The following is a 72,089-nucleotide window of genomic DNA, read 5'->3' on the forward strand; positions in this document are numbered from 1 at the left end:
CTATAACAATTGTATTATAAATTAAGAAGGATAGACGTTTAATTTCAAATTAATATTTACATGTTGAGTCAAAGAACAAGCAAATGTGATACATGGGGTCCTTAGATAATAGCAAACATAATGACGACAACCTAAGTTCTAAATTGGACCAAGGAAGACAAATATATATTTAACAAGAGCTTATAGAGTTTGTCACCATTAATAATATAAAGATTCTAAAATTGTGTAGTTAAACATACTTACATTGAGGAATAAGTACCGGTGTGGATAAATCTTCAGAGTAATTGAATTTTGGGTAAACTAAACCAATGTCACTAATGTTTGAGTCAATTTTTGTTTTTTCCATTGAAGTTTCAAAAGTAACAAATTTGTTACTAACGTTATCGATTTGTTACAAATCGATCACTCACTGTTAACCGTCGTTACTGCACTAACGGGAAGCTAACGTGACACGTTAAACCATTTGACTTAGGATGTTTTACCGACAGTTTGAATCTTCTTCTTCTTAAAATAATGATTATTTTTAACTTTTTTTTTACTGATTTTGTCATTTACAATCCATATAAATACTCCATACAGCAACTTCAGTAACTCAACAGCTTGTCGGTGGATCAAGTCGAAGGTTTATAATAAAAAAGAGATGCGGATAAGGAAAAAGAGGAACTCACATGAAAGGGAAAACCACTCTTCTTCTTTAACCTAAAGCGGCGATTCTTGATATTCTATGTTATGTATCTGCCATTAGCGGGATCCTCGTTGGCTCGGGTTCAGGAGTTGTTCTAATCAAGCTAAGCTTTCACAGGTTTGATTGATCATAGTTATTTTGTGTAATGTTCTTCCTTGTAGAAACTATTAGTGGCTAAGAAATTATTGTGGCTTCTCACAAACTGAAAAACATGAGCAGTACATTGAAGATTACTTGCCATAACTTATACTCTCAACTAATGTTTATGTGCTTTGTGTTTATGCAGGAAAGATGATGAAAGAGCGAAGATCCACCCTGTTAACTGAAGTCAAGTATGATGTTGTTCCACCATGAATTTGTATGATTTACGTAGTTTTTGAATCGCAATTATTGATAGAGTCAGCTGATTTAACGTGTTCGTTTAGGTTGTATATTCACAACAAACTATGGTCAATTCAGATTGCAAGAGCCTTTGAACATTATTTAGCAGGCCTTCAGTTGCCCATTCTCAAAACAAAGAGAAATCCTCAGCACAAAGACTTGAAGACCATTTTTTTTTATTAAAATAATGAAACAAAACAAATGGTTATAGATAAAATCAACCAAGATGGGCACTAAGAAGAACTGAGATTCAAACAACAACTTCATGGGCATGGCATCTAACTCTCAGCTGATATCCTAGTTCAATCAAATTTATCAGTTTAAGCTAATGAGACCTTTAAACGCTTGCTCGAAGGATTTTATTATATAGTAAAAAAATATGCAAGAATCCCCATAAGAAGCTACTGAGTAGCACCTAAGAACTCCATCCACATAAACCTCAACTAGTAACACCACAAAGTAAGACCATGTGCTACCCACTTAACAAAAGTTCACGGTCAACAGACAAACACCAAGCCAGAGAAATTTCAATCATAAATCATAACTCCATACCATGTAATTATAAAATTAAAAAGCTTCAATACTGACGTAAGGAAGAGGAGAAGGTGTTACTGCAGTAACGATGATTAACGTCGAGTGATTGATTTGTCGGTTACTTTAGTAACGACGGTTAAAGACGAATGACCGATTTATAACAAATCGATAACGTTAATAATCAATTTATTACTTTTAAAACTTTAACGGGAAAATAAAAACATACTCAAATATTAGTGAGTATTGATGTTTACCCTTGAATTTTTAAAATGGAAAACAATATTCGAAAACGGCTCTCATCAAGACGGCAAGAAAATAAATATATGCAAATAAAATCGGATTTTCAGTTAATTTAACTCGACTAAAAAAGTAAACATTTTCCATTGATCCTATTTGACCCGAAAAATATACACCTCCACTGACATTACTTGATTCAAAATAATATATTTATTCAAAAAAATATTATTTTTATTCAATAAATTAGGGATTTAATTAAAAAATAATATATAGAGTGGTATTATTATAATTATCCATAAATATATAAGATAAAATTATTATTTTTTTGGGATCGGTATGAGTCGCGTTTTTTAATCTTAAACTTGAACCCGACCCGAACATTACCTCTAAAAAATCTCGACTCACTTTAAAAATTAGGACCGGTGGTTTTATAGAAATTATGTTGTTACGTTGTCATGTGTATTATTTAAGATTTAAGGTTATAAATTAGAATTTATGATTTAAGATTTAAATTTATGATTCTTTTATTTAGTTAAAGGTAATTATAAAGTAGTATTTGTTATAAGTATTCAACCATTTGACAATGAACGATCAACCACATTTGTAGTCATTAATGTGTGAACATGTGATCTCTAAGAACAACAAAGATTTTTTTAATCATCGAGGTGAGTTAAATTACTTAAATAAAGAGAATGTTTCATTCATGAATTTATTTACTTAATCTAATTCAATCGAAATTAATTTATTATATAGACCTTTTAAAAAAATCAATTAATTAATTTATCATATAATTATGTTATTTTAAAAATGGTGAAGTAAAAGAGGAGGCTTTACTAAAACTCGTCCCTCCACTATAGTCTACAGACATTCACTATATATTAAAACTCGAGATTTGGTTTTAAAAGGTATCGACAGTTACTTTTTGGCTTTGCATGATGATCGACGGACACATTTCTCCTTTTCTCCCCTAAAGTGTAATACGGCGCCGGTTGCTTCTTCTTCTTCAAAATTCACTTGCTTAAATCTTATCGAAGTGCTTTCTCACTCTTTTATTGTATCTAAGCTAAAAGACAAGAAAAAATGGCCGATTCTTTTGGAGGTATAGTCGCCAACCTCCGCCGCCCTCCTCCATCCCTCCCTTCGTCAGCAACGCCCTCTCGATCATGGTAGTTTCAGCTTCTTCTTTATCTTTTATTTAACTTTTTTAAAATTAAGCTATACAATTTTGTTATTATCTTATCAGTTTAGGGTTTATTGTTTCCCCGTGTTGCAATTTTTTAACCTTTGTCCGGTCATAGAGAAACACGGATAGATAATCAAAAGGAAAATCATTTTGGCGCTGATGTGATATTGTTTTGCTCTAACCTGAAAAATCGATTTTTTTTAATCGTAGTTTAAATTTCAGCTTTTAATGCATTGCTGAATTCAAATTTACTTGATTGAAAGTAATTCTTAGTCTCAGCGTTAATCTTTGTTGTTGAATTGATCTTTTCAGGATATATTTGGATAATTGCTTGTTTAAATTGTCTGAACTTAGCATAATTGACTTGCATTTCCATGAATGCATTTGCAGTAAGTTCATTCTTTTGGCATGGGTGATCATTCATAATTTTGGTTTTGGAAGCTAGAGAGAGGTTTTTTAATTACTCAATTAAGCGGTGAGCAGAAAAGCATAATTACTTGTAGCTGTTTTGAGATTAGTGGAGAGACAGGAATATTGGAAAATCGCTGGTTGGTTGAATGGTTTTGATCCGGCATGTTTTTTTTCATTGGGTCATGCGTGACATAAAGCAATGCTGGTTTTGGTTAATGACGGATGTTTCTTTTGTCGGGACCTTGTAATAGAGCAAGCTTTGGTATTTATTGATTGTTGCTATCTGACTTCTTGATGTCTCTCTTGTCATTTATATATCGGATGACGAAATGAACATGTCGCTTTGTGTAGTTATTGATTTAAAGTCTTAACCTGTTTCCTGTCTGAACCTTTAACCAATGCATGCCACCATTATGATGGTGAGTACCAGTTTCTTCAATTGGTAAGAAAGGGGAAAGATTTAATCTGACAAACTATTTGGTGATTATCTGACTTACTTGGTATGCTTTGTACTTAAACCGTTCATGTTGGCAATTTTTGCAACTTTATTACTTCTTTTATGATTCTTGGTACCCTTTCAGCGGATTCACTAGATTGCTCTACTTGTAACCATCAAAAGTTTGAGGAGATCAACACTCTGGTTTGGTGAATAAAAAAGAGAACTAGCAGTCACATATTCATAGCTTTATGTGCTGCAGTTTTTTGTTCTTCATTTCTTGATGAGCTTTTTGTCTTTAGATAGGATTAGTATGTGCTTCTTCCCGTCCCATCTTATCTCTTTCTTGGTTGTTTGCTTGCTGAAGTGTGTGCTTAATCTTGTAGTTATCTCTGGGGGCCATGAGCTTTCTAGTTATTATTCTCGGGACGGCGATAGAGGAGCAGTGCGGATAACCAGTGATAGTGACCCCTTTGGATCAGCTTATGATCGTTACCTTCGTGGCACGGTATTGAACTAGTAGTTTCTTTTTTTGGGGGAGGTGTGATTAGGGTTCAAAGTTTTTATTCACTCCATTACTATATAAGTAGAGCTAATAAATAGAAGCATCCTTCCAGCAACTGTCATCATTTAGCGGGAGTCACTCTGCAAGACCAATGAGCGGGGGAATGCCTCGCCGTTCTGTTGATGATCCCCATATGGTGGGTATTGGTGGTGTTGATGGACAAACAATAAAAGATAGGACTATTGGTTTGGCAGTGGAAGACCTGAACCTTCCCTTCCTCCTGATGCATCCAGCACTCTCTACGTGGAGGGTTTGCCTTCAGATTGTACACGCCGAGAAGTTTCCCGTATCCTGATTAGCTATAGTTTCCACTTTGGCATTTTATTTTTTCAATTTCCCCCTTCAGTTTTATTCCTTGACCTCAGTTGACAGATATTTTTCGCCCGTTTGTTGGGTACAAAGAAGTGAGACTTGTAACCAAAGAACCTAGATATGTAAGTTTATTTATATATATTTGTCTTGACTTCGGAGTAAATATAAAGAACACTGATAATTCATGATTTGTGCAGCCTGGAGGAGATCCAATAAAACTTTGTTTTGTTGATTTTATAAGCCCTTCTCATGCTGCCACTTCTATGGATGCTTTACAAGGTTAGCCTGACAAGGATTTTCTGGTCCCCTGTATTTTGCCGATCAAAATGGTTATATTTCACGGATATTATTTGATATACTGTCAATGAAGGCACTGGCGCACCCAATCACCCATGCATGCACTAGTAAAACACATAATAAGTGCAAGCAGGATAATGTAGCCTTTGGAAGACCCACCTTCAGATAACTCCCTGTTTTATTCTGCTTCCTCCCTCTCCTTTTCCCCCTTTTCCCTTGTCCAATATTTTCTTCCAGGTGAGGTTTAGGGAAAGGTTTAATTCTTTCTAAGGGTGATCAGATGTAAGACTGGAGATAGGAATTGAGAAGATTGTAGCAGGATTTCTTTCCGAAGGAATGGTTGCTTGACTGCATGGGGATTTAATTAGATGGTTAGGCTTAATATAAAAATTCCACTTCGATCAGTTATTCAGGTTTTGCTAACTTGCTTATGCCTGCTTGTTTCATAATTTTCATTTGCAAAGAAAGACTGGTTAAATCTATAAAATCAGCGATATACATGCTATGAAGGGACAGTTTAAACAAAAAATCTTAGCCATCCTCGTTTCGTTACTTTCTTAGGTTTTCATTTTTAATCCATTTTTGGGGGGTTCTTAGGTTTTTCTCTGATCAAGATTAAAAGATACAACCTAGCTCCTTGAGCTTCCTAAGGTCGAATAAGTCATAATTCATCAGCATGTATGTTCTACGGCCTGTGATTTCAAGGAAAAGTTTTCAGTGTAGACTTTATATATCAGCAAGTTAAGGATATATAATGTCCTCACGTTCTGCTCATGGATTTTTTTAGGGATGTTTTGGTTCATTCTGCATTAACATTGAATTTCTTCATGTCATTTGATACAAACAGATACAATGATCGAAATTTGCAACAAAATCAAGTAGACTTTGCCTCCTGCGTTAGTTCTATCTTCCAAAATTCCGTGCCTTACTTACCATGACTTTATGTTTCACCAGTCCAAAAGCTTAACTGATAGTTTTTCTTGTACCGGCTGCATTAGATTATTCTGTGTTATATTCCCAACTGGTTGCATGGACTTACTGCAACACCAACTATATTTGTCTTTTGTGTTCACTTTACTCTGTGTGGTCTTGCTAACATCGCAATTAAATATTCATTTGTTACGGGCCTCGTCTCACCTTTTCCCCATTTCCATTGCCATGACAAGATCATCTCATAAAATGAATCAGGTAGAGAGAACAATTTAATGTCAGGATATCACAGTTCTGCCATCTATTTTGGGTACAAATAAAAGCGTGGTTGTTAGCCTTCTGAAACCTAGATTGTCTTTCCGAGTTCTGTTTCGTTGTTTAAATTCTTTGATACATGGAATATGTGCTGGATCATTGTGTCATAGTTAGGATTCTGAGAAAGTAAACCTTTAGAGGTGGAATTTGTTTATTGAAGTAATGTTCGCGTCTTATTGTGGTGGGTTATAAATCCCTCTTCACGCTTTTGAAGCGAGGTAAGTCATACGGTATAAATAGTTAAGCTCGATTTTGCAGGTTATATATTCGATGAGCATGACCATGAATCGGTCAAACTAAGGTTGCAATTTGCTCGCCACCCTGGTGCAAGGTCAGGTGGCGGGCATCGTGGCAAGCGCTGAATTGTGTGATTCGCAGGTGATTGACGCTTATTTTATCCACTCGACCTTTTACTATTCATGGCCATTGGGTATTCTAAGAAATTTTGGTGTGAATCAATTGATGACGTTTAATCTTGGAACGACACTTCTCTGTAGGATTCACTCGAATTTGGGAGGTTTTGATAATGAGGGGTGGTATGGCAGCCTTGCTGTTTCGAGAATTACACCAGTCTTTGTATGGCTGCTTGCATTAGGACGAACCTTTTAGCCGTGTAGTTTTCGATAATTCCCGGATAATCGCTAGATATTTTACAAAGTGTTCCTTTTTTCTGCTAGAAAGCAGCGAACTGTATTTTTGTTGAATTATTTGAAACGACTTATATGCATTTCACCGAGTTCTTCCATACCTGTTTATGTTTGCCGTTGACAGTCTTGGTTTGGACATATTTGACTATGGACGTGCAGTGAAATAGCTTCATGTATATTCATTTTTCTCAAAATTTATTCCGCAGTTCGGTTCCCATATCTCCCTCAATGAAGTCCAAATAAAAAAAACGAAAGAATACAGTAAATAAAATGAAACAAGAACCTTTCTTGCTCTTATTTATGAAAGAAGCCTCCTTATTAGGATTGTTTTCCCATTTATATGTGGGAGGGGAGATGTCAAGTATTTGCTTTTCCCACCCACAAGAAAACTTAATCACAGTTCTTACCGGTAGGTGTGTGTTAGTAGTTGAAAACTTGATCACAGTTCTTACCGGTAGGTGTGTGTTAGTAGTAGTGCAAGAAATAATACGTTGCGATTCGGAGTTGTCACTGTAAATGTGAGTGTGGACGTTGTTGTAAATACTCTTGCTGCATTTCAAGCTCCCTGGCATAGGGTGAGCAGTAATTGTTGATGTGTATTTATTTTCGGATTGCGAGATGAAGCCGTTTAGATGTTCTGAGTAACTATAGTACTGTGTTCTTATCTTTTGAAGATTCAGTCGTGTACAGGGCTAGTTCCTCTGCACCAAAATTACTACTATTTGCTTGCCAAATCATTTTATGGCAATATATGTTCCTGCTTTTTAATCTGTTGCCCCCTGAAGGAAATATATCGTCCATCTTGATGCTGTTGGTGGCATATATGACTTTAGCACGCATTGCGTTGACGGTGATTGTACTAAGGTATGACAACAATTCAAGTTCTGCTATTAGACCACCAACTTGAATGCTGTGTTTTTTACGTTTCTGCTACACAGACTTGATATGCAGTTAAGAAAACACGAGAATAGGTTTTAGGAGTGACGAAGTGGGAATATCCTAGACCGCAGGCAATTGTATGTGAATACAGAGGTGCAAAATCAATGTTGGGTTCTCTCTGCATGTGAAGTAGTATTAGAATTTAATGCATTCACGCTGACTAATGGTATCTTTTGTGGAGTTTAATGCTTTATAGAGGAGACTAATGAGCCAATACATTACACTCTCATGTCATATGAGCATGTAACTTCTAGGAGTATACCTAATATGCATGCCATTTGAGCTAATACCCAATTAACCTCTGACTTTGAGGTCTGTATTCAATTATGCATGATATACTTAAACCAAGCTTAGCACAACAGTGTTCTGATCCTATGCTGTTCTAAATGTTCATGCTTTTTTCTATCGAAGTACTTGTGTTCAACATCCATGTTTGATCCATATCCAGACACAAGTATAAACTATAAAGACATAACCCTGCATGATTCCTTCGCATTCGATATTTTCGTTGGTTCCATGAGTATATGGTGAACTGAAATGATCCCTTGTCGATTATGTACCAGTGAAATCTTAATCTTTAGGTATGTGGAAATTTTATCAGAAACCTAGAAAATGGCTAAGGTAGCCAACAATTGTTGATTTGTGAGATCATTTGACTATTATCACATGGTTAAGGAGATCCCAAGTCACCCATATCCAATCTTCACAGCCAACTTGCTTCTTTTATTCTTGTTTCTCGAAGCAGTTGAGAAGGGATCTGATTGTATACATTGTATGTGAATTGTCTTCGAGTTTTGATTAGAATTTTACTTGTTTTTGTAACACTTCCAAAAAAAATCAATAATTGGTGGCCTATGAAATTTGGATTTTATGTTATATTAAAAGCCTACCCTTTTAGTCAAATATATTTTTTATTTAACTTTTTAATACGGTCCATCAGTGACAGCATGTAAACATTGGGACCAGATTCACACTGTAAAGTGTAAAGTCAATAAATAAATAAATAAATGCAAATTAGGGATTGGACGCCATCATATGAAATAGTAAAGCCTACCTGCTTATATGAGAGAGGATAAAAAAACTTTAGGTAAATTATAGGTTTAATCATTTTTATTTCGATTTTATTCACTTTAACCATTGAAATTGAAAATATTATAATTTCATCATTTATATTATCGATTTATTACAATTTAATCATTAATCATTAACTTTCAAGGTAATTGTATTATCATGTTTAGTAAATATTCTTTTATAAAAAGGACATTCAATCTTTTAAATAATGTTATGTCAAACTTACGTGATTTGGGTAGTGAAAGTTAGCGATCAAATTTTTAATTTCAATCATCAAAACAAATAAAATAAAAATGATCAAACCTGTAATTTCTCAATCTTTCATGTTTGATAAGTATATTTTATATCTAGTGGTCAAACCATTGAAGGTATCGTGTCTTTCCCCACTCGATCTAAAGGCTAATATGTTTATCAAAGAATGGGGCATTAGCAAGTGGGAGGTACCAATAATCGAATGGATAAGATACAAACTCTGATTTGTCAACTTCCAACCCTGTAGAAATGATAAAGAGATGAAGAAGGGTTATAGTATTAATTAGAGACGGATGTAATATTTTATGTTAAGGAAGTGAACTTATAATTTTTTTTTAAAAAAACGAACTTATAAAATTAAAAAAAAAACGAACTTATAAATTTTTTTAATATGAAAATAAATTATCAATAGAAAATATAAAAGAATTAGAAACTTTTAGGAGAAGGAGATTGCCTTCGCCTATTCTATCTTTTCGGTCTATCCCTAATATTTGTCGAATGATGATATAAACTTGACACCCCAAGTAAAATTTTTAGTTTCGTCCCTATATTGAAAGATATGTTTTACTTTAAATTTAAGTTAATATTTAATGCTTAAGCCTAACAATTAGGCTTTGATAAAAAAGACCTAAATCATTTTGAAAACCCAGTTAATCGACCTAAATAATTTATAGGTCGAGATAAAATTATAAACATTAGAGGGGCTAAAAGGTAAAAATTTAATTTATAAGATTTTTAATTATATAATTACTTTTAAGAGGGTTTAAATATATAATTTTTCATTTAACTAAAGGGTTAAAAGGTTTAGATTAAACTTTCAATATTTAATAGCGATTAAAATTAAAGCAACCCATTTAACTAAGGGGCCAAAGCACATGTTAAAGGTTAGCTGTCTTGGTTTGTTTAAACTAACATTTTTTAAAAATTAGGATAAAAATATGAAATTAAAAAAATCATAATTTAAAATTTAATATTCCGTACTTAATTTAAGTAATATAAAACGCAGATGACCCTACTTGTTTATTATAATAATACAACTAAAAAAATGAAGTACATGGATCTACTACTATAATACTATTAGGAAAGTGGACTGGTAGCTGGAAACAGTAGTAGTGGTAGTAATATTATTGTTAGAGTAAATTACATCAGAAATTATTTAATTATGAAATTTATTGAGCGATTTCAATGGTTAAAAAAATTATATTTTATAGAGATCATGTGTTCGAGCAATTGTTTTTTGTCGGGTGTATATGTGTTATCCACTAAAAATAATCTAAACAATACTATCATAAAACAATAAGTTGAATAACTCTATTCCGTTATAAAATAAAAAGTTTAAATTGTTAATAAATCAGAAAAGTAATGTAATATTTGAATAACTCTATTCTAAAATAATGAATTTTTTAAATATGAAAATTAAATTTATTGTTTAGTTTTGCATTGAAATTAAATTGATAAAATATATAAAGATTAAAGATTAAAATTGTTATTATACCAATTCATGTAACTACTCTATTTATTAATTAATGGCAAAGTAGTTTATTTGTGATAACATTTTATTTGAGTAATCTATTTATATATATATATATATATATATATATATATATATATACAAAAAAAAGGTATACTAAAATAAATAAAAGTTAGGAAGGAATGTTAAAAAAAATTAATGACTAAAATAACTATAGTGAAAAGATTGGAGCGTTAAAATGTCATTAGGCCTGCACTTTCAGCCTTATCATACCTACAAGTACCAACCTTTCCAACATTCTCCACTTGCATCCTTGTGAAAATGGAAAAATCCTTTTGAATAAAGCAAGATATTTGTGAAACTACTTGTACCCAACTGCATTTGTGTTCCTCAGTTTCTGCTATTTTTCTCCTTTTTCACATTCACATTATGTGTGTGTACCTGCTTTGATGGCAACTCACAAGTATCCCAAAGTATGAATCTTTTTAATGTTCTTTTCAAAGATCCCTGACCCACCATTGCAACACTCCTAGTTTCTTGCTTTCTTGTTTGATATCTTTTTGTTAATATGCGTGTGTTAGCTTAGCAAGAGCATCATGGGGGAGATATCTGAAATGGAAGCTATGGAGCTGGACAAGGTTGAAGAAGAATGTTGCCCTGTAAAACAAGTTGAAATCACGGTTCCAAAACCGATGACCCGACTTTGCCTGCCGTCACATTCCGGATGTGGGTTCTCGGTCTCGGTTCCTGTGTTGTTCTCTCGTTTGTCAACCAGTTCTTTTGGTACAGGACGATGCCCTTGTCGATTACTTCTATCTCTGCCATGATTGCCATCGTGCCCCTCGGCCATTTGATGGCGAAATCGCTGCCTCGTCGCCTGTTCTTCGAGAACACACGATGGGAGTTCACGATGAACCCTGGTCCATTCAATATAAAGGAGCATGTTTTGATTACTATCTTTGCCAATTCTGGAGCTGGAACTGTTTATGCCACTCATATTTTGAGTGCTGTTAAGCTCTACTATAAGAGGAATCTAACATTTATCCCTGCCCTCCTCGTTATGATGACAACCCAGGTTTTTTTTCTTCTTTTTTCCTCTTAATTCTTGCTCCTTCAATCTTCTGATGGTGAACATTGTATATAATCAATATGATGAAGTTGTTCTTGTTGTTTGATTATAGGTTTTGGGGTTCGGTTGGGCCGAGATTTTCAGGAAATATCTGGTTGAGCCAGGGGAAATGTGGTGGCCAAGTAACCTGGTCATGGTCTCCTTGTTCAGGTATTCATTTTCATGCACTATTGCATCCCTCTGCTGTTGATCGTATATCGATCCTTATCGAAACAACTGTTATTATTACCACAGGGCTTTGCACGAGAAAGAGAAGCGGCCGAAAGGTGGAACAACTCTGAATCAATTCTTTCTGCTGGTCTTGATATGCAGCTTTGCCTACTATGTTCTCCCTGGATATCTTTTCAGTACATTGACATCATTCTCCTGGGTTTGCTGGTTGGCTCCCAAGTCGGTTTTAGTCTAACAACTCGGCTCGGGCTTGAAAGGACTTGGTATTGGTTCGTTTGGCCTCGACTGGGCGACAATTTCCTCATACCTAGGGAGTCCACTCGCTAGTCCATGGTTTGCTACTGCCAATATCGCGGTCGGTTTCTTCCTTGTGATGTACGTCATGACACCACTCTCGTATGGTTTGATGTCTACGAAGCCAAAAACTTTCCCATTTATTCTAGTAAACTTTTCAAGTCAAACGGTGAATTGTACGACATATTGAGCATCGTCGATCCCATGTTTCATCTAGACAAGGAGGCTTACGGGCGAAACGGCCGAGTACATCTCAGCACTTTCTTTGCTATGACCTACGGCATCGGTTTTGCTACCCTAACTGCAACAATTTTCCACGTCCTACTGTTTGATGGAAGGTAAGCCCTACTAACAAAGTAATATGACCTCAAAAGTAATGCATATTCTCTCATTTTTCCTTGCTATATGCAGAAACCTATGGCAACAGACCAAAAGTGCATTTCTAGGTAATAAGAAGATAGACATTCACACAAAGCTTATGAAGAAGTACAAACTTGTTCCCACGTGGTGGTTTGTCGCAATCCTCGTGTTGAATCTTGCCCTTATACTATTCATTTGCGAATACTATAACGAAACGCTCCAGTTGCCCTGGTGGGGTGTATTATTAGCTTGTGCCATTGCTTTCTTCTTCACCCTTCCTATTGGTATCATTGCTGCTACAACAAATCAGGTAAAGGAAAACTATTTATCTGCGTTGAGACTTGATTTCCATGGCTTCTAATCGATTTTTCGGGGTTTGTTTTTGCTTCTGTAGGCTCCGGGTTTGAACATTATTACTGAATAAGTGATTGGATATATGTACCCTGAGCACCCTGTTGCTAATATGTGCTTCAAGGTGTATGGATACATAAGCATGGCTCAAGCTCTAACCTTTGTTTCGGACTTCAAACTCGGCCATTACATGAAGATTCCTCCTCGGTCGATGTTCACAGCACAGGTCAGTTCTCTGTCTGCAATCCTGAAAATCACAGTTCTCTCGTAAAGGGTCGAATGTAAACCTATATCGATTGATATCTAATGAGTCGCATTTGCAAGTGGTAGGAACAATTGTTGCGGTCTTTGTGTACACCATAACTGCATGGTGGCTTATGGAAGAGATTCCCAATCTTTGTGATACCTCCTTGTTGCCACCTGACAGTCCATGGACTTGTCCGATGGACAATGTGTTCTTCGATGCATCCGTTATATGGGGGCTAGTTGGACCCCGCAGAATATTCGGAACGGAAGGTGAGTATGGGAACGTCAATTGGTTCTTTCTCGAGGGAGCACTAGCTCCTCTCCTAGTATGTCTGGCACACAAAGCATTTCCAGACAAAGAATGGATTCGCCTCATCCACATGCCGGTCCTCTTGGGTGCAACGTCTATGATGTGTAACACCCTCAACCTAAATCCGACCCGGATCCGAGTCTGATGTGTCACATTGACTTTTTAAAACATTTACTTATATAAAATAGTGAGTAATTTAAAAACTTTTATAACATATAACTTATTCAAAACGTTTACAGAACTATTCAGAGCTTATACACTATATTAATTCAAATCTTTTAAATACATGACAACTAGACTTTTATACTATAAAATACATATTATTCATTTTTCCTCTGATCTCACATTCTGTAAGGAGAACTGACATGTCTTGCTCCACATAACTCTTACTCAACTTCTCGCTTCTGCAACCTACGTGTGAAACAATCACACGCTAAGTCGTTGACTTAGTGAGGCAAATAAACATATAATGATTACATACATCTCATGATGTCATACCAAAACAATTTAACATTACATACAATGCAATATACACATATACATATCTCACATTATTTCCATTACTAACCTTATTCCACTATCCATATTCTTATCATTTATGAATCATAATCATATACTCATACATTCATTCTTTTAAGCTACAGATGATTCAATTAATCAAGCAATATACACATCATCGCATATATCATATAATACAATTCATATACATATATCACATACATTGATTTCACAATTATCTCTTATTTAGCCCATGTACACATGTGAGAACTGTAGATATGTGAGTCTATTGAGGTTGTGCACTATGCTGTCACCACATCTCGTATGGGGTCCCACAAGGGGCTATGAATTTGTCCCGAAGGACCACTATGAAATGTCCTGAAGGACCATTGTATGTCCCGAAGGACCTATGAACCCTCGACTCTTGGCATGCCAACTATACCTCCAGCTCTTCTTACACTTACATGGGCATTCTCTTTTATATCATTTCACATAGTCTTATTCATATGCTCATAGCTTTTATCATATCCATTTCCCATATACACTTTCATATCACATGTCATATAAGCTTTTAGCTTCTTTTCATATTCTCACATTCTCATATCCTTCTCATGCAATCACATAATTCATATACATACATCACATAGCATATATCATCATTTTATGTTTTTATCATACTCCTATGGTATTATCCTTTATCTCTCTTATTTCTGGTTCATATGATCTCTTACATTCATACTAAAACACACCAATACATATAGTCTCGTAAATCACTTTTGCATAACTTATATCTTACTCTTATGTCTTCTCATATACATATATTCTCATATACATATCATTTCATTATCCTTATTATCACCATTAATCTCTTTTACTTACCATATTCATATCAATAACACATATACTCATGCACACATATAAACCATAACAAACACATACCTCTATGAATTCATGCATTTTACTATTGGAAATAGTATCATAAGTCTTATTTTCCATTGAACATCATATACTAAATAATGTGCACTCACCTTGTCCTCACTAAGTTCCTATCCACTTTTGATTTCCTTTCTTTCGATCGAATCAAGAACTTGATAATCACTCCGGAACTTGTTCGTGCTCGATATCAATATAATCATACATTGATACTTATTAGTTTCCAATTAATATACTCTAATCTATCATTTCTTAGACCAAAAGAAAGGTTTGTTTCTATTTCCCTTGAAGTGCATCGATGCATTCAACAGTGCATCGATGCATTCTTTAACATGTGCATCAATGCACTACCCATGCATCGATACACAAATCACCTTCGATATTTTCATTTTAAGGGGATGCATCGATGCACCAATTGCATTCGATGTTTCTATTATTAAGAAGTACATCGATGCACTACTTGTGCATCGGTACACATTCAACAATTTCTGGGATTTAACCTTGATGCATCGATGTGCACTGATGCACTCTGCCCAGAATTCTTTTTTATGCCCAAAAATTCACTCTTTTCAGCTTAATACTTCTATTTTAAGCCCCTACCATGTCATTAAACTCAATTACCACTACTTAAACCAACTTATATCCATATAAACCATCTTTATCTTCCATATCTCATCATGATTCTTAAAATTTAAGAATCTTGCTAAACTTTCAACTTTGTTATTAATCATTTCTAACTTCATATATCTCTTATTCTTAGTGATGACAAGTCAAATTCCTTCTCAAATTTCACTTATTAACTCCTTTCCAGAAATTCATCTAAAAACCCATTTTCTTTAATCTCTTCTATACCTTTCATCTTGTTGTTTTAGAACAAATTAAGCTTTCCTTAAGCTTAATTATCATCTAATGATCATAACCCAACTTTAAAATCAATAATTAATCAACAAACAAAGAAACTCACCTTTGGCTCTTGGCTTCCACGTGAAGAAGAAGAAAGGAAAAACAGAGCATATTATGGAGAAATCTCTCTTTTTCCACGTGGTTCCCTTATCTTATAAAGGAAAGATAAAAATCTTCCTTGTCAAATGACCTTTTTGCCCTTCAATTCATCTTATAATTACTAACAACTTTTATGATTTATTACCAAATTAATCATTAAACTAATCCATGGTTCTACTCTAGTCACCAAATTCTGAAACTTTACAATTTGATCACTAACCCGGTATTAAGGATGTTACAAATCTCCCATCCTTTAAAGAAAATTTGTCCTCGAATTTTCACTGAACATATCAATAAGAACATATCTTCTAATGTTCTCATGTTCCTCTACTTAATCTTTTAATCCTTCAACTACATTTTTCCCTTATGTATTCATCTACTGTCATTTATCATATAAACATTAACTAGTAACTTTAATTCATTTATGTCTTTTCTCTCATTCCTTTATGCATTTTCCTTTGACCATTTCTGAAATTTCATATAATGTCACTAATCACGTAGACAGTAACATCCATTTTCATCACTCAACATCAAAAATCCATCTCTAACTACCTTATAATAACCAAATTCATTTTCCATCATCATTTAACCAAGAATACAACCTTAAATCTTCTTTAAATACGATTCAACATACACTTTAAAGAATCTTTTCACATCACCTTGCACACTTGTCTTACTTCTATATCAAAATTGTCATCTATACTTCCATATAACCTTTATCATATCTGATCCTTTAATTCAATCCCTTTCATTTCTTTATTCCTTATTCCTTATATATAAATCATATCTTTCCTTTTATATTCACATACTCTTGTCTTATCACCTATACTCATCTCTATGTACCAATCTTCATTGCATCCTCATTACTCTGATAACCCATTTCTTATACAGAACTTCATTCTCTATCATTTATTATACTTGTATTTTCCTTCATTAAGGTTTCATGCAAATACTTATCTCCGTTTCTACATCATATCTATCTGATCAGAATACACAACTATATTCAAATTCACATCATAATCAATTAACTCAACTTTATTTTTTCCTCCAATCTTATAACTCTATCACCTTTTGTAACACCCCAACCCGTACCCGACCCGGATATGAGTCAGAGATATTACATTGACTTTTAAAACACAACTCTTAACAAATAATAGCAAAATATTTGAACTTATATTAAGAAAATACGATAATATACATATTGTAATATAAGTTTACCAAAATATTCAGAGCATACACAACTTAACCCTTTAATTACATGCCAACTGCCATTTACATAACAAAATGACCTACTGATTAAGTTGCTTCTGATCTGGTGGTTGCAGGAGTAATGTTGTCCAGCTATTTAACATGTCCCGTTTACTTTCTTGGATCCTACGTGTGAAACACTCACACGCTAAGTCATCGACTTAGTAAGGCAATGTAATAATAATAACGAGGAAATGTAATAAAAATGTCATAATGATATGAAATGAGATGAAAGCATGTACTTAATCAATGTAGTTTACATCACCAATATACATACATGTAAGCATATCACTTTAACATTCATGAATTTGTATTAATAAGTTTATTGGCCCATGATATCATATTGAGAACCTAAGGTATGTGAGTATTGTGAGGTTGTGCACTATGCTGTCACCACAGCTCGTATAATTGCACCGAAGTGCCACGTAGAATTGCACCGTAGTGCCATATAATAATGTCCATAAGGACCACATATCATTCCTTAAGAATCATATACATATACTAGGGATCAAGTATGTGTCTTACAAGACTTCACACATGTTCCACAGAATATATATATATCCCGAAGGACCGCATAGAATTGCACCGTAGTGCCATATAATAATGTCCATAAGGACCACATATCATTCCTTAAGAATCATATACATATACTAGGGATCAAGTATGTGTCTTACAAGACTTCACACATGTTCCACAGAATATATATATCCCGAAGGACCGCGTAGACCCTCTACCCTTGGCATGCCAACTATACCTATAGTTCTCATCTACATAACATGGGCTTTCACACTTCACATAATTTGTATCACGTAGATATAGTACTTTCATACCTTTATCACATAGGCATATCATTTCCTGCATATTCATGTCATGTAATGCATATGGTATAAACTTATATCATGTTTCATAATATGGAATGTAATCATGTATTAAAATATTGAATCTAGACTTATCATAAGTCTAGAACTGATTATAATACTATATTCATGCTATGCATATGCACTCACCTATATTTCCTTGCTTTTTCCTCGATCAATCCTACTTGTCGATTGTTCCAGAACTCGTTTAGGCTCGATATCTACATAGCAATTCATTGATACTTATCAGTATACTAATTAGTATATTCTAAACTATCATTTCTTAGGCTAAAAGAAAAGCCATTTTCAACTTTTAATAGAGGCATGCATCGATGCACTCCTGATGCATCGATGCACTGAGGGCATTCGATGTTCATTTTATTAGAAATGCATCGATGCACCGACGATATTCGATGTTTGTATTTAAATTAATGCATCGATGCACTTCATATGCATCGATGCACCTTCAACAAATTTGTGGGATTTATCATTGATGCATCGGTGCATAATGAATGTGCCCAGAAATGTCATTTAAGCACGAAAATCTCTTCTTACTCTACTTGACACTTTATATTTCCCCTCTTTTAATATCCCTAACTTGCATACTCTTACTTAAACTAATTATTATCCATTAAATACTTCTAAAACTTAGAAATCTAATTCTCCATGTAGAATTTAAGAATCTAACCCAAATTCCAACATGTTCTAATTTGAATTCTAATACCTCATACTTCTTAGTTAGCTTTATGACAAGTCAAATCCCACTTTCAATTCTTATTATGAACTCTACTTCAAGATTTCACTTTTCTACTTCATTTCTTTAATTCTTCATATACTCCTCATATTATGGTTTTAAGATAATCTAAGCTTTCCTTAAGCTTAGTTATTATCTAAGGATCAATAAGCAACCTTAAATTCATCAAGAATTTGATCCACAAGAAAACTCACCTTTTAGCTTGGCTTCACGGGGGAGGAGAAGAAGAAGATGAGAGAAATGTCTAGAACTCTAATTTTTCTCCCAAATGCCATCCACGTGGGTTATAAGATAACCCCAAATAATATTAAATTCATTTACTTGATAAAAGACTAGTTTGCCCTCTTAACTTTTCCTTATATGCTAAATTATCCTTCTCCAAATATTTTAATCCAGTTCATGAACTTTCAATTTATCTAATTTGGTCACTGAAATTAAAATCTCACAATTTGATCACTAACCCGGTATGAGGGATGTTACAAATCTCCCCCCTTAAGAAAATTCGTCCTCGAATTTTCATTGCACGAACAGATAAGGGTATTGATAACACATATCTTCTTCACGCTCCCACGTTGCTTCCTCTACTTTGTGATTCCTCCAGTGAACTTTGACTAATGGAACTGATTTATTCCTCAACTGTTTAACTTCATAAGACAATATTCTCACTGGTTCTTCTTCATATGTCAGATCCGATTGGACTTCTACTTGTTCTGGTGCAACGATGTGAGAGGGATCGGACCTATATCTTCGTAACATGGACACATGGAAGACACTATGAATCTTCTCCATTTCCGGTGGCAATGATAACTGATATGCCACGGGTCCTATCCTTTTAACAACTTCATATGGCCCAATGAATCTATGACTTAACTTTCCTTTCCGACCAAAACGTAATACTTTCTTCCAGGGAGATACTTTAAGAAAAACTTTATCTCCAACTTCGAACTCAATCCTTTTTCTTTTAAGATCAGAATAGGACTTTTGCTGATTAGATGCCACTTTGAGGTTATGCTGAATTTCCCACACTTTCTCTTCCACATCTTGAATCAAATCTGGACCAATTACACTTCGATCTTTGAGCTCATACCAGTTTAATGGAGTACGACATTTCCTCCCATATAACGCCTCATAGGGTGCCATTTTAATACTGGATTGATAACTATTATTGTAAGCGAACTCTGCCAGTGGTAAATATCTCTCCCATGACCCTTTAAACTCAATAACACATGCTCGTAACATATCTTCCAATATTTGAATAGTTCTTTCTGATTGCCCATCCGTCTGAGGGTGAAAGGCCGTACTAAAGTTAAGGCGAGTTCCCAACGCTCCCTGCAAAGATTTCCAGAATCTCGAAGTGAATCGAGGGTCTCGGTCAGAAACTATAGAAACAGGCACTCCATGCAATCTAATAATTTCTCTAATGTACAACTCCGCATATTTTTCCATAGAGAAATTAGTTCTGACAGGAATGAAATGAGCTGATTTGGTCAAACGATCAACGATGACCCAAATTGAATCTCTTTTGTTCGGAGTCAAGAGTAACCCCGAAATAAAATCCATCGTCACATTATCCCACTTCCATTGAGGAATGGAAAGGGGTTGTAATAATCCATATGGAACTTGGTGCTCAGCTTTAACTTGTTGACATACCAAGCACTTAGACACAAATTCAGTGATGCTTCTTTTTATCCCTGACCACCAAAATCGATCCTTAATATCCATATACATCTTGGTTCCACCCGGGTGCATCGTCAATGGACTACAATGAGCCTCTGTCAATATTTCTTTCTTCAAATCTTCATTGTCGGGTATCACAATTCTTCCTTTGTAATACAAATTTCCATCTGACTTAACCTCAAAGTCTTTAATTTCTTCATTATTTATTTGCTCTATTCTTTTCAAACACATTTCATCTTTACTTTGTAATTCTCTAATTCGATCCAACCATGCTGGTTTAAGTTTTAACTCTGCACATAGACCACCGTCTCCAGTTAAAGATAATCTTGCATCCATAGCTCGTAAGGCTGCAAACGTTTTCCTTCTTAAGGCATCTGCTACTACGTTAGCTTTTCCGGGATGATAGTCAATTATCACATCATAATCTTTCAAGAACTCTACCCATCTACGTTGCCTCAAATTTAGCTCTTTTTGAGTCATCAGATACTTCAGGCTCTTATGATCTGTATATAAGTAACAACGCTCTCTATAAAGATAATGACGCCAAATCTTGAGAGTAAATACTACAGCAGTCATTTCTAAATCATGGGTGGGGTAATTCTTTTCATGTGGTTTCAACTGTCTTGATGCATACGCTACCACTTTTCCTTCTTGCATTAACACACACCCTAACCCATTATAGGACGCGTCACTAAACACTACGAAATTCTTGCCAGTTTCAGGTTGAACTAATACAGGAGCTTCTGTCAAAATTTCCTTTAAAACTTCAAAACTTTCTTGACATTCAGGAGTCCAAACAAATGATATGTTCTTTCTCATCAGCTTTGTAAGAGGCAGCACTATCATCGAAAAATTCTTAACGAATCTTCGATAATAACCGGCAAGTCCAAGGAAACTCCGAACTTCAGACACATTCTTAGGAACTTCCCAATCCATTATAGCTTTAATCTTTTGAGGGTCAACCCTAATCCCATCTGCGGAGATCACATACCCCAAGAAAATTACTTCATTTAACCAGAACTCACATTTGGACAATTTGGCATACAACTTTTTATCTCTTAAAATTTGCAAGACGATCCTCAGATGTGTGCTATGCTCTTCATGGGATTTCGAGTACACCAGTATGTCATCAATAAAGACAACAACAAACTGGTCCAAGTAGGGCTTAAAAATCCTGTTCATAAGATCCATGAAAGCAGCAGGTGCATTCGTTATTCCAAATGGCATTACAATGAATTCATAGTGACCATATCTCGTTCTGAAAGCTGTCTTCGGAATGTCTTTCTCCTGAATCTTCAATTGGTGATAACCGGAACGTAAGTCAATCTTCGAGAATACCGAAGCTCCTTTTAACTGATCAAACAAATCGTCAATACGTGGAAGGGGATACTTATTCTTGATTGTCACCTTATTGAGCTGTCGATAATCAATGCAAAGAAGCATTGATCCATCCTTCTTTTTAACAAATAACACCGGAGCTCCCCAAGGTGATACACTTGGTCGGATAAATCCCTTCTCTAGAACCTCTTGTAATTGATTCTTTAACTCTTGCAGTTCTTTTGGAGCCATTCGATAAGGTTCCATTGCAATCGGAGCTGTTCCCAGCATTATTTCAATTTGGAACTCCACCTCTCTACTTGGAGGTAATCCAGACAATTCAGCAGGAAAAACATCAGGGAACTCTCGAACTATTGGAATCTCCTCTAACCTTTTCTCTTGAGCTCTTGAATCTATCACATTTGCAAGAAAACCCTGACATCCTTGTAGCAGTAATTTCTTGGCAGACATCACTGATAATACATTTGCTAAAGGATTACACATTTCACTGATCATATTAACTTCTATTCCTTCTGGACTCTTCAGGGTTACCTTTTTCAATCTACAGTCGACATTCCCATAATAATGAAACAACCAATCCATTCCCAGAATTACTTCAAACTCGTCAAAGGGTAATTCCATCAATTAGCAGAGATTTCAATTCCCTAAATCTTTATGGGACACCCCTTACAAACCTTGTCTACCCGAGTACTATGCCCTAACGGATTAGTTACTATCATCACATTACTCGTAGCTTCTATAGGAATTTTCAATTCTTTTACTAATTTACTGGTAATATAAGAATAGTTAGAACCCGGATCAATCAGCACCAATACTAATTTATCATACAGTTGAAAAGTACCTGCAATGATATCAGGATCATCACGGTCATCACTTGTCTTTAAATTGTATACCCGAGTAGTGGATCGAACTTCCGGTTGCATAGAGGATTCAGACTGGTTCATTCCTCTACCTCTTCCTCGTCCTCTCTGTGAGGTAGAACCAACTCTCTCAGATGGTGCAGGCTCACCAACCAATATCGGGCAATCCCGAATAAAATGTCCAGCATCTCCACAACGAAAACAAGCTCCAGAAACCATCCGACATAACCCAGAATGATTCTTCCCACAATGCTGACACTGTCTCACTTGACTCTGAGTGAATCTCCCAGCACCCGATCCCACTGATTGTGTCTGTCTAGGTCTCACCTGACTTGCTCCTCTTGCTGAGGATGCAACTGATTCGGATCTAGTTTGCGATCGAAATCCTGAGTCTCTTCCTCTTTTTGGTGGTGCTGAACTAGAAGAAGTAGTCGTCCTCTTTGATGTCTGAACTCTTGAGTCCCCAAATCTTTCATTCTAAGCCCTTTCAAGAGCTTTTGCATGATTGATCACCTCCTGGAATGAGGACAAGTTTAATACTATCAACATTTCTTTAAGTCTAGGGCGCAAGCCCTCCACGAACCATTCGCAAGCATCTTTTTCAGTAGGCACAAGCTCAGCTGCAAACCTGCTCAGCCTATTAAACTCACATTCGTACTCATATACAGAGCGGCTCATCTGCTTCAAATTCATAAACTGATCTCCAATATACTTGTTTTTAAATTCTTCTAAAAACAAAGACCAAGTCAACTGGTCGGTTGACATCCTCATGGTGACGTTCGTCCACCATATCCTCGCCTGACCCCTCACTAAAGATACAACTCCATCTAATTTCTCCACTTCGGAACAGTGGAGACCATTTAGCATGATTTTCAAATCATTCAACCAAAGATCCGCTGACACTGGACCTTCCTCAGCTTCTCCCTTAAATTCGGGAGCTCCTAAACCTCTCAACTCTTTTGCTACATTCATTCTTTGAGTTGGTGGAGCAGGAGGTTGAAGACGCGTCAAAATAACGTCTAACGTTCTGAAGAACGTATCCTGATCTTGCACAGGCACTCCTGGAGATATCTGTTTTTCACCTTGCCTGGCCAGGGCAGGTGAATTACTGCTTTCAGCAGGCCTATCTTCTCCCGCTTCACTTCGGGAGCTATTATGTCCGGACATCTAATAAAATAAACACATTGTTCTATTAGCAAAACAACATACTCATACTATACCAGATCAGAATTTCCCACTATATGTTGATATGTATTCCACTTAAAGACTCTATAGACTCTGGTTTATGCCTAGAATCGGCTAAACCATAGCTCTGATACCAGTAAATGTAACACCCCAACCCGTACCCGACCCGGATATTAGTCAGAGATATTACATTGACTTTTAAAACACAACTCTTAACAAATAATAGCAAAATATTTGAACTTATATTAAGAAAATACGATAATATACATATTGTAATATAAGTTTACCAAAATATTTAGAGCATACACAACTTAACCCTTTAATTACATGCCAACTGCCATTTACATAACAAAATGACCTACTGATTAAGTTGCTTCTGATCTGGTGGTTGCAGGAGTAATGTTGTCCAGCTATTTAACGTGTCCCGTTTACTTTCTTGGATCCTACGTGTGAAACACTCAAAAGCTAAGTCATCGACCTAGTAAGGCAATGTAATAATAATAACGAGGAAATGTAATAAAAATGTCATAATGATATGAAATGAGATGAAAGCATGTACTTAATCAATGTAGTTTACATCACCAATATACATACATGTAAGCATATCACTTTAACATTCATGAATTTGTATTAATAAGTTTATTGGCCCATGATATCATATTGAGAACCTAAGGTATGTGAGTATTGTGAGGTTGTGCACTATGTTGTCACCACAGCTCGTATAATTGCACCGAAGTGCCACTTAGAATTACACCGTAGTGCCATATAATAATGTCCATAAGGACCACATATCATTCCTTAAGAATCATATACATATACTAGGGATCAAGTATGTGTCTTACAAGACTTCACACATGTTCCACAGAATATATATATATCCCGAAGGACCGCGTAGAATTGCATCGTAGTGCCATATAATAATGTCCATAAGGACCACATATCATTCCTTAAGAATCATATACATATACTAGGGATCAAGTATGCGTCTTACAAGACTTCACACATGTTCCACAGAATATATATATATCCCGAAGGACCGCGTAGACCCTCTACCCTTGGCATGCCAACTATACCTATAGTTCTCATCTACATAACATGGGCTTTCACACTTCACATAATTTGTATCACGTAGATATAGTACTTTCATACCTTTATCACATAGGCATATCATTTCCTGCATATTCATGTCATGTAATGCATATGGTATAAACTTATATCATGTTTCATAATATGGAATGTAATCATGTATTAAAATATTGAATCTAGATTATCATAAGTCTAGAACTGATTATAATACTATATTCATGCTATGCATATGCACTCACCTATATTTCCTTGCTTTTTCCTCGATCGATCCTACTTGTCGATTGTTCCAGAACTCGTTTAGGCTCGATATCTACATAGTAATTCATTGATACTTATCAGTATACTAATTAGTATATTCTAAACTATCATTTCTTAGGCTAAAAGAAAAGCCATTTTCAACTTTTAATGGAGGCATGCATCGATGCACTCATGATGCATCGATGCACTGAGGGCATTCGATGTTCATTTTATTAGAAATGCATCGATGCACTCCTTATGCATCGATGCACTCCTTATGCATCGATGCACTCCTTATGCATCGATACACTGACAACATTTGATGTTTGTATTTAAATTAATGCATCGATGCACTTTATATGCATCGATGCACCTTCAAAAAATTTCTGGGATTTATCATTGATGCATCGGTGCATAATGAATGTGCCCAGAAATGTCATTTAAGCACGAAAATCTCTTCTTACTCTACTTGACACTTTATATTTCCCCTCTTTTAATATCCCTAACTTGCATACTCTTACTTAAACTAATTATTATCCATTAAATACTTCTAAAACTTAGAAATCTAATTCTCCATGTAGAATTTAAGAATCTAACCCAAATTCCAACATGTTCTAATTTGAATTCTAACACCTCATACTTCTTAGTTAGCTTTATGACAAGTCAAATCCCACTTTCAATTCTTATTATGAATTCTACTTCAAGATTTCACTTTTCTACTTCCTTTCTTTAATTCTTCATATACTCCTCATCTTATGGTTTTAAGATAATCTAAGCTTTCCTTAAGCTTAGTTATTATCTAAGGATCAATAAGCAACCTTAAATTCATCAAGAATTTGATCCACAAGAAAACTCACCTTTTAGCTTGGCTTCACGGGGGAGGAGAAGAAGAAGATGAGAGAAATGTCTAGAACTCTAATTTTTCTCCCAAATGCCATCCACGTGGGTTATAAAATAACCCCAAATAATATTAAATTCATTTACTTGATAAAAGACTAGTTTGCCCTCTTAACTTTTCCTTATATGCTAAATTATCCTTCTCCAAATATTTTAATCCAGTTCATGAACTTTCAATTTATCTAATTTGGTCACTGAAATTAAAATCTCACAATTTGATCACTAACCCAGTATGAGAGATGTTACACCTTTACTCTGACAACTAGTCAATAACATCTGTTCAATCTAGGGCACAAGCCCTAATCATCCAATCATATACATCCCAAAATTTTCGTTGTTCAAACTCAACATTATGACTTCCTTTGTCTTATAAACTAATTATCGATATACACATTCTCAAACTCTTTTTATCAATTCTCAGCTTTACTCAAATATACAACTGTATCCAGATCCATTCCATATTTGGTTATCATATCCCGACAATATCTTACAATCTTATACTTCCAGTACATTCCCATCACATATTATTGTTAGCCAACGCTAACTTTTTTCCGTCTTAACTACAAACCCTTATCATATAAACACTCTGGCTTATACACAATGTTATCCCTTCATTTCGAACTCATAAGCTCTGACTTATACATCTTATATGCTTGTCACTAACACACTTATTCTTGAACTCTTCTACCAAATCTCACTACATCATTTGATCTTTTAACGCTCTTATGGTGATACTTGTTCACCATATTCTATCTTATCCACATACTAACAAAACTAATTCATATAGCTTTTCCGATTCAAAACAATAAAGATCTTTTATCACTATTCTAATATGATTTCAACTTTCTGAAATCAATCTTTAATCTTATAAGACACTTTCTGAGGTTTCTGCTCTTCATCCTGCCTGGCCAGGGCAGGTGAATTGCTATCGCAATCAGATTTGCCAGCTATCGATTTAATTTACTTTGATAATTTTTATAATCAATTCCTACTATATCATACAAATATTATTCTATTAGCAAGACAATATACTCCTTACACTATCAGATCAGAAATTTTCACTTTTAGTTGGCATGTACACATTTTTAGACCTCATTTGACTTCAATTTAAACCTAGAATCGGCTAAACCTTAGCTTTGATACCATTAAATGTAACACCCTCAACCTGAATCTGACACGGATTCGAGTCTGATGTGTCACATTGACTTTTTAAAACATTTACTTGTATAAAATAGTGAGTAATTTAAAAACTTTTATAACATATAACTTATTCAAAACGTTTACAGAACTATTCAGAGCTTATACACTATATTAATTCAAATCTTTTAAATACATGCCAACTAGACTTTTATACTATAAAATACATATTATTCATTTTTCTTCTGATCTGACCTTCTGTAAGGAGAACTGACATGTCTTGCTCCACATAACTCTTACTCAACTTCTCGTTTCTACAACCTACGTGTGAAACAATCACACGCTAAGTCGTTGACTTAGTGAGGCAAATAAACATATAATGATTACATACATCTCATGATGTCATACCAAAACAATTTAACATTACATACAATGCAATATACACATATACATATCTCATATTATTTCCATTACTAACCTCATTCCACTATCCATATTCTTATCATTTATGTCTCATAATCATATACTCATACATTCATTCTTTTAAGCTACAGATGATTCAATTAATCAAGCAATATACACATCATCGCATATATCATATAATACAATTCATATACATATATCACATATATTGATTTCATAATTATCTCTTATTTAGCCCATGTACACATGTGAGAACTGTAGATATGTGACCATAGCTCGTATGGGGTCCCACAAGGGGCTATGAATTTGTCCCGAAGGACCACTATGAAATGTTCTGTTGAGTTAATCGATTGAAGGAATCGGCCAAGAGGGGGGTGAATTGGCAATTTAAAATTTTGTGGAAGCTCTTGCAGAAAATTGAAAGTAATTGCACAACGATTTAGAGTGGTTCAACTTTATCAACCAAAGTCTACGTCCACTGCCTTAGCTATCCACACTAAGGATTTTTCCAACAAATTCACTGATTTGTTCTTTCTTTTGAGGACAAAGAGTAACCTTACAACTCCCTCAAGAATTATACCCCAAATTCTTGAGCACACTCTTTTTCAAAGAGAAATACACAAATTTACAAACTTACAAGGAAAACCTCACAAAGTAAGATGTTTGCACAATTCTAAAACAAGAAAAAAACACTCAAAAATAATTACAAATGAGCACAAATGGTGTTCTTGAAAGCAAAATGAATATTGAAAGGAAAATTGGCTTGATTTGCACAAACTTGGTGTTTGATGCTTTCTCTCTTGTTTCTCTATAATTTCTTGTTTTTGATCAATGGCTTCTAAGCTTGCTTAAATACACCTTGAATCACTTCTGAACGTTGGGGATGATTAGAGAAGATAATATAGCCGTTTTAGTGTGAAAACAATTAATAAAACAACTTGGAGCGTGGGGGGAATCGGTTCCCTAAGTGTAAAATTCAAATATTTCGACCGTTACACAGGGGGGAATCGGTACCCCCTGGGGGGGAATCGGTTCCCTTTGATCATACTGGAATTCTCGGAGCCAAACCATTAAGGGGGAATCGGTACCCCCTTGGGGGGGAATCAGTTCCCTCTGAGCAATCTGGAATTTTTGGCTTTGAAATGGTTCGAAATACTTTGTAAAATTATTTTGAAATTGTTTTAAGATTAAAACTTAATTTTACACTTGAGTAAGGATTAAAAATGATTTTAGAAAGATTTAGAGTAATGTTTTGATATTCGAATAATTATATCGAATATACTTAGAAAACCATTATTGCACAATCTTAAAATTCATTTAACTTAATTTGTTATATCGAAATATCAAAATGTTTTCAACAATCTCCCCTTTTTTTATATAACAAAACATTTTTAGTAATTTTAATATTTTGAAATCAAAAACCGACGCTTTTGAAAATTACTCCTCCTTACTTTAACACTTACTCCTCTTTTAAAACATTTAACACTTCTCCCCCTTTTTGTTAAATCAAAAAGATATTTGTAAAGAATTTAAACAAGGTTTTGAAATCATTTAGCCAATTGAATATAGTTTAAGCTGCTAAGATCACAATCAAGAGAAATGTTAGCCATTAGTTTCATAATCAATATTCATAATTAATGTGACATCGCAAAATTGGTCATATTGCTAAAATGATGCAATAAATTTAACTAAGCCAAATATATAAGCTCAAACGTCCAAACAAATCCAAAGTCTAACAATCCTCAAAATCAAACATTCCAAAATATTCAAAATGTTCAAGCAATAATCTTTTAGTTTAAAGTTTTAAAACTAAGCATAGAATCAAACATCCGGATCAGGAGGAGGAAAACGAGCTCGCATAACGGCCATTTCGTGAGTGAGTTCATTAATACGCGCGTTGGTTGCTTCGTTGTTTGCACGCATCTCGCGAAGAATTTCTAATTGTTGAGCTCCCATTGTGGATAAATGGGACTCTATAGAAGTAAAGCGTGAATCCATGGTAGCATATCGGAAATCGAATGTCTCCATAAAGGATTGAAAATATGGAGGCATTTGATGCGTTTGTTGTGCTTGCTCCTCGGGCTGCTCAGGCTCATCTTCGGGTTCATCGAAGTCTCGCATTAACTGTTGAAGCTCGGGATCATCGTCAGCTTCTGGTTGAGCTCGTGAAGAACTAGCTCCCGGAGTATGTTCAGACGATCGAATCCATTCACCGGTTTCCTTATCCTTTATCCATCCTGCTCTTGTTAAGGAAAGAAGATTAATTTGTTTCTTTAGAGGAAAGGAGGCATCTAGACCAACTCTAAGCCTGGCTTTAGAAAATAGGTTACTCAAAATGCAACCGTAAACTAGAGATGAACAGAGTTTCTTGTTAGGTACAAGGTTTACGGTTTCAACAATTTCAGCAAAAATGATCTGAGGTAGGTTTATTTTAATACCATTTTCAAAACAATGTAACCACCAAAGATCCAAGGCTCTAAGAGTAGAATAACGACCTCCGGATGGTCGAAACCACCAAGAAAACATTATATGAAAAAAACGTTCATGAAGGTCTAAGACACTTGCACTATCCCTTTTTTTATAACGAGATCCTAAGATTTGTTTCTCATTTAAAATACCATCATTATCTAATCCGAATGCATTGGCTATGTAAGCCGAGTCAATATATAAGAATTGTCCTAGGAGGTAGGAACGAATTCCTATGGTTTCGGTTTCAGTTCGGTTTTTAACACAAACAACATTAGAATAGAAAATACGAATAAGTTGATGGTAGACAATGGATTCAAGATCAAAAAGTTTATCAAATTTTCACTCCTCTAAAAGAGGAAGATATTTAAAATTAATATCTAACATAGCTTGACGAGAAGGGATACGTTCTTCTCTAATTTTGTAAGAGTCAAAATATTGATAATACCAAAAACGATGATTTCTAGGACCAGGATGATTAAAGCACGAATTTTGGATAGTCAAATTATGATCAATGGGATTAGGATTAGGAATTGGATTTTCAGGAATAGGAGGAGGATTTGGAGGTGGATTTGGTTGACGGTGTGAGCGACTAGATGATGACCTAGCTCGTTTAGGATTGGACATGGTTTAGGAAATCGGAATAAGATGGATAACCTGCAATTTAGAAAACACATGTATGCAATTCAATTAATCCCAAAACTCAATTGAGTCCTCAATATTTCAAGGTTCTCTAATTCAATTCTAATGGGCAAAGTTTTTGAAAACTGTTTGAAAAATAAGATTTTGAAAAACAATATATGTATAATTTTCATAACAACAACATAATTCAATCAAAACACAATAATTTAAAGAAAAAAAATTTATTTCGAAAATTTTAAATATTTTGGAAAATTCTTGTGTTTTTGATGAAATTAGTTGTAATATCTAGTTTCTAATCACTAAACAATCAATGCCCAATCTAAAGTTCAACCTATAACTAATTAAAACTAGTTCTATGTTCATAAATTGATGAAATAGAGAGTTTAGAAAATTTTACCTTGAAGGATGAGATTGAGTGGATTTTTGATGTTGTTTGCACGATTTTAATGATGATAGCAAGTTTAGAAGATGATATTTGAAGTGAATTCCGATTAAAACCGATGATTTTGAGGCCAAAATGGAGATTTGAGAGGTTAGAGAGGAGAAACGGCGGAAGGAAGAAGAAGAGAAGGTTTTGAGGATTTAAGGGTTCTGCCCGTGTTAAAATCCAGAACCCCAGGGGGTATCAATTCCCCTGTGGGGGGAATCGGTTCCCCTTCAAAGGGGGAATCAGTTCCCTCATGGGGGTATCGATTCCCTCTGCACCAAAATGCTAAAATCCGATTTTAAACACATAAAATGCTAAATTAATTTTCTCTAGTGGTATTGGCAACTAATATATTGAAAATTAATCATGTTCAAATAATCAAGTTATTCTTTAAACGATATTTGAACATAAATTAAATTTTCATCAAGAATCATAAACTCCCCCTAACTAATAGCAATGAATGCAATTAAAAATTAGCATTTTTCATTTAGTCTTAAAAGTGCTAAAATTATTTTAAACACTAAGTGAAGATAGGTTGGTTAAACCTAATTCTCTCCTAAGTGTCCAAAATATTTCCTTGTCTAAAGGTTTTGTAAAGATATCCGCTAATTGGTGCAAAGTATCAACAAATTCTAGAACTACATCTTCCTTAGTGGCATGGTCTCTAATGAAGTGATGTCTTATTTCAATGTGCTTAGTTCTAGAGTGTTAGATGGGATTTTTAGTGAGACAAATAGCACTAGTATTGTCACACTTGATAGCAATGGTACCAACTTCAATTCCATAATCAAAAAGTTGTTGTTTCATCCATAAAACTTGTGCACAGCAACTACCAGCTGAAATGTATTCGGCTTCAGTGGTAGATAATGCAACACAATTTTGTTTCTTTGAAAACCAAGAAATCAGAATATTTCCAAGGAATTGGCAAGTACCGGAGGTGCTTTTCCTATCTAATTTGCATCCTCAATAATCCGCATCATAAAAAGCATGCAAGCTAAAGCTAGAGTCTCTAGGATACCAAAGTCCTAAACTAGGAGTGTCCTTAAGGTATCTAAAGATTCTCTTAACAGCTAGTAAATGTGATTCCTTAGGGCATGATTGAAATCTAGCACATAAGCAAACACTAAACATAATGTCCAGTCTACTTGCAGTTAGATAAAGTAGAGATCCAATCATTGACCTATATAATTTAACATCTACACATTTACCTCCTTCATCTAAGTCAAGCTTTGTTGAAGAGCTCATTGGAGTGTCATGAGGTTTGCCATTTTCCAGTCCAAACTTCTTAAGCATGTCTTTGACGTATTTAGCTTGATTGATGAAGATGTCATCTTTTCTTTGCTTGATTTGGAGTCCCAAGAAAAATGAGAGCTCCCCCATCATGCTCATTTTGAATTCACTTTGCATTAGCTTAGAAAATTCTTGGCAAAGAACATCATTAGTAGAACCAAATATTATATCATCAACATAAATTTGAACTACTAATAAATCTTTACCTTTGTTCTTTAAAAACAATGTAGTGTCAACCTTCCCTTTTGAAAAACCTTTTTCAATTAAAAAATTTGACAATCATTCATACCAAGCTCTAGGAGCTTGTTTTAAACCATAAAGCGTTTTTGTCAATTTAAGAACATGATCTGGAAATTTTGAATCTTCAAAACCTGGAGGTTGTTCCACATACACTTCTTCCTTTATAAAACCATTTAAAAATTCACTTTTAACATCCATTTGATATAATTTAAATTCATGAAAACATGCAAATGCTAATAACATTCTAATTGCTTCTATCCTAGCTACGGGAGCGTATGTTTCATCATAGTCTATGCCTTCTTCTTGAGTATAGCCTTGAGCAAAAAGTCTAGCCTTGTTTCTCATTATATTACCACTTTCATCAAGCTTATTCTTAAATACCCATCTAGTACCTACAATAGATTTATTACTAGGCCTTTCAACTAATGTCCATACTTTACATATCTCAAATTGATTTAACTCTTCTTGCATAGCCATAATCCAATGTTCATCATTTAATGCTTCTTTAATATTCTTAGGCTCTATGCATGAGATAAATGCAACATAATTACAAATATTTCTAAGAGAAGATCGAGTTGTTACCCCTTTGGATGGATCACCTATGATTTTATCATCCTTGACATAGTTGTACTCTCTTGGGTAAAATGCTTCCCTTTCTTCAATAGTTGGATTCTCGAGAGGATCATGAGTTTCCTCATCTTTTTTTTCTTCCTTTGATGATGGTTCTCCAACGTCATGTCTAACGTCATTTGTATTTATAATACCTACATCATCATTCAAACAAGAATCCTTCCTCGGAAGGAGATTATCGTCGAAAACAACATGTATAGACTCTTCTACAACTAAAGTTCTTTTATTAAATACTCGATAAGCTTTAGAATTTAAGGAATAACCCAGAAAAATTCCTTCATCACTTTTAGCATCAAATTTGCCAAGATTGTCTTTACCGTTGTTTAAAACAAAACATTTACATCCAAAAGAATGAAAATAGCTAATGTTAGGCTTTTTATTTTTAAAAAGTTCATATGGAGTTTTCTTAAAAAAAATAGGCCTAATAATTACTCGATTAATAACATAACAAGCGGTATTTGTGGCTTTCGCCTAAAAATATTTTGGAAAATTATTTTCACAAAGCATGGTTCTAGCCATTTCTTCTAAAGTTTGATTTTTCCACTCAACAACTCCATTTTGTTGAGGGGTTCTAGGTGCTGAAAAATTATGGCTAAAACCATTAGAATTACAAAACTCAATAAATCCAAGATTTTCAAATTCAATGCCATGATTACTCCTAACACTAGTTATAGAGTAACCTTTTTCATTTTGGATTATTTTTGAAAATGTGATGAAATGTTCTAATGCTTCATCTTTAGTACTTAAAAATAGAACCCAAGTATATCTAGAATAGTCATCTACCAAGACAAATGCATATTGTTTTCCACCCAAGCTAGTAGTCCTAGTTGGCCCAAAAAGATCTATATGGATCAATTGTAATACTCTACTAGTTGACACATCATTAATGGATTTAAAAGAAACTCGCTTTTGTTTTCCTTTAGCACAAGCATCACAGATTTTATCATTATCAAATTTTAGTTTAGGCAGCCCTCGAACCAATTATCCTTGAACTAAACGTTGCAAAACACTCATACTAGCATGTCCTAGTCTCCTATGCCATAACAAATTATCATGCTCATCCCTAGCAACTAGGCATAAAATAGTCATATCAATAAAATCTAAATGCATCATGTATATATCCCTATTTTATGACCAACAAGCATAATCGAAAATAGATGCAATGTCAATCAATTTTGTAATCATTTAAAATAAAACTTTGTATCTTTTATCAAAATTTATTTTTCAAAAGATTATGCTTTTAACCCATTCACATATAAAACATTATGCAATGTTGATTATAGAGATTAAGAGCACATGCATAAAGTTTTTGAAAATGTTATGCATTAAAACTTTGTAATATTTAAACAAAAATCTATGCATAAACATTAAGAAAAAATTTAGGTCAAAATTTTGCAAAACCAAAGTTCTTGAAAAATCGATATCAATTATTAAAGAGATATCAATTACATTTTAAAAACAATTTTGACCAAAAAATAATATGATGAACTAGAGTTTATAAAACATTACTAAAAATTACCATGTTCATCATACAATATTTTTTTTAACATACATGAGATAAAACAGAATTCAACATTTTAAAACCTCATGCATGCATAAACTAAATGAGCAACCAAATAATAAAAATATTAAGTTTAGAGATTACCCATTCCCTTTTTATGTGTGGCTAGAGCATCTTGAATATCATCATCTTTATCACCATTGCTCTCACACACCTACAAGAGACATTTAAGTAGATTTTGATATCCAAATTGCTTTAGATCCTTGAACATTAGTTTCAATGCCTCTTGTTCCTTTTGGAACCCATACTTGTCTAATTTTAAATCGTTTTCCTTTCTTTAAAGGACAAGTATGTTCCTTATGACCATGATAATGACAATGTAAACATATTGTCATTATTGAACTAGATGAATTATTTAGAATGATCTCTTTTTCTCTTGTTAAGTATTCAAGCTTATCTTTCAAATTGAAATTTTATTTTCAATACTTTCAAATTTCATTTTTGAGAGTTCTAAATCCTTCTTCAAGATTTCATTTTGATTTTCAAAATCCATTTTCATTTCTAGAAGAAGTTTGTTTAATTTGAAAATTTCTTTTTCAAAGTTTTCAGATTTTATTTTTAAAAGCTCTAACTCCTTTATCAACATTTCATTTTGATTTTCCAAGTCTGTTTTAGCTTTCAAAAGAATATCATTTTTAGCAATAAATTTAGAAATCAATTTATTGTATTTGGAGTTCATGGTCTCAAACTCCGAAAATAATTTATCATAAGCATCTTGTAACTCATTAAAAGATTTTGAATTTGATATATTTGAGTTAGAAGATACCTTTGGCTCTGTGAGAGCTAATAGAGACATCACTTTTATTAGTTCTTCTTCTTCATTGTCTCTATAGATCTCCTCAAGCTTATCCCACATTTCCTTGGCACTTGAACAAGAAGAAACTCCTTTATATACATTAGGATCAATTGCACAACAAAACATGTGCATAGCCTTTGAATTTTGTTGAGCTTCCTTCCGTTCTTGAACACTCCACTTCTTTGCCTTCTTAGTAGGAGAGGAATATACTTTCTTGATTATCATCTAAGCTTCCATATCAAATGCTTTGATGAATATCATCATACACCTCTTCCAATGACGATAATTTGTTCCATTGAAGTGTGGAGGCACGTCAATAGGTCTGGATTCTTCCATGGAGAATGAACCGGAAGTAGACGCCATCTTTATCGATTTAACTCTTCCCGGATCGACTCAAGAGGCGATTAAATCTTCAAATGAGTGAGGCTCTGATACCAATTGTTGAGTTAATCGATTGACGGAATCGGCCAAGAGGGAGGTGAATTGGCAATTTAAAATTTTGTGGAAGCTCTTGTAGAAAATTGAAAGTAATTGCACAATGATTTAGAGTGGTTCGACTTTATCAACCAAAGTCTACGTCCACTACCTTAGCTATCCACACTAAGGATTTTCTAACAAATTCACTAATTTGTTATTTCTTTTGAGGACAAAGAGTAACCTTACAACTCCCTCAAGAATTATACCCCAAATTCTTGAGCACACTCTTTTTCAAAGAGAAATACACAAATTTGCAAACTTACAAGGAAAACCTCACAAGGTAAGATGGTTGCACAATTCTAGAACAAGAAAAGAACACTAAAAAATAATTACAATTGAGCACAAATGGTGTTCTTAAAAGTAAAATGAATATTGAAAGGAAAATTGGCTTGATTTGCACAAACTTGGTGTTTGATGCTTTCTCTCTTGTTTCTCTATAATTTCTTGTTTTTGATCAATGGCTTCTAAGCTTGCTTAAATACACCTTGAATCGATTATGAATGTTGGGGATGATTAGAGAAGATAATATAGCCGTTTTAGTGTGAAAACAATTAATAAAACAGCTTGGAGCGTGGGGGGAATCGGTACCCCTATAGAGAATCGGTTCCCTAAGTGTAAAATTCAAATATTTCGACCGTTACACAGGGGGGAATCGGTTCCCTCAGAGCATACTGGAATTCTCGGAGCCAAACCATTAAGGGGGAATCGGTACCCCCTTGGGGGGGAATCGGTTCCCTTTGAGCAATCTGGAATTTTTGGCTTTGAAATGGTTCGAAATACTTTGTAAAATTATTTTGAAATTGTTTTAAGATTAAAACTTAATTTTCACTTGAGTAAGGATTAAAAATGATTTTTGAAAGATTTAGAGTAATGTTTTGATATTCAAATAATTATATCGAATATACTTAGAAAACCTTTATTGCATAATCTTAAAATTCATTTAACTTAATTTGTTATATCGAAATATCAAAATGTTTTCAACATGTTCTGAAGGACCACTGTATGTCCCGAAGGACCTATGAACCCTCGACTCTTGGCATGCCAACTATACCTCTAGCTCTTCTTACACTTACATGGGCATTCTCTTTTATATCATTTCACATAGTCTTATTTCATATGCTCATAGCTTTTATCATATTCATTTCCCATATACACTTTCATATCACATGTCATTTAAGCTTTTAGCTTCTTTTCATATTCTCATATCCTTCTCATGGAATCACATAATTCATATATATACATCACATAGCATATATCATCATTTTATGTTTTTATCATACTCCTATGGTATTATCTTTTATCTCTTTTATTTCTGGTTCATATGATCTCTTACATTTATACTAAAACACACCAATATATATAGTCTCGTAAATCACTTTTACATAACTTATATCTTACTCTTATGTCTTCTCATATACATATATTCTCATATATATATCATTTCATTATCCTTATTATCACCATTAATCTCTTTTACTTACCATATTCATATCAATAACACATATACTCATGCACACATATAAACCATAACAAACACATACCTCTATGAATTCATGCATTTTACTATTGGAAATAGACTTATCATAAGTCTTATTTTCCATTGAACATCATATACTAAATAATGTACACTCACCTTGTCCTCACTAAGTTCCAATCCACTTTTGATTTCATTTCTTTCGATCGAATCTCGACTTGATAATCGCTCTGGAACTTGTTCGTGCTCGATATCTATATAATCATACATTGATACTTATTAGTATCCAATTAATATACTCTAATCTATCATTTCTTAGACCAAAAGAAAGGTTTGTTTCTATTTCCCTTGAAGTGCATTGATGCATTCAACAGTGCATCGATGCATTCTTTAACATGTGCATCGATGCACTACCCATGCATCGATACACAAATCACCTTTGATGTTTTCATTTTAAGGGGATGCATCGATGCACTCCTTATGCATCGATGCACCAATTGCATTCGATGTTTCTATATTAAGAAGTGCATCGATGCACTACTTGTGCATCAGTACACCTTCAACAATTTCTGGGATTTAACCTTGATGCATCGATGCACATTGAATGTGCACCGATGCACTCTACCCAGAATTCTCTTTTATGCCCAAAAATCCACTCTTTTCAGCTTAATACTTCTATTTTAAGCCCCTACCATGTCATTAAACTCAATTACCACTACTTAAACCAACTTATATCCATATAAACCATCTTTATCTTCTATATCTCACATGATTCTTAAAATTTAAGAATCTTGCTAAACTTTCAACTTTGTTATTAATCATCTCTAACTTCATATATCTCTTATTCTTAGTGATGACAAGTCAAATTCCTTCTCAAATTTCACTTATTAACTCCTTTCCAGAAATTCATCTAAAAACCCATTTTCTTTAATCTCTTCAATACCTTTCATCTTGTTATTTTAGAACAAATTAAGCTTTCCTTAAGCTTAATTATCATCTAATGATCATAACCCAACTTTAAAATCAATAATTAATCAACAAACAAAGAAACTCACCTTTGGCTCTTGGCTTCCACGTGAAGAAGAAGAAAGGAAAAACATAGCATATTATGGAGAAATCTCTCCTTTTCCACGTGGTTCTCTTATCTTATAAAGGAAAGATAAAAATCTTCCTTGTCAAATGACTCTTTTGCCCTTCAATTCATCTTATAATTACTAACAACTTTTATGATTAATTACCAAATAAATCATTGAACTAATCCATGGTTCTACTCTAGTCACCAAATTCTGAAACTTTACAATTTGATCACTAACCCGGTCTTGAGGATGTTACATTATGCCTTCGGCTACCGCAGTAAACTTCACAAGTTGGCTGATTATGGCCTTTTTGGATATGTTCTTTACAAATACAGACTGGATTGGTGGAAACAATACAATTACGTCCTCTCAGGTGGTCTCGATGCCGGAACTGCTTTAATGACAATCTTGTTGTTTCTTGCACTACAATCAAAGGACATTGGCCTCCAATGGTGCGGCAATAATGGGGAAGGGTGTCCCCTTGCTTCTTGTCCAACTGCAAAAGGTGTAATTGCTGATGGCTGTCGTGTTACCTGATATTTGTGTTAGAACTCATATATCTTGTATTCTTCTGACAATTACCAATGTTTAAATACAAGCTTATATTGTCAACTCTGTTCTTTCATGTCAGATTTAGGATCTTTATACTTGGATTCAAATATAAGTATTTGATACGAATATTGGTAGAAAGTAGCAGAGGCATATTTCGAATAGGAAGAGTATTTGATTGATTTGAGTGAAAAAAATCGAATTAGTCAAACTTACGGGTATTATTTTATTATTTTAAATTTCATTTAAAAAATTTCAAGTTAATGTTATGATATTCGAGTTTAGTCAAATATATTTATTCGAACTTTTATTTAAATTTCAATATAATTATTTGATTGATCCTAATTTAAACGACCCTCTCTTACTATATGAAATATATTTATATAAAAGAATTAATTGTCAAAAAGAGAAATTAAAGTACACATGTATTATAAAAGTATTCTAAAGTGGTTGAGTAACATATAATTTAAATTTGATAAAATATATATATATATATATATATATATATATATATATATATATATATATATATATATATCTAAAACGAATGAATAATTATAAAAACAATGAAATCAGTGAATAAATCACAAAAAAATTACACTACTTAGTTAAAGACCAAAATAATGACTATAGTTTTCAGTTTTTCTGTTATTCGAACTTTAAGATTCAAACTCGACTTGTTGAAATCCGAAGTAAAAGTACAAGTTGATTTGAACAACTAAAAAAATAAAATAAAAATCATTTTTTTCAAGTGGAATCGAGTTTTGTTCACCCTAATTTCAGCAAAGAAAAAGAAAAGTTGGAGAGACAAATAATTAGAAATTAAAGAGTAACTTCATCAACCAAGTGATGCAATATTGTCATTATATAGCAATTAGCATCATTGTCACAAAGGTTCTAAAAACCACACCGTTTATAAAGGGTGTGAGACTACAATATATCCCACCTCTTTTTAACACGAAACATTAACGCTGATGATTTAATGTCATCTTGTGGTACCTGGAGCATGAACTGGACTTTCATTTTCATCGGGGACGTCTTTGCCTTTCCGTTTTCTTCTCCGACCTGAAACGAACGTCATTGAAGTCTCAAGCAAACAATGCTAACCTTGCCATATAAGGACCATATAGTTCAGCAAGAAAGTTGGTGCAAATATGAGAACTTACCCATAGTGAAGCCCAGCCAAGACGGACCTCTGAATCATATCCAGCTTTGAATTTGAAGTCTTTGTCGTACGTGTGCTTGTAGACGGCACTCCAACCGTTCGAATCAAAATTGTACCAATAGCTGCAGATAAAGTAAAAATAGATATTGCAAGAAAAATAACTCGTGTCCAGAAAAAGATATATGTCGATAGCCAATAAAGAACATGTAATTCTATGAGATTCCAATATTGACGTATAGGTGTGGAGGGAGTTTTAACCTCAACTTATCAGATGGACTGAAACGTCGCTTGAACGCAAATGATACAGCATTCGAAGGCAGTGAAATGCTAGGAATAAATGACAGTGCTCCGTCCTGCAATTCGAAAACTATCAAAACCACTACGAAAAGGAAAAGTCAAAAGCCGGTAAATCGCACATCACAATGTTTCCAGCTCAGCTTTTCCTAGAAAGGAGATCGGTCACCTAGTACAAATGTTGAACAATGAGCCATTTAAGTTATTCAACAAGAATTATGCCAGTGGAACTCCCATACAAGCCACAGTAGCTTATAAACCTGATGGAAAAAATCACCTTATACGAGTATCTCAATTTCAGTTCTTCGTCTGTGTAGTGGGCTGCACCAACCCCATTCAAAATTGGACCTTTAAGAATTCCATTGATCAACAATTTCCTTGGGACTTCCTCTTCCTCTTCTTCTCTCTCCTCGAGTGTAACTTCACCCATGGGGAATCTAATTGTTGCTTTAGGCTAAGAAAAACATGATAGTAATGGAGGTAATTAGAAGGTAAAAGGGCTACGGATATGTTTAAGCGTATTAAATTACAAAAGAAGCACATCAAAAGGTGACAATCCATAAGCATAAAAATGCAGGGGCACTTTCATCAATCCGGTGTTGAGTTATGCATACAGATAATAATAACAACAGTATGATGCCACACACATCTTACAATTGAGCACCCAAAGCAATAGCTGAAAATGGATTACCAAATACTTTTTCCACTAAATCTGGCGACAATAAACACAACAAATAGCAAAAGGGAAAAACAGCTCAAATTGCAGTCATACTATCACCTGTAAAGTGTAAACAACAAGGATTGGAACTTCCTGTAATTATAAGTGAATGATTTTCACTAATAAGACACTATGGATACATATACTCACCAAACCAACATATGGAACAGGAGATGATAGTTCAACAGCATAACCAGGATCAGCAAGGTTTGAAATCATCGCGACCTCACCTCGTTTTGCCTGAGAAAAAAACACGAGATATTTAAGGGATAGCATATGTATGGCATCAAAGAAATATTCATTTAGCACTCACTTAACATTATGATATGAGTATTGGCTTCAAGAGCAATAGTAAATTTAAATTTCCCAATTCTCATAATGGACCTCTGCAGTATTCAATCCGGATTAATGAGACCAAAGCTAGATACCGGTGGTTTTACAAAAAATTATCTCTTTGTAGCTGCATCCTAATGGCCCTCACCAAATTTCTCAAATCTTACATGCAGAGCAATTCAGGGGTAAACAAGTAGAGTCAAATGATAATCCCAAGCTTTCAATTTTATACATTTTCATTAACATTAGCAACTCAAGAACTACCATTAAGAAGAAACATGCCTTTTAAAGGTAAAAGGGGGTAAACCTTGACATCGTGGGCAGCTTTGAAATGCAACTTAGGACTCACATCGAAGGAGCTCTTGATGAGGGCATTTTGTTCTTCAGGGTCATAATGAATCGACAAGTGCTTTGTAGTTAACGCCAAGAGAGGCTCCGAGATCTCACGTTTAACGTTGTTGACGAAGGAGAGTTTAAGCTTAGCAAGGTCGTCGAACAGCTTACAAGACACCTTGTGAAAGAACACGCGGCTGTCACTGTCGAACTCTGAAGTCACTCGGAGGGAGGGTCTGTTGGATATCAAAGACAGAAACTGATTGGGTTTTGTGGGTGTTGAAGCTGGTGGCGGAGACGGCGGCGGAGTGATGGGTGAGATTAGGTGATCTGGGGGTTGAGAAGATGGTTCCAGCATTGCTGTTTTGCGGGTTTGGTTTGGTGATTGTGATTCGAATGTATTGAAAGGCTTGAAATCTTAGGCTTATCAAATCATCAGGGCACCAAGGGTTGATCTTCAAGCTAAGGCTTTGCTTTGTTTGAAAGAATGAGACTGATGTTTTCTTTTGTACTGTTGTGGTGTGCCCATTGGTTTCAATTTTTTTTTTCCGAATTTTCCGAAGTTGAATTCTTATGTTTCAATTTAATTAATATATATTTTGAGTTTTTGAAATTTCATAAGAAGGGTTAGAAATAGTGATGGGACAAAATGTAATTATTTTAAGGATAAATTATGTGTTTAGTATCTAAACTATCAATTTTGATCTATTTTAATACTTAAACTTTTAATTAAGTTTTTAAAAATATTGAAGTAAGTGCTAAAATAGATCAAAACTGATAGTTTGTGTATTAAATGCATTATTTTTTTAACGGCAGGATACTGCAATAAAACAAAAACCAAACGTTAGGTATAATTTTGAAAAAAATAAAAATTTAAGTATTAAAACAGATTAAAACTAATAGTTTAGATATTAAACACATAATTTACTTTATTTATTTTTAAATTAATACCACATTAATTATTTGATTACTTAATTTATTTTTAAAAGTTTTGAATTCAAATAGTAATCATTTTTAAATGTTTATTGTCAAATTGATAAATAAAAATAAAAATCAATCCAATTGATTAAATTAATTTATTATAAAAAATACAATTTTAAAATAAAATATTGAATATTTAACAAAAGTAAATGTTCAAATAATGTTACTGTAAGAATAAATATTATATAAAACATCACAGAATTTAGGTGAAATAATACTATTTTTAGGTAGAGAAATAAGATATTCGAAAGCTTATATAGAGAAATAGGTTGTTTTATACTGTAATTCTCAAAGTCGTCCGGAGAAAATAAGGTGGATATTTCATATATGTTTAACAAACAAAATGACCGAAGAATTGGCGCAGGCAGCCCCAAACAAAGTCAAAAGTCACCTATAAACCACATTTATTTCACTACTGTAAAAATCAATGTAAAATATTAACCCTCATGCAAGAGTATATAAGGAATGAATTATGTTGTTATCATATCCTTGGTTGCATTTTCATTCATTTAGTGGCTCAGCCTCAGGGTCCCTTTCCTTCATCGCCGACCAGTTTTCGATCTCTGATAAAGAAACAAACAAAAACCCATCACAGAAATGTTGTCATATGCATCGCAGCGTGAGAAAACTAAAGATATTAGGCTTGATGAAATGTGTACGTACTTGGTTTTTCTGAAATTGCCATCAGTCGTCTTTGCAAGATGGAAGCGACAAAAAGGAAAATCGAGCACATGCCGAACATGACAGTGATGGGGAATGCATCAACCTTCATAGGTAAAATCGATGGAGCTAGTTAATAATGAAGTTAATGTGTGTGTTATGGCACATGATCGAAGAATGTTATTGTAGGAATGCGTATAACATACGTTGTACAGCACGATGCAGACAAAGATGTTGAGAGGAATGCGGAAGAAGTTCATAATGGTGCTCCTAGCTTCCTCGGGGATGTATTGGGATCTCATTTTCATAATGGATGGCCAGAATATTCCAACACAAGCCTCGAAAGTACAGAAGCCAAGAAGCTGAAGACAACCTGAGAACGAGATGCTTCCACCTTTCACTTTCGAAGGTGCTACCAAGAACTGTTGCAAATTCATCAAGTTAGGTGTCGCTAAAACAATAATCCACTGCAAGAGATAGAGAGATTTCGGAACATACATTGGTTACAATCGGAAGAAGGAGAGAAACAGAGGAAACCACGAAAACGATCTGCATGAAGCTTTCTACCCTTGGTGATGAGCGAGCCATCAATCGAGAGGCAAGGGAGCTCCCCAGCATCGAGGCCAACATGAATGTGGCAAAAATGAAACCATGAGGGATCTCTTCGTCATTGGGGCTCAAAGCAGGAGTCCAAAGAAAGACAAAGGTATACATCGAACCTTCAAACAGAGACTGGATGGCACCCAGCAAAGCAATTTTTTCATCTGTAGTGCACAAAAGATTACAGTGGTGAGGCGAATGATACGAAAAATGATCAATGATCGATGGATGACTGATAAAAAATAACAACGCATCATTGACAGTACTCAACCTGCAATGTGTAAACAAGATGTCAAGATCAATGCATCGAGTTTAAAGTTAATACTGAACACCTACCAGAAGCTATTGCTACGGCAGCACCCCTGAACTGGGTCAGTAGGTCCTTGTTTTCTGAAGGGTCTCCAAAATTTTCAGTCCATGACGATAAAATAACAGCCATCCCAATGGCAAGAAAGCATGCAGCAGCATCAAAAGGAGCCACAGGTCCAAGGGATAATGAATCAACAAGTATGTTTCCAAACAACCCAGACAAAATGGCGACGAGACCATTGCCAAGAAATATAGCCTTTGAAAATGTCAGCGATAACCATTGTTGCTCGAAGCCCCTCTGCAAAGATTCAAAACAGAAACAGACTTGTCAGAACAATGTTAAAGTAAAAGGAGATAGTTAAATCAACTGCTGCAAATAAAGCTCCTAACCGTGATAGAAAATTCAAGATATGAAGTCAGGATATTAAGAGAAAAGGGAACATATGCAAACACGTCTATAATGTAAATTGTAAGCTTGCTTGATATGCATTAAGACTTAAGAGTAAAGAGCAAGGAAGAAATGACTCACTTTATTATGTTCAGCAACAAGCCACGACTCGAATGCTGAAAAGAGAAGAGAGGTAGCAATACCTCCCAAAATACGACCTACCATCAAAACCTTGTATTGCGGAGAATGCTTCGTTATGCAGCTAAGTATGTAAGTTATGCAGTAAGTAACACACGCCCTCCGTCGGCCCCTGAATTGAACACATGAATGTATAGTTAGAGTAAGAAAAAGATGTTTCACCCGTAAAGTCTGAAAGTGAAAAGATCACAATAGAAGCCAAAGTAAGAAACTTACTGTTTGTCAGCTAGAGAACCAACAATTGTCCCAAACAACATAGAGGATCCAAAACCGGCAATAAAAAGTTGTCCGATTTCCCCTTTCCCAAAGCCATATGTGCTGTAAAGATAGTAAACATACGGACCCTGCAGCCAGTCTCCAGCTATTTATACAAAAACAACCATTTATCAAACCAAACAAGCCAGATGCATTCCCCATAGCAACAATATAAGATGTTTATATTTCACAATAACGAACATATTTCTACAGATAAAGATCATACCTCCAAAACTAATTAGAATCAGAAAGTAACTGTAACTCCAACTATAATAAGTACTGTGTTCAAGACGCATTAAAATAAGACCGTGAAGTACACAAATCAAACAAAATGCCATTAAAGAGTTGTGTAAAGAACTAGATTAATCACTAATTTTCTTATACAGTTCATCAAATTCATTACTCGGAGCTAGACTAACCGGAGTCTCCAAGAACAATGGACTAGTACTCAAAAGCTAAGTTAATTTCTTTGTCCAAACCATCACCAACGCAAAAGCGACCTATCCCCAACCCAACAAAAGAACCCCAGAGACGAGATCCCATGTCTAGAACCAGAAACAGAAAAGACCGAAAATCCACAAATCACCTATCCGAAGTCATTTTCTCGTGCTATTTACTCTTCTGTCACAAGCTAAAGCAAATGCACGAAAACAGTACTTTTCAAATCAGTCATTAATGTCAAAAAAAAAACACCGGAATCAGACTGCGAAACCCAAATCGAGGAAATGGGTATCCGGAATTACAAAAAGTTACGAGGATCAGATCAGATCGAAGGTAATATAAAAGATCTAGAGGATAGAAATGGAAATCAGATCTGGGTAACATAAAACTGAGGGAGTTAATTACCCATCATGAGAGAGTAAACAACAAGGTAATTGTTCCTGAAAGAATTGAAAGATGGGGACGTGATGATTCGATCCTTGCTGTTCTTGCTCAGCTCTAATGCTGCCACCACCGCTCCCAATGCCCCAAACACCATAAAGTAGAACAGCTCCATTGCTGCTAATGCTGCTGCTTACTACTCACCCAGTCACCCAAATTCCTCCTCTTGCACTTCTTGGGAGGGACGAAGGGAGATTTATATAAAGCTGACGAGTGTTCCTTCTGCACACTGGGTGTTCATTTTTTAGTGCTCTAGATTGGGTTTTTATCCACTGCAATATAGCATTTTATTTTTCTAGTGTATTTAGATTTATTAGTGGTCAAATCATTTAATCAGTCCCTCTATTATATGAACGTTGTGGATTTAATGTTTGCACCCTAATTTGATAAATGAGCACGAACCCCAGTGATCTCGGTGGTAAATAAATTGTTTTTATTCCTTGAGATCTCGGATTCAAGAACTAAGAATGTCAGGGGTACGAGCGATAAATATCAAAAGGTTGAGAATTATCTTTGAACATATATTACCTTGTACTTATTTTATTGATGATGCTCACCCTAAAATTTTATTTGTGCTCATCCTATTAAAAATTTTTATGTTGTTAACATATATGTCCTCTCTAAAAAATATTTTTGAATCAACCACTTACTATTTGTAGACTGATATTTTAAATTGAAGTGATTTTAATGTACTAAATTTAACTTTGGCATATCACGTGAGTTAACTAGTAGTCATATTAAAGGATTGAAGTTGTTTGAAGGATATTGGACTCTAAAGATATTTTAAAATTTCAAAAATTTAACAGACAAAAATCCAACTACATAGATAAATTTTTGGAGGAAATTTAAAGAAGGTATAATAATATTCGGTCTTAATATAATAATAAGTAATCAAATTATATCTAAAATTAACTTTAGTTTCTTAAATTTTATTTAATTAAAAGTAGGTGCCTAAAGTTTTTTCCATTATATTTTTGTGGCCATTAAAAATCTATTAAATGACATGTGTCACTTTTATATATTTTTTGAAAAGTTTATTTTTTTAAAAAAAATAGTATAAGCGTTGTCGGAACCGTCTTTCGGTTGGACCCAGAATTGGGCTTCGACTTGAAATGAGTGGGTTAGGAGTCGCCACCGATCATTTTAAAGAAATATTAGGTTGATCGGACGCCATCTTACATGATCTGCGTTTTACCAGAAACGTGTCGGGTTCGGGAGTCGGTTACGGTCAAGGAAGGATTAGCACCCTTGAACCGCCCTTTCGATACCAATTAATTTGTCGGTTGTCTTAAATTACGAAATTAGAATTAAAATTAAAATTTAAAATATTCAATTCGGATTACTTACCTTTGATCGATTGAAAGTATCTCTAAAAAGTCAAAAGTGTTGGATTGTAAAAATGAAAATAAACATGAGAAAAGAATAATAAAAAATATTAATATAATAATATTAATAAAAAATGAAAAAAAATAAATATATATATAACAATGTAAAAAGAAATAAAAAATATTAAAATTAGGAGAAAATGAAAAATATATATAAAGTAAATAAATAAAGAATGAAATAAAAAGAATAAGTCAAAAGTTGTTACATATCTCATGTTTTGTGTGTAGAGAAACTTGATTTGCAATGAAAATGTTCTGCCACTCCTCGTGCTTTTAGATACTGACTTTGGATCATCCACACTTATTTTTTGTCATTTTCTTCTCTCGTTTTTTCAAATCGTTGCCCCTTCCTCTGATTTTGATTCCATGTTTTTCTGTCTTTTCCTCTTGATGCTTGAGTCTATTTATAGTCTAAAGAAACATTTTTTAGCTCAGATTTAAAGTCCTACTTGACTCAAAATGCATCGGTTTTAGAGTTTTAATAGGACTCAAATACGTTGGTTTTAGTGTTTCAATGGAACTCAAATATGTTGGTTTATTTTCTGAATCTCACTAAATCGGGGTTGTTAAGTGTGGGGCCTGTAAAAATAATAAAATAATAATAATAATAATAATAATAATAATAATAATACATAAATAAATAAATATATATATATATATAATATAATAAAATGTTTTTATAGACCCGGACAAAAACGGGTGTCTACAGCTACCCCTCTTTGCACATTTTTGTATTAACAAGAATAGAGCAAAGATGAAAAAGACAACTAGTTTTTGTCTGGTTCTCTTTGATTTGAGACTTGATAGTGTTTGTTGTGACACTAAGTCAATCCATTGGGCACGATATCCTTCTTCTTGAAGTTGAAATCGTGGGTGAATCGGAAAGTGACTCTTTGTTGCCAATCTTGGTCGACCTTGGTCTTCTTCTCGATTTAAAAACCTGGGTGTGAAAATTTAACCGGAAAGTAGTTCCTTGCTGATGCAACGCAGTTGATACACCCTCGAGCTGAATGGAATCGAACTCGAAGGTCTTTGGCAGATAGCCCTTCTTGCCTTGAGCTATACTGCAAATTATAGTGCCTTTGAGCTGAGTGGAGTCGAACTCGAAGGTCTTTGTTGACAGATAACCCTTCTAGCCTTGAGTTATGTTGTAAATGTTGGTGCCTTTGAGCTGAGTGTAATCGAACTCGTAGGTCTTTGGCAGATAGCCCTTCTCGACTTAAGCTATGCTGCAAATGATGTGCCTTGGAGCTGAGCGTAGTCGAACTCGAAGGTCTTTGGTTGGCAGATACCCTTATCGACTTAAGTTATGTTGTAAATGATATGCCTTGGAGCTGAGCGTAGTCGAACTCGAAAGTATTTGGTTGGTAGATAACCTTTCTCGACTTAAGTTATGCTGCAAATAATATGCCTTGGAGCTTAGCGTAGTCGAACTCAAAGGTCTTTTGGTCACATATAACACTTATAGCCTTGAGTTATGCTGTAAATGATGTACCCTCGAAGCTGAGTGTAATCGAACTCGAGGGTCTTTGGCAGATAACCCTTCTCGACTTAAGCTATGCTGCAAATGATGTGCCTTGGAGCTGAGCGTAGTCGAACTCGAAGGTCTTTTGGTCACAAATAACCCTTCTAGCCTTGAGTTATGTTGTAAATGATGTATCCTCGAAGCTGAATGTAATAGAACTCGAGGGTCTTTGGCAGATAGCCCTTCTCGACTTAAGTTATGTTGTAAATTATGTGCCTTGGAGCTGAGTGTAGTCAAACTCGAAGGTCTTTTGGTCACAGGTAACCCTTATAGCCTTGAGTTATGCTGTAAATGATGTGTCCTCGAAGCTGAGTGAAATTGAACTCGAAGGTCTTTGCAGATAGCCCTTCTCGACTTAAGCTATGCTGCAAATGATATGTCTTGGAGCTGAGCGTAGTCAAACTCGAAGGTATTGTTTGGCAGATAACCCTTCTAGCCTTGAGTTATGTTGCAAATGATATGCCTTAGAGCTGAGCGTAGTCAAACTCGAAGGTCTTTTGTTGGCAAATATCCCTTCTTGCCTTGAGCTATGTTGCAAATGATGTGCATTGGAGCTGAGCGTAGTCGAACTCGAAGGTCTTTGGTTGGAAGATAACCCTTCTAGCATTGAGTTATGCTGCCAATAGTTTCTTTAAAAAATGGCTTCCCTTCACAGGTTTAAGCCGATCATAATTCTTCAGGTGGTTCCTCTGAGCGGGTCTGAACCAAGTGATATTATTTTTGGATGACTCCCCTTCACGGGAAAGCCCATTGATAAATTCTGTCAGCCGGATATCTTTCGTCGTGGAATTGAAATTTGGCTTGAAAACGCTACTTATTGTTGAGTTAAGCTGAAATGGATTCTTTCTGAACTGGTTCTGTAAGACCCCAACCCGTACCCGAATACGAGTTTGATATGTCACATTGACTTTTAAAATGTTATTCTTAACAAATTCATAAAACATTTGGACTTATTTTAATAAAATACGATAATATACTGTTGAATTATGCTCTTTATAAAAAATTTGAGAAAAATACATTTTTATGAACAGTACTACAGTGCATCGATGCATTGCTACAGTACACCGATGCACTAAAATTTTGAAGCAAAATTATGCATCGATGCACTGCTACAGTACTTTCGTAAAAATACGTATAAACTCGTAAAAATCTAAGCTTTCATCTGTATGAAATTTATCAATTACATATATGCATTTAAAACATTACAAAACTAAATCGTATGACTTTTCAAAACGATTAGAACATATCGATTTAATCATTTATTTACATGCCAACCACCTTCCTTATTACAAAATACATACTATACATTTCTTTTCTGATCTAATCTTTAGAAAGGAGGAACTGACATGTCTTGCATAATTTTTATCAATCTTCCTCTTCTCGGAACCTACGCGTGAAACAATCACACGCTAAGTCGTTAACTTAGGGAGACATATAAAATATATAATAAAAATCATAAAACATTTCATATAAACAAAATGCATACATCTGCAAATACTATCATTAATCCCTTTTACTTACCATATACACATCATATAACACATATATCACTACACTAAGGAACAACATATCATCATGTAATTTCTATAACCTATTTCATATTACCAAACATACATATCACATATAGTGTATTTGTTATTATCTCTTTAAAGCTCATGTATTAGCCCATGTATACTTTTGAGAACTTAAGGTATGTGAATACATTGAGGTTGTGCACTATTATGATGTCACCACAGCTCGTATAAATGTCTCGAAAGACCTATCCAGAGGTCATAAAGAACCTCGATAACTATCCATAGGTCCCGTAGAACCTAGGTAAATTGTCCATATGTTCCTTAGAACATAGGTATACTGTCCATATGTCCCGAAAGACATAGGTAATTCTGTCCATATGTCCCGAAATACATAGGTAATTTTGTCCATATGTCCTGAAAGACATAGGTAATTCTATCCATATGTCTCGAAAGACATAGGTAATTATGTCCATATGTCCCGAAAGACATAGGTAATTCTGTCCATATATTCCGTAGAACATAGGTAAACCCTCGACTCTTGGCATGCTAACTATACCACCAGCTCTCATATTACATAACATGGGCATTATCATTTATGACATTTCACATATTCACATCATTTATTCTTTCTCTTCTGTCACATACCATATTTATGTGTAACCATATGTTTCATATATACATCTCATAGCACATATAATAACATATAAACTTATACATAAATCATTTCCATGTGATTCACATATCGCATATCTCATTACTTATATCTCTTAATCACTTAATCACTTGTCTCATAATTTCATATAGTCACATATTACTTATCACATGGTTTACATCTTATGATCATTTAATCATATCAAACATATTCACACACATAATAATCACCTATTATATCTCATAGACACATCATTTCCATCCCTTTATCACATAGCTCATATAACTTTTCCTGCATATTCATGTCTCATAATGTATATGGTATGAACTCATATCATGTTTCATAATATGAAATGAATCATATATCAAAGTATTAAATCTAGACTTATCACAAGTCTAGAATTGAATATACTACTATAATCATGCTATGCATATGCACTCACCTTAGCCTTGCTTTGATTCAATCCTAACTCTTCGATTGTTCCGTTTTAGGCTCGATATCTACATAACATAAATTTCGAGACAATTTTCAGAAGCCTAAACCTTATAACTTGGTATTAATAACTTAGACTAATTTAATGAACCAAAATTCCATTTTTACTTTAGGGGTGTATCGATGCACCATGGGTGCATCGATACACAAAAATAGCTTCGAAATTCCCATGCATCGATGCAATCCTTAATGTATCGACGCACCTTCAAGATTTATCTTAGTGCATCGATACTCATTCATAGTGTATCAATGCACCTATCAATAATAAACTGGTTTCACCCAAAAATTCCACAACTTTTCATTAAATTTCTCATACAAAGCTCATTTTATACTATTAAACTCAACTACTATTACTTAAACAAACTTATATCCATATAAACTATCTTTATCTTCCATATCTCATCATGATTCTTAAAACTAAGAATCATACCAAATTTTCCATGTTATCCAAACTTTGATTCAACACTTATAACTTCTTATTCACACCTATGACAAGTCAAAATCCATCTCAAAGTTCATTTATTAACTCTTTTTCAAAAATTCACTTTGAAACCCGTTTTCTTTAATCTTTCATAACTTCTTCATCTTTTTATTTTAAGACAAATTAAGCTTTCCTTAAGCTTAATTATCATCTAAGGATCAAAACACATACTTAAAATCAACAAACAATCAAGAAATCAGAAGACTCACCTTTGGCTATGGACTTCACGTTGGAGAAGAGAAGAAGATGAAGAAGATAAGTCTGGAAACATATCTCTTCACACACTCCACATGGGTATTATAATACCCATTAATTATTATTTAATTATTTCACTTGTTCAATGACCTATTTGCCCTTTGACTCTTTCAATAATTACCAAAAACCCTTCAAATCTTATTTTTAAATAAGTCATTGAACTATTCAACTTTTCCACTTTAATCACCAAATTCTAAAATTTTACAATTTAGTCATTAACCCGGTAATGAGGATGTTACAAATCTCCTCTCCTTTTAAGAAAATCCGTCCTCGAATTTTCATTGTACATACCAATAAGAACATATCTTTTAATGTTCTTATATTGCTTTCACAACTTTTATCCCTTCGCAATTTATAATCAATAATTTGCCTTCAATTTCCAAAGAACTCAATCCATTTATGTCTTTTATTCCCCTCAATTCTGCATTTTCCTTTGACATTTTTTTTAAATCCTTATAATGTCACTCATCATGTAGACAGTAATATCCATTCTCATCAGTCCATATCATAATTCCATCTCTACTTATCTTATAACAATCACCAGACTCTTATTCCATTATCATTTGACCAAGAACATAACCTTAAATCTTATTCAAATGTGATTAAACATATACTTTATAAAATCAAACAATCTTTTCACATCACCTTGCACACTTTTCGTATTTCTGTATCGAATTTATCATTTACACTTCCATATAACCTCTATCATACTTAACCCTTTAATTTCATTTTTCATTTAATTTCTGTATCCCTTTACTCATCCGCAAATCAAAATCTCCTTGCAGCATATATCATATCTTTTCTTCAGACTCTCATACTCTTTTCATATCGCTTATACTTATCACTGATTATCGATCTTCATCGCATCTTTGTATCTTTGATAATTCCCTTTATTTATACAGAACCTCTTCATTTACCATCTCTTGTACTGATAATTTCTTCCTTAATCTTATACAAATACTTATTTCTTTGTCTACATCATATCTATATGATCAGAATACACAACCAAATTCAGATTCATCATACTTGATTAACTTAACCTTATATCTTTTTCAAATCTTATAACTCTATCATCTTTAATATTACAGCTAATCAATAACAACTGTTTAATCTAGGGCACAAACCCTAATTAACCAATCATATACATCCAACCTTTCATCATTTCTTAATCCTTGTTTGTACTTCAATATACATGATCTTTTCATATTACTTTACACATTTTTCTTATTTCTATATCAAACGTATAATCGATACTTCTTGTATAACCCTTGTCATATCTAATACTGTAAACTCTATCATTTTCTTTTCTTATTCCATTACTTTCCATAAATCAAAATATCTTTATAACATCGGTCATGTCTTTTCTTTCATACCCCCTTACTATTTTCATATTACTTTATACTTCTCTATCAATCCTTACATTCCCTCAAACTTAAGAATCGTTATCTCCTTCATTACATCACATTACATAATCAAGATATACAACTATATCCAATACTTTTTCATCACAAAATCTTGTTACTCAATGCTAACTCTTTCTTCTATAGTACAAACCATTATTATATCCACACTCTTGCTTATACACAGTACTATCCATTTGTTTAAAATTTATAACTCTGATTTCATTCATTTTATAAACGTATCACTGATGCACTTATTCTCGAACTATTCTACAAACAATAACCATGTCATTTGATCTTTTAACGTTCTTATGGTGACATTTGTCTACCATATTATATTCTAGCTTACCCACGTAGTAACGAAACTACTCAATTTAATTTCTCCAATTTGGAGAAATGAACATCTTCTATCATTATCTTCATAACATTTATCCAAAAGTCTGTAACAACATAACTTTTATCAAAATTTACCCTTGAACTCGAGTGCTCTTAACCTTTTTAACTATTTCGATACATTCATTCTATGAGTTAACAAAGTATACAATTGAAAACACATCGGAATATCATTTAACATCATGAATCATTCTCTAATCTTATACAGGCACTCCTTGAGGTGTTCGCTCTTCTCCCTGCCTGGCCAGGGTAGGTGAATGCTATTACCTTCAGGTCTATGGCCTTGTGCTTCACTTTGGAAGCTCTCATATATTCATATGCTCATATCATTTCTTCTATCACATATCACGTGTGCATATGATCATCCAATTCATATCATATAACATATATATCTCATAAATCATTCTCATGTATTCACTTATCTTATATAACATAGCGTTTTTAATTCTATTAGCAAGACATTACACTCCTTACACTATCAGAGTAGAAAATTTTTCACTTTGTGTTGGCATGTATACTTTTTAAAACGCTTTTAACTTCGTTTTTAGCCTAGAATCGGCTAAACCGTAGCTCTGATACCATTAAATGTAACACCCCAACCCATACCCGACCCGAATTCGAGTCTGAGATGTCACATTGACTTTCAAAACGTTATTCTTAACAAATTCATAAAACATTTGGACTTTTTTTTAATAAAATACGATAATATACTGTTGAATTATGCTCTTTATAAAAAATTTGAGAAAAAATACATTTTTATGAACAGTATTATACGGTATGAACAGTGTCGTGAACAGTAATGAACGGTACCATGAACAGTAAATTTCGAAGCAAAATTATGCATAGATGCACTACTACAGTGCATCGATGCACTTCTACAGTACTTTCATAAAAATACATATAAACTCGTAAAAATCTAAGCTTTCATCTGTATAAAATTTATCAATTACATAAATGCATTTAAAACATTACAAAACTCAATCGTATGACTTTTCAAAACGATTAGAACATATCGATTTAATCATTTATTTACATGCCAACCACCTTCCTTATTACAAAATACATACTATACATTTCTTTTCTGATCTGATTTTTAGAAAGGAGGAACTGACATGTCTTGCATAATTTTTATCAATCTTCCTCTTCTCGGAACCTACGCGTGAAATAATCACACGCTAAGTCGTTGACTTAGGGAGACATATAAAATATATAATAAAAATCATAAAAAATTTCATATAAACAAAATGCATACATCTGCAAATACTATCATTAATCCCTTTTACTTACCATATACACATCATATAACACATATATCACTACACTAAGGAACAACATATCATCATGTAATTTCTATAACCTATTTCATATTACCAAACATACATATCACATATAATGTATTTGTCATTATCTCTTTAAAGCTCATGTATTAGCCCATATATACTTTTGAGAACTTAAGGTATGTGAGTACATTGAGGTTGTGCACTATTATGCTGTCACCACAGCTCGTATAAAAGCCTCGAAGGACCTATCCAGAGGTCATAAAGAACCTCGGCAACTGTCCATAGGTCCCGTAGAACCTAGGTAAATTGTACATATGTTCCTTAGAACATAGGTATACTGTCCATATGTCCCGAAAGACATAGGTAATTCTGTCCATATGTCCCCGAAAGACATAGGTAATTATGTCCATATGTTCCGTAGAACATAGGTAAACCCTCGACTCTTGGCATGCCAACTATACCACTAGCTCTCATATTACATAACATGGGTATTATCATTTATGACATTTCACATATTCACATCATTTATTCTTTCTCTTCTGTCACATACCATATGTATGTGTAACCATATGTTTCATATATACATCTCATAGCACATAGAATAACATATAAACTTATACATAAATCATTTCCATGTGATTCACATATCACCTATCTCATTGCTTATATCTCTTAAGCACTTAATCACTTGTCTCATAATTTCATATAGTCACATATCACTTATCACATGGTTTACATCTTATGATCATTTAATCATATCAAACATATTCACACACATAAGAATCACCTATTATATCTCATAGACACGTCATTTACATCCCTTTATCACATAGCTCATATAACTTTTCCTGCATATTCATGTCTCATAATGTATATGGTATGAACTCATATCATGTTTCATAATATGAAATGAATCATATATCAAAGTATTAAATCTAGACTTATCACAAGTCTAGAACTGAATATACTACTATAATCATGCTATGCATATGCAATCACCTTAGCCTTGCTTTGATTCAATCCTAACTCTTCGATTGTTCCGTAACTCGTTTAGGCTCGATATCTACATAACATAAATTTCGAGACAATTTTCAGAAGCCTAAACCTTATAACTTGGTATTAATAACTTAGACTAATTTAATGAACCAAAATTCTATTTTTCCTTTAGGGGTGTATCGATGCACTATGGGTGCATCGGTACACAAAATAGCTTCAAAATTCCCATGCATCGATGCAATCCTTAATGTATCGATGCACCTTCAAGATTTATCTTAGTGCATCGATACTCATTCATAGTGTATCGATGCACCTATCAATAATAAACTAGTTTCACCCAAAAATTCCACAACTTTTCATTAAATTTCTCATACAAAGCTCATTTCATACCATTAAACTCAACTATTATTACTTAAACCAACTTATATCCATATAAACTATCTTTATCTTCCATATCTCATCATGATTCTTAAAACTAAGAATCCTACTAAATTTTCCATGTTATCCAAACTTTGATTTAACACTTATAACTTCTTATTCACACCTATGACAAGTCAAAATCCATCTCAAAGTTCATTTATTAACTCTTTTTCAGAAATTCACTTTGAAACCCATTTTCTTTAATCTTTCATAACTTCTTCATCTTTTTATTTTAAGACAAATTAAGCTTTCCTTAAGCTTAATTATTATCTAAGGATCAAAACCCATACTTAAAATCAATAAACAATCAAGAAATCAGAAGACTACCTTTGGCTATGGACTTCACGTTGGAGAAGAGAAGAAGATGAAAAAGATAAGTCTGGAAACTTATCTCTTCACACACTCTACATGGGTATTATAATACCCATTAATTATTATTTAATTATTTTACTTGTTCAATGACCTATTTGCCCTTTGACTCTTTCAATAATTACCAAAAACCCTGCAAATCTTATTTTTAAATAAGTCATTGAACTATTCAACTTTTCCACTTTAATCACCAAATTCTGAAATTTTACAATTTAATCACTAACCCGGTATTGAGGATGTTACAGGTTCTCGAACTCATCTGAAGTTGATTATTGATCATTCAATCTGTCGAAAAGGTGTAGCTTCTTGCTGCTGAGTTAAGCAACCACCATCAATCTTTAAAGGTGCTTTTGAATCGAGTATCATTCGCCTTGAAGTCGAAACTTGACTCTAAAAGCTATAAAAAAACATATATGCGAGACATAATAAATGTGATGTTCTGATGCATCCAACATGAATGAGTTATGTTTTATCTCTTGGATTGGAGTCCTGTGTTGTGTCTGCCAATCTGGTCCTTGGAATCAATCGTGCCCCATTTGCTTCTCGAGCTTTAGCTTTACAGACCTTTCATATTTGAGACCGTCATGTTTGAAAATGTTTTTCTCCTTTTTATTGTTTTAGGAGGGGAAAAATTCTGTAAAATATTGTTCGCAATTGAATCAAATTATAAACGTGAGTTCAAAGAATATCAAAGGAATCAATAGCTCTTTTAATGTTTTCAGAGTTACAGCTCTTTGACAAATGTTCAAATGGATGAGTTGGCTTTAGGTTGGCCTCCTTTCTAAGGTTTCGATCATAAAAAATGTCATTTTCCGGTCACTGCAACTTGTTTTTTTTTCTTGGCTTGGCATTTTAATTGGATGCGGGCAAAATGACGCAACTAGCATGACAATCACTAAACCTTCTATTTCGGTTCTCTGAAATCTTCCATTTGTTCAAGTTTTGTAAGATCCTCTAACAAAAGTAGTGCAGAAAAATCGGTCAGTGCTCGTGTGAAATTAACTATAACAGGTGTTCATTAACTCCCTTAGTTCATCTTTACCGAAACTCCTTATTTAAACTGCCATTGTCTGGCTAGCTGAATCCATAAAGTCGGGACGTTTAACCAATTGCTCTAGAGGGATATCTTAATATGTAAACACCTTTAATAGGTTAGCTGAATCTTATCCATAAAGCCGGGTGTTTAACCAATTGCCTTAGAGGGACAGCTCAAGCTTTATTGTATAGTATAATTACCTTTATCAGACTAGTTGAATATTATCCATAAAGTCGGGGAGTTTAACCAATTTCTCTAGAGGGACAACTCAAGCTTTATTGTATATATATAATATTATAATCTGGGTATACGGGTCCAATTTCTTAAGTTTGTTAAGAAGAACATGTTATAGTCTAGGTGTTTGTTGAAGGTCAGAAAATCTCATCGTTAGAGTTCAATTCCCAAGAACTGACCTAAAGCTTGGCGACTCCGCTGGGGACAGGTAAGTGAGTCAGGCCAGAATTAATTTTCGGTTATCTTTTTATGCGAAAAGGGTAAATTTGAATTTTAATTTATTTATTCGATTCCAATTACTTACCTTTGATTATTTTTCAAATAAATAATTGTACTGACATTTTTTTTTCAATGATTTCAGGATTTTTTGAAAAAGTTTTCATCTCTGGCTCTATACCCGAGCTTTGAACCCTATTTAAGTGGAGGTGAAAGCGACGCCTTCGTGTGAATTTATTCACCGCACATGCCTAGCAAGTAGCCTTCGGGATTCATATACCTTATGTCTTCGTGTGAATTTATTCACCGCACAAACATAAGGGAATGTGTCCTCTTGAGTTTAACTTAGTCCACACAAACCTATGATGGGTTTAGGACTAAGGGACTGGCAAGTCCAAGGGGGCACCAGCGAGTAGAACTCTGGTACCTCTTTAGAACCTAAACCGGGAGAGTACAGGGAATTATAGCACACCCCAAAACCTCATTCCAAACCCTAGGCTGCTTTGATTTTATTTCCTGCTTTACTTTCTATTCAAAGCGTGCGAACTAGACAAATATGCGGTTAGGATTTGTTTGAAATTAGCATGCGGGATAGAGATCATGTCCGGGTAGGAATAATAAACATGTGGGGTAGGACTTTTTATTTTCATCATTTTTTTATTATTATCCTTATCTCACTAACTTTTTTTCTCTCTCCTTTCATTTTTGTTCTTTTTCATTTTTTATCATTCACATCATTTAAACGAGGTGTTGATCCACCAAAAAACGCGTTTGTTAAACATGAATAATATGCATTAATGGACAAATGAGTTATAATACAAAGAGATAAAAAGCTCAGAAACCCAGCTGTGGTCAAAGAATACTCAGAGGCAAAAGTTGCAGGGGCAAGACGAGGAAAATGTTACTGACCCGGAGAGTCCTTTCGAAAACTACGAGAACAAAGATGGTGAAACCCTAGCTAAGCTGGAGACCATTATTGACGAACTCCAAAAACAAGTCGATAAACTTCGGATAGAGAACTCCAATGACATTTTCGTTTGGAACAAGCTCGGCATAGAGTGAAGGTCGGATATGCAGTCTTTCGAGACCTTTTTTGGGGCAAGCAGCTCGTCACCTGCACAAGTTTAACCAAAGGAGCCGGAATGGTTCGACAGGATATTCAACCGGTGAAAAAATCAGAAGAAGAATCAACTTGTCAGAAGTTGTGCGAGATCTATACCATCAAATTTTTTTTATCTCTTCAGACATAACACTTTTGTCCCCAATAAGGATTATTCAGAATAACATGCACATTTTTTGGATCAATGCCTCAGACATTTCATGCATCATGCATTCTTGCATATTATGCATTATTGTTATTTTCTTTTCTGTTTTTCCATTTCATTCACATGAACTAATAAAAGATGTCTCATAAGAAAGGGGTACAAACACTAGACGTACCTCCACAAGCTTCAGACATGCGTCATTCACATAACACTCGTTCAAACAGAAAATAGCAGAAATTTTTCGATAAAAGCAAGGACATTTCTAAAGCAAAAATCTGTTCATCTGAGAGTACATCAAAAGGAGCCCCGACAAGTGAAACAGTTGGAAAATAGGGAGCAAGTGTAGATGAAAGCCCTAATCCTCGACATTCTGGGGCATCCTAATGAGGCTTTATTTCATTTTGCAGCATCCTGTTTGGACTTGTTCTTCTAAACTTTCTCATATTTCTTTTTGAAACCTGTTTTTTGAACTTTGACATATTTCTTTTTATGAGGATATTTCAATGAATTTACACTGAGAATTGAATTGAATTTACAATTTGAAATTCTTTGAAAATCAGATGAATTAAAAAACTCTGTAAATGATTCAGAGTTACAGATCTTTGACAAAGCAACACGATTAAAAGCCGATAAAACAAAGGACTTTGACCTTACCAATATACACTCGAACACTATATCATTCTCTTACAATAACTAATATAGCCTTTTTCTCTCATGAGATAATAAAAAGAGGCTTGGTATTTAGATATGCATAGGTGCAGACAACATGGGGCATCTTTCGGTTAGACCCAGAATTGGGCTTCGACTTGAAATGAGTGGGTTAGGAGTTGCCACCGATCATTTTAAAGAAATATTAGGCTGATCGGACGCCATCTTACCTGATATGCGTTTTACCAGAAACGTGTCGGGTTCGGGAGTCGGTTACGGTCAAGGAATGATTAGCACCCTTGAACCGCCATTTCAGTACCAATTAATTTGTCGGTTGTCTTTAATTGCGAAAATTAGAATTAAAATTAAAATTTAAAATATTCAATTCGGATTACTTACCTTTGATCGATTGAAAGTATCCCTAAAAAGTCAAAAGTGTTGGATTATAAAAATGAAAATAAACATGAGAAAAGAATAATAAAAAATATTAATATAATAATATTAATAAAAAATGAAAAAAAAAATTAATATATATAACAATGTAAAAAGAAATGAAAAAATATTAAATTAGGAGAAAATAAAAAATATAGATAAAGTAAATAAATAAAGAATGAAATAAAAAGAATAAGTCAAAAGTTGTTACATCTCCCATGTTTTGCGTATAGAGAAACTTGATTTGTAATGAAAATGTTCTGCCACTCCTCGTGCTTTTAGATACTGACTTTGGATCCTCCACGCTTATTTTTTGTCATTTTCTTCCATCGTTTTTCCAAATCGGCTCCCCTTCCTCTGATTTTGATTCCACGTTTTTCTCTGTCTTTTCCTCTTGATGCTTGAGTATATTTATAGTCTAAAGAAACCTATTTTTAACTCAGATTTAGAGTCCTACTTGGACTCAAAATGTTTCGTTTTAGTGTTTCAATAGGATTCAAATACGTTGATTTTAGTGTTTCAAAGGACTCAAATACGTTGATTTATTTTCTGAATCTCACTAAATCGGGATTGTTGAGTGTGGGGCCTGCAAAAAATAATAATAATAATATATATATATATATATATATATATATATATATATATAATATAATAAAATGTTTTTGTAGACCCGGACAAAAACAAGTGTCTATAAACGTGATATGTCACGCAACGCTAGAAACATTATGTATTTATTTTGAACAAAAAAATCCTTAAACAATTAAAATTAATTTTGAATATAGTTAATCACTTATGATCGCCTTCAGCCTAATATTATTAATTCATACACTGGTACACATATTAGAGTGTATGAATTAAATTCACAATTTATACATAGTATAAGGATTAATGAAAGGAATTGGATCTTTAAGCGGTCGTACCTTTGACGTAATCGATTGAGGTACGATAGGATAATAGCAGGATGGTGTTGGATAAAATATTGGGAACGAGTACAGAGGACTGGAACCAGGAAGGACGCGTTTTTTTATTACAATTGGGTCCATTACGTGAATTTTTTTTCATGTGTTCGGCACGTGGCGGGACCTAGGTCGTCCGGTATTAACAGTTCTATGGCCCGGAGATGTCGGTGGTTTCAGATTGTTGAGGCATTCGAGTTTTTTTTTACTGTGCGACAGTTTTAGTTTAAAATTTAAAAAAAAATTATGGTGCAATCGAAAAAGTAATAAAAATTAATTTGAGCGTTATTTAAAATATTATATTTTTATTAATATTTTTAGTTAAGCTTAAAATATTACGAATATGCGATCGATAATTCGCAACGCGATCTCCGGTATCGCAAATCAGTTTCCAGATTCGCAACGCGAACTTCGACTATCGCAATACGAACTTGGACTATCGCAATGCGAACTTGGACTATCGCTATGCGAATATGTAAATCGCAATGCGATAGTCGACTATCACAATGCGAATATGTAAATCGCAATGCGATAGTCGACTATCGCAATGCGAATATGTAAATGCAATGCGATAGTCGACTATCGTAATGCGAATATGTAAATCGCAATGCGATAGTCGACTATCGCAATGCGAACTTGGACTATCGCAATGCGAACTTGGACTATCGCATTGCAATTTACATATTCACATTGCGATAGTCCAAGTTCGCAATGCGATAGTCGACTATCGCATTGCGATACTCCAAAATCGCAACGACCGGTGGTATTGCATTTGTTTCTTAAGAATTTTCTCTAAAAAGATAGTATTCGCGCGGACGTCGAAGACACGTATTACCACGACCACGACCACGGCCACGGCCCCGGTCCCGACCCGAGACGGACGGCGACGGCGCGCGAGAGTCCCCCTTGTTCTCTATCACTCAACAAGGAAGTGGGAAAGCCAAGCCTTAAATACCATTCCCAATAGTGTTTCTAATACTATGTGGGATTGAGCATTACCAACACTTGTTTCTAATACAATGTGATTATTCAAGAAACAATTAACAATCATGCACCTTAAAACAACTGAATCAACAACCAATTGCATTAGTATTATACGATTAAATATGTCATAATTAAATATCAATCTACAATCAATCACGATTATTGCAATTTTAAGCAAAACATTCAAAAATAATATCACTATTTAAGGCTCAATCCAACATAGTATTGGGAACAAGTGTTAGTAATGCTTAATCCCACATAGTATTGGAAACACTATTGGGAATGATATTTAAGGTTTGGCTTTCCCACTTCCTTGTTGAGTGATAGAGAACAAGGGAGACTCTCGCCCGCCGCCGCCGCCGCCATCCGTCTCATCTCGTCTCGTCTCGTCTCGTCTCGGGTCGTGGTCGTGGTCGTGGTAATACGTGTCTTCGACACGTCGGCGCGAATACTATCTTTTTAGAAAAAATTCTTAAGAAACAAATGCAATACCGTCGTTGCGATTTTGGACTATCGCAACGATCTTGGAATAAATCGCAACGCGGATGGCAAACAGGTAGATCGGATGCGGATACCCCCTATCCTCATACCCACCTAATATTTTTAAATTCATCACTCGCCCACCATCCATAATGGGTAAAAAATTTCAAATCCACACCCGCCCATGCGGATATATTCTCAAATTCATCCCTACACTCACTACTCAACTCGAGACGTACCCGGCTAGACCCGTCTGACATCAACCTTAAGTTATATATAAGCAACAAACATAAAACAAACACGTCCATTAAGGAGTATAATAAAATAAACCAAGAATTATAAGTTATATCTTATACAATATTAAGATTTATAAATTAGTATCTAAAATTATACCTAAATTGATAATGATCCAAAATTTAATGAGTATTTAGTGGGCGGGCAGATGCGAGGTGGGCGGATGCAGAACAGATACGGAGTGGGTAAGGTCTCAAACTCATCACCCGCCCTACTCACGATGGGTACCACTTTCTAAATCCACATCCGTCCACTACGCACTAAAGTTATACCCATTTGCCATCCCTATTTTCACCCAAAGAAAATATCTACTTTCGTGGGGTCCACCAGTAAAGAAATGTAATTAGAAAATGATGTGGTTGGGAGCTGCCACCAGATCTTGTACCGACAATTCGCAGGTTTTGGAAAATAATTTACATATGAAGAATTTCTAGGTTTGCCCTCCAAAGCATAAGCCATTTAATTTCCCAACACTCGTGTATATATAAATACTTATTAATCTATCAAAATGAAGAAAATTGAATTAAAAATATTTTATAATAAATTAATACATTTTACTGGTGTAATTACTTAAAGATTTTAAAAGCTTTTAAAAATGGTGTAGGGTTGAAACCACTGCTATCCATAATCATGTCATGTGATGTTATATTCAAAGATGCGACCCATTTAATCAATCCAAACTTCGACTAGGAATCTTACCACTCAATCCTTTTCCATACCATGAGCTTCACTCCATTCAACAACTCTGTTAAAAGGCATCGACCTCCTTACTATTCGACCCAAAAGATCTTGCTTGTTTATATATGAAGTTTGAAATTTTAATAAAATCAACGCAAAATGACAGAATTATATCAAAATCTACCACTTAAAAGCATGGATTCACATAAAATTTCGTGTAGGTGATATGGTCTCATATTATCTCTATTATATAAGTTGTTTTTCAACTAGCTTTGAAGCAAAAAATATACCTTGGCAGTGCAACGGTCAGCATTTCAAGCAGAGGTTTAAAGAGGGGACTTGAAAATACTCGCAGCATCAAGGTCCAAGAAAGGACTCGAATCACATTCAAATTAGTTGACAAAATGTGGCACTCATCAGAAGGTTGATTTGATCTTGTCGTGAAGAGTTACCACCAAGTTATGAGCATCGTTTAGGAGTTTCCATACATCGAGTTGCCCCGACATGCTATTGCAGTCCCTTATAATCTCATCCGTGCTACCGTAGTTTTCGATGATCAACTTCCTCTTCTGCAACACCGAAGCTGCAATTGCGTAGAGCAATAGATCATCAGTAGGGGGTGCCCTCTGTCTTATAATGCTCCAGGCAGACTTCCCAATCCCAGCCCTAATGGCCGCCTGATCTGCCCACAATACCTCCCAGAGGCAAATTGTCTGTTCAAATGTCAATTCCCTCCTAAACAGTACAACCACCATTCTATAAACAAAAAAGCAATCCTCAGCCTTGAGCTTCTCCAAATGCCTGTAGAGGTGGGAATCCTTGCATTTGATTATCTTGGAAACGATATTAAGTTGCCTTCTGATCCCAACCTCATCAAGCCTAAAATTGTGTTGAGCTTTCTTCATGAAACCTACAAAGCACCAGAAAGCTTCATGTCTGGGATGACTGAAATTATTGGAGAAAGGAGATCACTCATGCCCTGGAAATAGCCGATTTCAGGGTCGTAAAGTGCATAAGCTTCAAGGATAGCAACCAAACGTGCAGCATGGAAAATTCTGAAGGGCTCCAGGTGATCATAATCCTTTAATCCAACTGCCTTTGCCAAACGGCGTGCCCTCCCATCTAACACTGCAGCCTGAGAAGGAGAGTGTGGCATCCATTCAGCATTGGCACGAATGGCATCTAGACGAATGATTCGCTGCCAGGTGGAAAAATCTTCGGTTGCATATCGTTTTGATAGCCATTCACTGCTTGAGCGAGAAAAAATCCTTTTTGAAGACACATCAGGATCATTCTCCTCCCTGCCATCTAAAAAGGGGGAACCTGGAATCACTTCAGGGTCTTCAAAGGAGTCAGAGTCTGATGACTCACTGTTCCGAGCCGATACATCAGCACTTGTTCTTCTTGATCCATCATCTCCTTCCAACAAAGTATTGGGTGGTTCATCTGAGTACTCAGCATTAGGGCTACTTCCATCACTGGAGAGAGATTCTCCGGCACTAACCACATCTTCGGAGCTAGATGTGTCGGTCTCCTGAATAGGACTATCACCCTTTCCGTTTTGACAAGTTCCACCAGTTTCAGTAAATTTAAAACTCCCACTGCTGTATTTTGCAAGCCGGCAGCACTCTCTGCGATGTTTTCCATATTCCTTCCTGCATTAACAGATTGACAGAAAGAGCAGAAATGAATCAAGCAGGAAATTTTCTGTAACTATCAACTTTTACAGCTAAATGGGTTTTAGGGATAAACAAATTTTACCTTTTCTGAGTTCTAACAGCGTCTCTTTCTTCTTTAGAACTGTTTAAGTCATAGCTGTTCCAGAAGAAAAGAAAAAGGTCATGATTAAAGTAGCAAGATGATCCAATGGATGTATGCCCCAGCCAACTGTTATCCATGGAAAAGTAGAAACCTTTCACGATTCAGCAGCAATAACCACAAGAACAATAGCAACATAGGCTCAGTATACTTACACTCCAAGGAGAAACGGCCAGACCTCAGCCCTGATACTTGGATCAACACCCTACATCAGCAGTTTACAAGATTAAGCATTCACCAAATTATGACTAAACAAATAGAAGAGAAGATTAATAGGTTACTGGCATCAATAACTCACTCTACTGCGAACTTTTTTCAAGAAATTAACCCCACCATTTCGGAGTCTACCATCCGGGGTAAACAAACTTCTCCACTGCTGAGGTGAAAGGGCATGTTTCTTTCTCCGGCCAGACCAAGGTGATTTGAGTCGATCACTGAAAAGGAGGGAGGTGAATTTACATATGGGAAATGAGAAGCTAATGATAGTGATAAACTAATATGTTATTATAAACATAGGAATTCCAGCAGCAAATCTGATTTCACATCATAAGATAAGATTTTCCTCAAGAATCTCTCTTTTCCAACTGATTTTGGAGTCTTCATATTCACAAATTGCAACTTGAAAAATGTCTATTAACATAGTAATGAGCAATATCCTAGCAGATTGAATCAATCTAAAAGCAGCAAAAGTCAGACTAAAAAGAAAAAGCAAATTAATTGGCCAAGGCACATTAACACGGAATCACAGATCCAGCAAATAAGTAAAGTAAATGTCAGAAGTTTGAAGTAAACGAGCAAAAAATGGAGCAATAAATGACTGGAAACTCTAGGAAATAAGAAGCGGAAACCCCATTAATTTAAAATAAATTTCAAAAACGGAACTAGAAAGAATTTAAATACAAGCAAAGCAATGAGATCGAGATCTGAAACGAGAATCTAACAAAAGATCAAGTATTTGAGGAAGAAGAGTTACCTATCAGCGGAAGAACAAGAAGCCGGTGAAGAAGAAGTAACAACGAAAAGAACCGAACGCAAATGAATCCACGGCGATGACGATGACGACGAAGGCGAGCTTGTGGATGAAGACGAAGCAGTCTGACTTCGTCTAAGAGCTTTCATTTATTACAATCTGTGGTTTTTTTCCTTTTAAATCAACTACACTCTCTACGTGTCGTTACTAGGGTTTTCTGATATTCTTTTTTACCGTTAGCATTGAAACGATCGATCAATTTTGCAAAATCAATTTTTCACCTAGTGCTGCCTGTGTAGAAATCGGGACATAAGAGAGGGTTACCAGCAAGGACGGTGAAGACAACTACAGCTTCGGAGGTCGGCGACGCCACAGCAGACCAGAATCCGCCGTATCCAATGCCGCCGAAGTGGCGGATTCTGAAATGACTGGCGTTGCCTGAAGGTACCATGAGGCCGACGAAGCCCAAACAGAGAGATGACCAAGCTACCCTCCTTCCTTATCTTTTGCTTATCGATCAATTCCCCCTTTAAAAAGCCAACTGCTTTAGGAAGTCTTTTGCTTCAGTCTCTCTCTCTCTCTCTCTATGCTGCTCTCTATAGCTTTTTAGTCAGAGAGGGAGATTTCAAAATAAATGATGCAAATATTGCATATTGAAACCTAAGCGAAATTTGAAATTTAAGTACTAACATAAAAGTGGGGTTAATTTAATAATATATATATATATTAAGAATAAATGTATGAAACTTATTTAATAAAATAAATATTTAATATAAAAATAAGAGTCTAAATTATATTTTTTCTCATTTAGATATCTAAATTATTTTTTGATCTATTAATGTTTTTATCATTTTTAACGTTACATTTTGTGATGTCTGAATCATCATAATCATTAAATTCCTTTGTTAAATAACACGCACCTCTTGATAAATTTTAGGGTAAAGTATATAAATAGTATATAAATTTTTAGGGTGTTTGCATTCTGGTCATCAAACTTTTAAAACTTACAATACAACCATCAAACTTTTAATCGTTTTTAATAAGATCACTGTCGTACTCTCCCGTTAGGTTTTACTGATGTGACACTTAACTGCCATTAACCCTCTTATCCTTCTCCTTCTCATCCTCGTCATCCGCCTTCTTCTTCTTCGCTTATACGGAGGAGGGACGACGACAATGAGCCACAACCAAATGGGTTTTGTTCGGAACGATCTGAGGACTTCAACGGTGGCGGTGGTGTGGCGAATGAACAACCCTATCATGTGGAAATTAATCTAAATATACAAGGGAATTTAGGGTTTTCTCACGAGATTTAGGACCCTCTTCACGGCGAACGAAGGTAGGTATTAGCAAGTGGCTAGCGAGGTTTTGGTCGAAATGGGGTGGTGCTCCTACTGGTACCGACGGTGACGATCATCGACGACTAACGATAAAGATTAAGGATGGGTGTTCAAACGATTTTCTCACAATTTTGGCACAAACGGGGGACGATGAGTATGAATCGAGGGTCGGTGTGGTTAGGAGGCGACATTAGTGACAAAGGTGGGGTGAACGGGATAATAAGAAGAAAACGAAGAAGAAGAATGAAGGGGTTAACGGTAATCAAGTGCCACGTCAGCAAATGGTTACGACAGAGACCTTACTACAAATGATTAAAAATTGGGTGACCAAAATACGAGCGCCCTACAAGTTTGGAGACTATTTATATACTTTACCCTGAATTTTATTTAAAACAAACATTTAAAAATATTATTTTTAAAATAACCCTAAATCACGGTGAAAATTGACAATCATAAAATCTTGCATTTACACGATTGTCGGGTGTTCGATCGATTGCGAAAGTAAGGAATTTTGACCGTTGGGTTGTTGGTCGGTTATAAGTGATTGGGTGTTCGATCAATTAACGACGTTGGTGGCGACCAACGATGAACAAGAGATTGAAATTAGAGTTTTAAAATGTTTTTATTTTTATAGTTTTATAAGGTTTTAAAATTTTCTTTAAAAATTATAATTTTAAGCTTTTTTAAATTTAAATATATTTTTTAAAATTTTATAAAAATAACGCATGTATTTAACAGTATAATATAACGGTAGTGACAGTCTAAGCATATGAAAATATAACGTTAGAAACGTTAGTTATTGAAATTGACCTAAAATTAATTTAGAAACTTAAATGAAAAAATAGTATAATTTGGACACTAATTTTTATATTAAGACTAAAATAAACTATGTTTAAAATCATTGTTAGATCAATATAATTTTATCAAAGTCGTTATTTATTATAGTTTAAAAAATTATTATGAAAATCGACAATTTCATTGAGATTGTGTGTAGTTATCAACGATCTCTCTAGTATACTTTTTAAATCACATCAAATAATCATATTTAATAAATCAAAAAATAAACAATAACTAAATTGAATGAAGAGTAAGTTGAAATAGAATGAGTTATTTTGCCAAGAAAAATATATTTATATATATATATTTTTAACTTACAATATTATCTAAAATAATTATTTATCTTTTAAATATATATTGACACTATGATTTTGAAAAATAATACTAAATCAGTAATTAATTACACTACTATAATACTACATCATTTCCCATTAAACTCGTTGATAAGCAAATGAAGAAAGAACCTGCAAATCAAAAAAGAAAGAAAGAAAGTCTATAGTTGGGTAAGTTATACTGTACGGCAGCCTTAATATATGTTAAGGAAAAATATTATCGAAAATATTATTATTTTTTAGCATTTTGGTAAAAAAATTTCTTAAAATATTTTTATTTTTTCCTAAAGCATTAATGTTTTTTTAATATTTCCGGTAAAGTGTTTAATATTAATATTTCCGATAGAAAAAATAATATTTTAAGTAACACTTTATTAAATATATTAACGAATCCGTAAAACACCAATAATAACATTTTCAGTAGAAATAATAATGTTTTAAGTAAATTTTTACCAAAAATATTAAAAAAAAATAATATTTCCAATAACACATTTTTTTAATCGTATATTAAACTATCACAAGTAAGACTTTTCCTAACTGGTATTGAAAAAAAAGTCTTGGCGTAGAATTCAAGTTAGTAGCAAAAACTGTGGATAAGCATTGATGAAGCTGGTTGCGGAAAGTTGAAACCTTCTTTTTTTCAGACGTGAAAGTGGTCAAATATATAGTCGAAATCAGATTGATTTTAGACATTCATCATGATTTTGTCCCAAAATTGCAAAGCAAAAAGGAAAATCAGTGCTTTCCATTCATCAACCAAATTAATTAAAATACATCCTCTAAGTTTGAGTTAAATCTTTCTATTTATCGAATAATATTCGAAAATATTGAACCCTGATTGGTTGTTTTATAAATATTTATTATCATTAAGATTTAAATTAGTTATTGTCCGGATTAATTCGATAATAAAATATTTATCTATGGTATTAATTGAATTAAAGTCATATATATTATATTAAAACTTTTAATTATGAATAAATATTTGTAATGTATATTATTATTATAAAATATAATATAAAATTAAGTGATCAATTTATGTAATGATTATTATAGTATTATGAAAAATGTATAAATATTGTAATTTGTATTTATAATTCAACAAAATATTGAATTATTATTATTTAAAACGTGATTCAATGATCAATTATATAAAGAAATAATAATATATGATGGATGGTTTAACTTCTACTTCATTTCATCTCATCAAGAGATCTACGACCAAAAAATAAACATATATTCTTAGAAAATCAAAATTTTATAAATAATTTTCAACAATAGATTTCAATATGTTTTCATGTTTGCATCTGATTTTTTTTTTTTACATAATTGATATGAGTTAATAGTTTTCATTCTAATTATATTTTGGTTTTATCAAATATAGATATTTATGAGTTTCGAATTTATATATATTAAATTTTATTTACTCCAGATTTTTATTTTAATATAATATCATTGTTTTGATTCCTAAACCTTTATAGATATTAAATAAATTATTTTTAATATACCGATCGTACCGACCGAACCGTTATTGACCATTTTGGGTCTAATATTTTTCCTCGTATTCTTTAGTGCCACAAAAGCCCCAAACCCAATTCTTAAAAGTAATCCACTAAGAACCCTAATCAGGCCATCACTATATTTGTTGAATAGATTTAGAATTGGAAGGTTTGTCATACAGATTCCGAATCTGAAGTCGGGGCTAGGGAAAATGCAGATATTCGTGAAAAACCTTACAGGGCAAACCATAACCCTAGAGGTCGAAACCAGCGACACCATCGACAATTTTAAGGCCAAGATCCAGGATAAGGAAGGTATACTCCTCGCTTGAAGATTGAAATCAGTTTGCTTATAATTACTGATCATGTGGATTTTGATGCCTTGGATTTTCCGGTGAAATGGTTTCGGGTATTCCACCGGACCAGCAGAGATTGATCTTCGCCGGAAAGCAGCTTGAAGACGGCCGTACTCTTGCTGACTACAACATTCAGAAAGGTAATCATCGTT

General features: G+C 34.2%; 5 protein-coding genes and 2 pseudogenes across 5 annotated transcripts in view; 3 read left to right on the forward strand and 4 right to left on the reverse strand.

The window, feature by feature from the left end:
- Positions 1–896: 896 nt before the first annotated feature.
- LOC120140530 lies at positions 897–7,048 on the forward strand (annotated as a pseudogene).
- Positions 7,049–11,262: 4,214 nt separating this feature from the next.
- On the forward strand, positions 11,263–13,111 carry LOC120140531 (annotated as a pseudogene).
- Positions 13,034–39,042, reverse strand: LOC120140495. The gene is made up of 2 exons (XM_039155476.1): positions 39,000–39,042; positions 13,034–13,629 (listed from the first exon to the last, which is right to left on the reverse strand). Exon 2 carries the CDS (start codon positions 13,597–13,599, stop codon positions 13,126–13,128), a length of 474 nt encoding a protein of 157 aa, XP_039011407.1. The 5' UTR covers positions 13,600–13,629; positions 39,000–39,042; the 3' UTR covers positions 13,034–13,125.
- Positions 39,043–40,102: 1,060 nt separating this feature from the next.
- LOC120140494 (outer envelope pore protein 37, chloroplastic-like) lies at positions 40,103–42,654 on the reverse strand. The gene is made up of 6 exons (XM_039155475.1): positions 42,105–42,654; positions 41,615–41,704; positions 41,024–41,200; positions 40,711–40,805; positions 40,454–40,574; positions 40,103–40,352 (listed from the first exon to the last, which is right to left on the reverse strand). The coding sequence occupies exons 1-6, from the start codon at positions 42,486–42,488 to the stop codon at positions 40,218–40,220; spliced, it is 1,002 nt and encodes a 333-aa protein (XP_039011406.1). The 5' UTR covers positions 42,489–42,654; the 3' UTR covers positions 40,103–40,217.
- An 844-nt stretch (positions 42,655–43,498) lies between these two features.
- LOC120140556 (molybdate-anion transporter-like) lies at positions 43,499–46,639 on the reverse strand. Its single transcript, XM_039155527.1, has 8 exons — positions 46,368–46,639; positions 45,483–45,627; positions 45,210–45,378; positions 44,708–44,978; positions 44,270–44,535; positions 43,978–44,193; positions 43,775–43,877; positions 43,499–43,674 (listed from the first exon to the last, which is right to left on the reverse strand). Exons 1-8 carry the CDS (start codon positions 46,516–46,518, stop codon positions 43,613–43,615), a joined length of 1,383 nt encoding a protein of 460 aa, XP_039011458.1. The 5' UTR covers positions 46,519–46,639; the 3' UTR covers positions 43,499–43,612.
- Positions 46,640–65,046: 18,407 nt separating this feature from the next.
- LOC120140398 (GTPase-activating protein GYP7-like) lies at positions 65,047–68,136 on the reverse strand. The gene is given in 6 exon segments (XM_039155386.1): positions 65,047–65,722; positions 65,725–66,443; positions 66,550–66,603; positions 66,762–66,811; positions 66,905–67,040; positions 67,580–68,136. Coding segments are annotated over 6 exon segments (1,623 nt in total). The 5' UTR covers positions 67,726–68,136; the 3' UTR covers positions 65,047–65,204.
- Positions 68,137–71,737: 3,601 nt separating this feature from the next.
- LOC120140405 (ubiquitin-60S ribosomal protein L40-like) overlaps positions 71,738–72,089 on the forward strand; it is a 1,493-nt gene continuing 1,141 nt past the window's right edge. Inside the window, exons 1-2 of the mRNA XM_039155391.1 lie at positions 71,738–71,896; positions 71,991–72,077. Of these exons, the coding sequence (XP_039011322.1) occupies positions 71,794–71,896; positions 71,991–72,077 (190 nt within the window). The 5' untranslated portion in view covers positions 71,738–71,793. The remainder of the gene's footprint in view (positions 71,897–71,990; positions 72,078–72,089) is intronic.

Source organism: Hibiscus syriacus, unplaced genomic scaffold (assembly GCF_006381635.1).
Source record: "Hibiscus syriacus cultivar Baekdansim isolate YM2019G1 unplaced genomic scaffold, ASM638163v2 tig00110785_pilon, whole genome shotgun sequence".
In the NCBI taxonomy this organism is placed as follows: Eukaryota; Viridiplantae; Streptophyta; class Magnoliopsida; order Malvales; family Malvaceae; genus Hibiscus; species Hibiscus syriacus.

Bases quoted from the DNA above. Each gene is read 5' to 3' on its own strand.
- LOC120140495 (XM_039155476.1), bottom strand. From the start codon at position 13,599: ATGTGGATGAGGCGAATCCATTCTTTGTCTGGAAATGCTTTGTGTGCC.
- LOC120140494 (XM_039155475.1), bottom strand. From the start codon at position 42,488: ATGCTGGAACCATCTTCTCAACCCCCAGATCACCTAATCTCACCCATC. The intron at 41,705-42,104 runs GTTTACCCCCTT...TTTTTTTCTCAG, and splicing joins AAGCTGCCCACGATGTCAAG to GCAAAACGAGGTGAGGTCGC. The intron at 40,353-40,453 runs GTAAGTTCTCAT...CGTTCGTTTCAG, and splicing joins TTGGCTGGGCTTCACTATGG to GTCGGAGAAGAAAACGGAAA.
- LOC120140556 (XM_039155527.1), bottom strand. From the start codon at position 46,518: ATGGAGCTGTTCTACTTTATGGTGTTTGGGGCATTGGGAGCGGTGGTG. The intron at 45,628-46,367 runs GTAATTAACTCC...TTGTATAAATAG, and splicing joins TGTTTACTCTCTCATGATGG to CTGGAGACTGGCTGCAGGGT. The intron at 44,536-44,707 runs GTAGGTGTTCAG...TGTGCACTACAG, and splicing joins TGCCGTAGCAATAGCTTCTG to ATGAAAAAATTGCTTTGCTG.